General features: G+C 35.9%; 1 protein-coding gene across 1 annotated transcript; it reads left to right on the top strand.

Annotated features, from left to right (window-relative positions):
- Nucleotides 1-11,050: 11,050 nt before the first annotated feature.
- LOC106490277 (sodium channel protein type 5 subunit alpha-like) lies at nucleotides 11,051-56,782 on the top strand. The gene is made up of 25 exons (XM_067292202.1): nucleotides 11,051-11,317; nucleotides 12,707-12,825; nucleotides 15,181-15,270; nucleotides 16,347-16,475; nucleotides 20,171-20,262; nucleotides 22,100-22,321; nucleotides 22,965-23,028; nucleotides 23,681-23,825; nucleotides 25,371-25,565; nucleotides 27,108-27,299; nucleotides 29,752-29,854; nucleotides 31,779-32,017; nucleotides 32,139-32,291; nucleotides 33,580-33,933; nucleotides 34,466-34,915; nucleotides 38,006-38,117; nucleotides 40,726-40,880; nucleotides 42,788-42,995; nucleotides 44,470-44,558; nucleotides 47,459-47,713; nucleotides 48,664-48,717; nucleotides 49,698-49,839; nucleotides 51,896-51,996; nucleotides 52,837-53,101; nucleotides 54,595-56,782. The coding sequence occupies exons 1-25, from the start codon at nucleotides 11,051-11,053 to the stop codon at nucleotides 55,743-55,745; spliced, it is 5,346 nt and encodes a 1,781-aa protein (XP_067148303.1). The 3' UTR covers nucleotides 55,746-56,782.
- The last annotated feature ends 4,166 nt before the right edge of the window (nucleotides 56,783-60,948 follow it).

Here is a 60,948-nt window from a genome sequence, read left to right as displayed (position 1 = left end):
CACATTAGGTCATTAGCCAGAAAGCTCATTTGTGTAACAATGCCTTTAATGCGTACTTACCATAAAAGCCATTTCCTGTTATTCTGTAAAACCAATTAGCTATTTCAAAGATACAAAATTTCATGTCAGTGTAATTTCTTACTCTATTGTGCAGTATGAACAATGGGAAATGGGAATCATACAAATTATTATCTTAATAAATACATTAGCTACTTTATACTATTACATTCTTTTCTAAAAAGGATTTGGACACACCTTTAGTTTAGCTCAGAAATGTTTCTTAGCCTCAGCCCTGCAGTTCCTCCTTAAGTAAAATTTGTTGAGTGACAGACTCAGACCTTTATGTAATTTGTATAATATAATACTGTTTCTGTGTTTGTGTTCTTTTGTGTTTTGTTAAATATATATTATTGTGCATTCCAAGTATAGCAAAGAAGGCATATCTCCCCAATACTTCTCTTTTTGCCATGTCTTTATTCCACATCACTCTTGTTCCGTGGATATGATGTTTTATGGCAGACATTCCTGGCATCTCTTGATTACTTAGGTCTTGAACCTAAGGGGGTTCCTGAATCTCCTGGCCAGTAGTTGAATTTATTCAGCCCATGATGGATGCATTTGTATTTACATTGTAATAAGCTTGTGTGCATTATTTAGAGATAGCACTTAATGTGATATATCAGCTGTTTTATGGTATTCCCCAAATTGTGGGCACACCTCTCCCTATCTGCAGGTTTAAGTTACGGATGAGATGGAGAATCACAAATTCTCTGAAGCTGCAGCTGTAGTGAACAGAAATCCCCACCCGAGCAATTGTGGCTGCAAATAATGTTTCTATTGCAAGTATATCCAATGCAAAGATGTCTGCTTGCGTTACCGAAGAGTCTGAAGTGCTGAGCAATGAACTGCCACCATTACATAAACAAGTACATACACAAATATCATTTATGAACTGTAAGCATCAGAATTAATAACTATTATACCGCTCCAAATAAGTGTAATAAATGAGAAATATTGTACTATGAAAATCTACCATCACTTCTTAAACTGTGTTGGTATGTATACAGGGCCAGGTGGGGAATAGAGAATGAAGGACTAATCTGATAAAAACACTAAAACTTTTGCTTATTTGAGAATAGAAGGCCACAACTATTCACAATTAATTGTCCTTACTGTTAAATATGGGTTCCTTATTTTTGGACCACATTTTACTAGGTTTAACTTCCAGCTTTTCCTTTCTTCATTGGATTGAAGAGCCCTCCATTATTAGAGCTCTGATTCTCCTGTAGTTTTGTATGATGTGATCAAGTCAGGTCTCCACTTCTTAATGGCCGCTACTGTGGAGGCTATTGCTGTATCTGGTGACTGTTTTATTTAGCAATACATTTTGCAAAGGTACTCATCTGAAAGACATAACCAAGATGATTTTGGATTAGCTTGTCTTTCTTTGGAACACACAAGCTTTTTCCCGTAAAGACTTTCTATACATAGATTGGGAAGTGTACTTATTTTTTTGTTGTATTTGACATCAGTGCCTTGGCAAATAGTCATCGAGAGGACCATGTTTGTGTGATCATCTTGGCGTCTTCTGTTGCTGTGATGTGGATGGCTTGGATGATGGCCAGCTGAAGAGCCATTACACCAAAAGAAGAACAGCTGTCCCTGGCTGTATTCAGTGATAATTCTGTTACAAGCAGAGTCAAGGGAGTCATGTGGTTCTCGTTCTGAAAATTGGTACTGAGCACTGTTGTTCCAGGGCAGTGCTCAGCTTTGAGGTCTTAAGAGAAAATCAGATCCCTACCTAGAGAAACTAGTGTTTTCTATCTAGATTTTTTTTGTCTGTCCTCTTAGAGAGGATTACGGGCATCACCATACTGTCTCAGTGTTCACTAATGGACAGAGAGTGGAATCAGAAGGTGCAAGAAGCTCCGTAGCTAGCAGCCATGATTTGTCTCCGAGAAGATCTTAACCTAAATTAAACTAGACAAAAGATATTTTATATCAGATTCAATAGACTTCTTCACCAATGGATGCCACAATCTAGTTACGTATGGTATAACTGTGTTTTGCAGGATCCATTTCTTGAAAAAAAAAAAGGAATGTCTTTCTCAAGGTGGAGTAATTTTCCTTCTGTTACGAAGCTAATAGATGTTTTTAGCATTAAAGTAATGCTGATTTTGACTTGAGTTTTGATAAGATTAATGTTTTTCTCACTATCTGTAAAATAAAGACTTATTAAAACTATCTGTGTAGGGGTATTGTGTGAAAAATAAATAGCGAGGCTGTTGAATAGATCAGTATATACGTTTCAGAATTAGATTTTCAGATATGTCAGAAGATTATAATGAACCTTGTTTGAAATTTAAGTTCCATTTCCTCTCATAGATCGCCCTTCCTTACTGCGAGATCAAATATATTTCTATCTGGGCTATGAAAGTTTATGTCACTCCCATCTAATGATTTATAGTGACTGGACAACTTACTATTTTATAATCAAAAAGGGGAGGCAGGGGAGAGAAGAAAAACCTTGTATAAATCCTTCTCCCTCTAAAACAGAGGCAAGCATTGCCTGTCTTATCCCGCTGAATATAAGATAGTGTGGAGAACCAGATTTCTAAGGTTGCCCCATAGAATACTTTTTGTAGGTCAAAATGGGCAGATGAGGAGGCTGGAGAGAATTTGAGGATCAGTGGGTCTAAGGAGAGGTCTCAGATGCCTTGAGACTTTTAATTAGCAATATTTATCTGAAAAGTAAATTTAAAGTAGAATCTAGTGTTTAGAGCTGTGGCACAGTCACGAGATATATTTAATTGTACAAAAATTTGTTTCTTCAGCTCTTGACATCTGCACACTCCTGGTCGTTAGACTAATGGTAGTGTACTAATGCTAACAAGGAAAAATATTTTTCTTATGCTCTGGCAATAAAAAGGAAAAAGAAGAATGCTACACTTCACAGTTAATGGAAGTGATGGATTTATGTCAAGTACATGACGACTAAATGAACAGGCACTTAGTTATTTCTGTACTGAACATTATCTTTTTATTGTTAAACTTCAACTTATTGTTTTCTTTCCATATATTGAGGAATAATGCAGGATACTGAGAAGAAAACAATGGTTTTTCTCTAAAGCTAGTTTTCTGCCTCTCCCTCCTCCCCCCCATTTAAACTGCCTTCCTAATAGCTGGAACTAAATTCCAAATAGTAACACAAGAGCAGTTGCTATCTAAATGTTATGCTTTTAGCTGCAAATCCTAAGCTTGCTTTTATTAGCTATGGATAAAAAAACCCTAATTTTTCCACGCTCTCCTCTCTTCAGCTTTTAGATGTTTCAGTCTGTGAAAAAGGCAGGAGTGCAGCTCTTTGCCTGAGTTTTGTCTTCATTACACCTTCGTTACTCCTTTTTACAGAATGAGAATGATGAAGAGGAAACAGCAGAAAATCCATGCTCAGGTAAGGATCTCTTTTGTAGTTAGTGATATGAGCAGATGTAGCATTATAAATTTGGCTGATTTTGACGGTAGTAGCTTTAGTGCCATTATAAAGTGCTTATTTACTGATATTTAAAAGTCCACTCTCTTAATTGCTCTTGTCTTGAGAACATACTATTGCTTTCTGGAAAAATAATTTACGCTTGAAGTTAAAGTGGCTTATTGTTGCTTGCAACACAAAACACTTAGCGTCTTTATTTCTTTAAAACCATCTTTAGTTTTTTCCTTTGGTGATGATAGCTATCAAACAAAGTGTTTGATGGCAGTTGTTTTTCTGTTTGCATGCATTAAGGCTGACTAGCTTTTAAGGACAACATACTTCCTTCAGTACGATTCTTCCAGCAAAATCCATGGTACGTAACTCTCATCTGTCAGGAAAGATCCTGAGTCTACCCAATAAAGAATAAAATAATTTTTGGACGATAATGAATGCTGTTGAAATAACTGTAAGAGAAGTAACAGTTTGTAGCTATATGGTTTACCAGTAATTTATACCTGTTACTATCCTATGTGTGTTGCTAGCAGGTTTTATACACAACTTCTATTTTCAAAACCCTATAAAGTTTCAAATATGAGGAAAAATGTGGCTTTTATCTTGCTCCAACAAGGCTTATATTTTGTAATAGAAGTTATGACAACATGTAATATTGAATGTATTTTGGGCTCAGATCTTGTATGTGTTAGTATATTTGACTTTTTTGAGTTTTTTTTTGTGTAAAATACAGTGGGCATACATGGTCTGGGAATAATAAGAAATAGGAATTAAGGAAGGAAAACAGTAATATGTGATTGCAATTTCTAACCAAAAACTTTTAATGAAGGGCAAAGTTTGTGCCAGTATTTAATGTATTTTGGAAGTTTAGCTGGTTAAAACCTCAGAATAAAATGTGAAGCAGGACAGCTTTTGCTTTTGTGTTTCTACATATATATTTCTAACTGAACCAAAACTACCCTTTTTAATGCCACTACCATTTCAGCAGAAGTAAAATCATTGAGTAATATTGAAATGATTATTCTTCAAATGTATTACCCCCTCATTTTTTTCTTTAATTGCAGTGTGACATCTCTGACTTCTATATATTGCAGTCAGGAGAAGAACAACCAAACTCCTCCCTCTTGATCCCTCCCCCAGGCATTCCAATACAAAAGAAAACTTTCCGAGTGGGAGCTAGATAGGTAAAAAGGATGTTCTTCAGAACGGAATGGTGAAGGTAAGAAAATTAAGATTTTCCGTCTCTTAGAAGATATGAGTTAGCAGAAATTAGCTTATGAGATCAGTGTGAAATCAGTTTCTGTTTAGAAGGGAACGTTGTATTTTGTTGTGGCTAAATACTTGTATACTATGAGGAATCTCCATTACTGAATTTGTTTATTTAAATCTGCATATATTCAAAATATTCAGGGATATTTGTGCATGTACATATATGTATAAAATATATGCACATATGCTTATCGGTCTTGTCTGGTTTTATTTTAGGTATAGTTAGAATGTATATAAGATGTGTTTTTAATGTAGAATCGCTATATTCCTGTAAATATGCAGCTATTCATTTTACATGCGGCAGAATAACTTTTTTCTAAAGGTTAGTATTTCTCTCATTAATTTCTGACTGCTGTTTGTTTTGTTTGTTTGGTATATGAAGCTTATTGGCCGATGTACTGCAGTCCTCAAATTGACTTTAGGGATATCTAGTCTGAGCTGTAATTATCTTCAGATAGTAAAATTTGGTTACCTGCACAAATTGGGAATGTTTCTCTCTCAGAAACGTTGGTGAGTGATTTTGTCGGAACATTTAAGTACTGCATACTGTAGTCTGTTGCGTCCATTTCCAAAATTGGATCTAATATGTGAATAGATTTTCTAATAACAAAATGATGTTCTGAGTAACTTTTTATTTTAGGTCTCAAAAAAAGAGAGATGGATTTTTATCCATACACAAAGTTTTCATGGGCACAGGGGGTGGGAGAGAGCGGGGGAAAAGGTGTTAGGTGGAAATGACCGTGTATTTTAGAAATAACAGTACTACAAGAAATGTGATGTACTTCCCAGTTTGCTTCTAGAAAGGACTAAAATCAATCAGTTAATTCTGTTGATAGTTACTGGTAGTCAGACAGAAGAAATCAGCGATCATAGAGCAAAAAATTTTTTCTCTTTATTGAAATTGGGTAGGAGGCTTTTTTTCTGTGACCTATTGTACAAAAACAAGAGAGAATTCTTAGCCTATTTTATAAAGTGTTGCTGTGAGCTGTTTTCTCATTTTTCTCTTTTTTGCTTGAAGCTCATCTCTTTCAAAAGTATTTTGAGCTGCATATAAAATGGCATTTTGATTTTTTTTAATCATCTTTTATGGAATATAATCTTTTTTTTTAAATAACGGGCATTCATTACAGTATATATGCCTAGTGCACCCAAATGTAAAGCTGATGATGCATTTGGAGATGTTTGTAACATTCAGATCAGAGTTTTCAGGCCAGTGTTTCTTCTTGAGTATGGTCAATTGATTAAAGGTAAAGTTTGAAATCTGAAATAGATTAGCTATTTATTTATTTAGCAAATAGTTTATTTTTCTGACATCCCGTTCTGCTCTTGTGTGTTATATGGAAAGGTGAATCTAGACTGTGAGAGATGTCTGCTTAACAGAAAGGGGAGTTTTGTCAGCTGTGGAATGATTCAGTGCAAGATGGACATCTATGTTTAGGTGCCTAAATGCAGCTGTCTGTGCACGATCTGGGTGTTTAATCTCCCATTACAGTCAGTGGAGATTTAGTTAATATTATCAATGGAGTTTTAGGTCATTCTAAAGTAGCTGTCTTGCTTTGGTCCTCTGGAATAGCTCTACAGCTTTGAATGTCTGTATTTGCCACTAGATATCCACTGACTATAGTGGGAGTTAAAATGCCTTGCTCACATGTAGAACCTCAATTTAGATGTCTTTATCTACAGCCTGAATCTATGGATGTAACATCCTTTTGCTTCTGCACATCTGGCCTGTGTCTTAATATGAATTTGTATTTCATTAAGGTACTAAAAACACTACTGATTTCATCCATAGAGCTGGAAGGGCAATTTTGTGATATGAACCAAAATAGTATGTGACGCATACAGCTGAGTTTGGGTAAGTACTCTTTGATGAACTACTTGAAATATTTGGGTTTGGATGTTTTGTTCATATGGTTGTCTGAACTGTGTGGAAGATTTACTAAAATTTGATTTTACACTTTTTCCCTCAAAATGAGATTGGAAAATTATATAGTGTGGTCAAAACAAGTTTTTTGAAAATACTGAGGATGAGTACTGAAAAATGAACAGGGCTCTGGCTAGAACACAAGTTTTAATAATTCCAGTCCTGTGGTGGTGGCTCTCAGGGTAAGTACTGCGATGTGTTTACTTATTTTTTGTTTAATCATTTTAAGGTGCTTCTTGACCTATGTTTAAGCATATTATTATTTGATTTTGTGCTTTCTAACAAAATCCTGCCACAGGGAGGCATTTTATTCTGTGTTCCTTGTGAAATAATTTACTAAATACATATTAAAAACAAACTAAATACATAGTTCCAGTTTACCCTTTATTTCTTCAAATCCAAATGCTCACAGGAGAGATTGAATGAGTGAAGAGAAATGATTTGAGATTCAGAACTAAATTATACATGATAGAACTAAATTGAAATGCAAAATAAGGGCATTTTTCTATTCATATTTCTACCAGTTTTCCTATTGTATCCGTGGGGGATGCCTTCCCATCAAAAAACACCCCTTGCTGACTTTGAATGTGTTTTGTAGTTCTATTAAACTCCTCTCTTATGAACTGTTGAATATTATTGGTCAATTATTGGTAATACATTACCACATATAAAAGGAACTTTTCATACCTTTAGAGAGTTGAAAGGAGTTCTGAATTTCACATAGATGAAACCAAATTAAGGAGCTGCATGTAAAGCTTGAACTTGTATTTTTTTTTTTCATTCTAAATGTCTAAATTGGTTAGTTATTATCTCTAGTGATTAGTCATCATCTAAATGAGCATTTTGTAATTTGTGTTTGTGAAACATTGTATTAATGGATTCTTTTTTTGGCAGTGCTTTGCTATTATGGAGAAAATTGTCCTGCTTTTTTCTTAAGAATTTTTTATAGATAATTGTATTGTAATTGCTAAGGTCTGTGTTTTCTGCCTGTGTATCTGTTTTATTTAATGACTTCTTGTTATCTCTTTCTACTACTGTAGATCATTTGTTAGGGAAGTTGCATCAGTATATCTGGAACTCTTGTTTTTGACATAAAAGGATGCTTGATGTTTTTACAGTACCCAAAGTGCCCTAAGCCAGTTAGATGAACCTAAAACTATGACTGTCTGTATACCTTGATTTCAGTTCTTCCTAAGATGAGAAAAATAAGTAATTTCTACTTAGAAAAAAATGTGAGTTCAGTGACAGTTTTTTGTATCTTTGATCCTGTAGAGAGTGGTTCTTTAGTAACTGGAAGTCCCACAAGTGCATTTATGTCAGTTATTGCTGGACCATTATCTATAGGAACAGGGTATCAAAACCTGTCATAGGATTTCCATTTCTTAATTAAAATGGAAATTACTTATTTATCTTGTATTAGGAATTAACAGATCTGCACGTTAGCCTGTATTTTTAGTCATCTGTATCTTAAGGATTTTTTTCAATCACAGGTCTTCTTAGCTTGCTTTTACCTGACCTAATTCACAATCTATAAATGTTTGGTAGTTGATGAAAGGACAAAGTGTGTTGTTCCATGCCAAAGTAAGCATGGTGTTTCAGGTCTTCTGAAGAAATCCTCTCACATTATCCATGAGCATTTGTCCAATTATGACTTCCAGACACTGCTGAAGGGAATGTGTGTTGTTTACTCGTGATCACTGTTTTTGACAGGTTCAGTCTTCAGTTTTTTTAAATCCAGTCCCTGAATCCTTATTTAATACTCAAACAATGTTGGTATTAACTGTAAACATTTGCTTTGCTTCATTTACTTCACTTAATGCGGTTATCAAAAACCTCTGTCTCTTTGTTCTTCCTAAAACCTCTTTGAGGATAAAATTAATCTGAATTATAAAAATTGAAAAAAGAAAGAGAACACATTGATTTTTCACTTTATCTTTTGAGCTTTCCAATGGAAGTGGTCTATGTGGTTTTGCAAAATAACATTTTTTTGATTATACACTTTCAGTTTGTTAGCATGGTAAATTTTGATCTCTGAATTGTGGTCCCTGGTCAGATTTGGTCCTGCTCGTAAAGTCCCGGGGTGTGGGGGGGAAATCATTGCAAAATCGCTCTGGCTTCAGTCAGTCACATACTCTTTTTTTAAAGAAAAGTATCTAACATTTAGAGAAGAGACCTACAACTACAAGGCAGTATTGATTCTCTATCATGGTCCCTGCTTGAGCTCACTAAACTGAAGCTGCACAGACGGACTTAGGGCAATCAAAAACACAGAGTGTTTTAAAGACCAGCTGGTGAGTAACAGTGTTTTGCAGATGGGAGTATTTGGATTTGACATGAGTCACAAAGGGTGACTCATCCTCTAACGGGTCAGTCTTCTTCACCTTTTTGTGGATGAAAATTGCAGCCATATAAATCGCTATCATCGCCAAGTAATGTGGGTAATTTGGGCCAGAAGTAATTAGTAACTGAATACTTACAATGATTTGCCTTAAGTCACTTGCAGGGTTTCAGTCCTTGTTATTATCTTGCCACCATACCCCTCTCTCAGTGGTTTCAGCTCAGGTAGAATAACTGAAAATAAACTGTTGCGGGTACCCTGCTAACTCCACAAATCAGTGCAGTATTTGTGAATATGTGATAAGGTGAAGCTGTTTCATCATACCTACCTTTTGCTAGGCTGGTAAGGAGGGGGCAGAACTCTGTTTTCAGTCACACCCACACCTGTCAGCATGAATAAACATGTCAAAGACCTGATTAAAATCAGGGTAGTTAATAGCAATGCAATTTATTTCCTCTAATGGGTGGAAAAGAACAGTTATCAAGCAAACTAAAATAACCAGGACTTCCAGAAACACAAGACACTCTACTGCAGACCCACAAAGCATTAAATCACCTGTGAAATTCTAGGAGAGACTCCTGGAAGAGACTCATCTTCCTATTGACATGCATTTGTGAGGAAGGTAATACCAGACTTGGTTGTTGCGTTTGCTATAGTCTTTTTATGGTGTCATTACATTATTTGAACACTGCATATCTGTTAGTGGGTAAGGAACTTTATGAGTGCTGATCAGTGGTCAAATCATCTCCTAGTATGAAGTTTTGAGGAAATGCAGGTTCCTGGCTTTTCTAAGCACACAGAGAAGGGTAGATCTTGGGTAGAATTAAGCATAGCAGCTATCTCGGTTCTATCACTGGTGTTATTTTAATTTTTTGAGAAACTGTGTACTAAATGACTCTTAATCAAGTCTTGGTGTAAAAGTATGCAGGACTTGTCAGAAAAGTGGCAGTGAAATAGTATCAAGGAACACGCTGTGCTTCCTAGTGTGATGCATATTAGCTTTCGTACGCTCATGGTAAGTCATGTCAAGTTAAATGAATTTCAACAAATCTTCAAGAAATCTGGGGGCATATTTGAAGCTCAGATTTTTTCCCCCAATATGCATCTAGTTCCTTCTGACCTTGCAAATTTATAGGTGTTTGTGATGCAGTTTATTTTTAACGTTAATGAATAAAAAAATACAAACACTTTTTAATCAAACCAGATATGGTATAGCCTCAGTTGTGGGCACATTCTCAGTCTGCTACTCGACAAAGTTATAAAAAAGCCTCTTGAGCAGAGTATTTTTCAGCCATGAGTGTAAGTGGCAAAGGGAAAGGGTTAAGAGTGTAGTTTGAAAACAGCAAGAGCAAAGCACACACATGACCAACAAAACAGTAGAACCTGAGGAGAGCGAAGCTCAAGACTGGTGAGGGAAAGACCTGGCATTCATTGTACGGTTTTTACTTTGGACCAGGAATATCTCCTTGGAGATGTTCAAAACTCTACTGGACAAGGCCCTGAGCAACCTGACAACTTCAAAGTCGGCCTTGCTTTGAGCGAGGGGTTGGATCAAATGGCCTTTCAGGGTCCCTTGCAATTAAACTATTCTGTGATCCCATGTAAGAAAGAGGGATGGTAGATACGGAACTAACTTTTGCTTGCAAAAAGAACAGTAACTAAGCTGCAAGACTGCTAATACTGTAAGTTGCTACAGAGAGAAACGATGGGTGATTTTCAGGGTTCTGATACAGATGTATCTTCCTAGTGGAAGAAGGAAGGAAAAAGCCTCTCTTCTGCAGCCTGGCTTGTACAAGAGGAATCCAGAATCAATTGTAGTTAATCTTTGTGAGTGTTGTTTTGGATTACCCTTTCTCCTAAATAAATGCGGTTCTAGATGGTTTTACTTTATTTTTATACAGGGCTCGACAGGAGGCAGAAATAATTTTTCTAATAAGTATTAGTCTTCGTGATGTATTATTTCTGTTACCTTTTAGTTATTGATAACTTTCTCTTGTAAGTTATTTCTAGCTCTGGAATTAAATGTATAGAAGGAAAAATGGATTCCTTGCTTTGGTCATCAGAAATTAACAGCTTTCGACGTTTCACTCCTGAGTCCTTGGCAGCAATTGAGAAAAGAATTGCTGAGAGAAAAAACAGGCAAAATAAAAATAAGGAGGAGAATCAACAAGTTGAAGAAGATAAACTTAATCCCCAGCTGGATCTGAAAATATGCAAAAAACTGCCCTCTCTCTATGGGGCTCTTCCTGAAGAGCTCATTGGGGAACCCCTGGAAGATTTTGATCCATACTACAGTGACCACAAGGTTAAAGCCTTCAAAAGTGTTTTTTATTTATTTATTTTTTTTACGCTAAAGTCTTAAGATAAAAATAGCTGTATGCAGAGGATTGTGGGTTTTGATTCTTCTCTAGACAGATCTTAGAACATTACTAGCATTTGCTAAGTTAGGAGTGCTAAGGTATCCTCCATATTTTATAATGAAAAGGTATTTTAAATCCCACTCTACAAGCATTTTTAATTATGAAAATATGATACACTTTTATGAAAAACATACTCTGAGGTAACTAATGCTTTGTTATTTAGAGCAGCTCTCTCTATGAAGTCTGTGGAGCTGAACTCACTGTAGTATAAACAGTGCCTGTCAAACAGTAGGTCACATGGAATTGCTGGCAAAGTGCCGATACTTTTGCTGAATTACAAATTAGGAGACACATATTTGAAATATTTCCAGTGCTCTGTGTAATAAAAAGATAAATTTTCCTTAGAAGAGTAAATTAATTTTATATTATTTGACAATGTCTCATCAGCTTTGCTTATTGTACAGTATTTATATGGGGTATATCCCATGCTATTACAAAGGGTTTTTTGTGTTATGTTGTCTATGGGAGTGTGTGAAGTAAATGCTTTAGGAATCCTTTGGGGATTAAGCTTCTATTATATGATTGCTTACTACTGAAGCAGACTTGAGCTGAAAAGTGGAAGGTTCCATCCGGTCCATTTTTTATATGCCACCAAAAGTTAATGAAATATAATCCTTTTTTTTCCACATTTATTAGGGTGGTGGTCTTGATGAAGAGAAGAGAAACTAAGGCTAATTCAGTTGAAGGCATTTTCATAAATGTTAGTGAACACTGTTTTTAATTTAAGAGATTTCGTTTTTACTTCATCTGGCAACAGTACTGGGCAGTAATGAACCTTAGGATAGCTTACTTGGAATTTACAGAGTTACTTGATAGTTTAGAGATGTTTCAAAATGAAAATTCCTACTTTGACCGGACCGGATTCTGGCAGTTTTGGAATAGTATTAACTTTTTAAATAATCTTTCATAGCCTATGAAATGATCCAAGAGTAAGATACCTCTAAGTATGATTGACACCAGTATTATAGTCCCAAAACAGTATCCTTAATTACTTTGACCAAGTGAATATGAGCATTTGCCTAGCACTCACTACCTGTTCCTACTTCCTCCTCACAGAAAATGCAAACTTACGTGTAGCTGGTGTGTTTCATTCAATATGTAGTAATCATTAGGTCTCAGCTCCAGGTAAGGATGCAAGGGATGCAAGAAAGCTATACTCGTAGACACAGTTAGATATAGTTCTAGGTGAAGATTTTTAAAAGTTACTGTTTAATTTGGGGGAAAATTTTTGTTTCGTGAAAATATTTCATATACTATGAATCTTTTGTTCATAGACTTTCATGGTGCTAAATGAAAGGAGGACTATTTTCCGGTTTAGTGCTATGCCTGCTCTGTTTATACTTGGTCCTTTTAATCCAGTGAGAAAAGCAGCAATTAAAATTCTGGTCCATTCATATCCTTTTATTGGTTTCCATCATTTAAATTTTAAAATATACTGTACTATTTTCTGTCATTTTGTTCCTCTGTTCCTGCTAAGCTAAAGGTAAGCTCATGTGGCTATGATATTGAGAGACTTTTAAAAAGATATATTGAATCTTGTTTTATAACAGCAAGGATATTTACATGTGGTTGCTACAAGTAAATATGTTAAAATGATCATATTTAAACAGGTTTGGTGATATTGTTACAAAACAACATTTAGCAGCTCCTGTATGATATTTTAGCCCTTTCCAGAACTTTTTCTAAATCTCTACTGTGGTGGGAAGCGTACATTTTTAATAATAATAATTAAAAAAAAGAACAAAGAATCCCTAGGGAATTAAAAACATTAGAAAAGTGAATGACAGCAGTGCTTTGATGAAAGATTCTGGTGTTAGCCTAAGAAAGGTATTTCAAACTCAAATTTGGACAGCTCTGAAGGCTTCCTTTTTTTATATTTTTCCAAATGTATCAGCATAGACCTAAAGGATGTAAAAATGCAAGAGTTACTTTTGTGGGTGCAAAACTGTATGCTCAGTGGTTTCTGCTCTTAAATATCTCTTTTCATTTGGGTTTATTAATTTGTAGAAATAGATCCTCTAATAAGGAAAGGAATTAGAAGGAGATTCTGGTTGATTTTGAATGCATACTCATGCTGTTAGAAACGGCAACATTTGCTATTCAATTCAAAATTATCACTAACATTAAGGCCATTGTTTGTTTAAAAACAATCCGTTTTTATTAGGTAAAGATTGAACTTTCATAAAAGGATGTTTTTTCTTAGGTACATTCTCATGACCTGCCACATACAACAAGAAAGTTTTCTTTTGCAATGCTGGTAAAGGGTGCATTGTCTCTCCCTTCCTGTCTCGGTATTCGGCATTCTTCTCAAGTATCCTTGTGAACTGGACTGCTCAAGTGCTTTGCCCTTTCTCACTGCATGCATCACAAGCTTATTCCACTCCTTGAAGATTCTGATGCTTTCATCAGATGCCTCCTTTTGACAACCATGAGGGTTATGTTTAATTTTCTAAGCCTCATTTCAGATGCTTCTACTGCTGTGGAAGGAGCCACATGTCTATGAAGGGTCACCACAGCTACTTATTTAAGCCTCAAGAAGGGGTGTGAATGGAATATTGAACTCTAGACTAAGTAAGATTCTGTCTTACTCAAACACAGTGAAAACTTTCTCCAGCAATGGAGTCTGTTGCTTCTTTGCTGGATTCCAGCTTTAGCATCCTCAAAGACCTCCCCATTCCTCCCTCTGCTACATCCCCCCTCCTGTGTAGTCACTTTTGGAACTGGCCAGTTACAGACTTTGGTGAGGTGTCTACCTTGTTCCTTTTCTTCTTCAAATCAACCTTAAGAGTTTCCCCAGCCCAGGAGGGTCTTGTGGAATGTCATCCTCCACTTCCTTTTCACCATTCATCTAAATGTTTGGCCTGTTTTCCCTTCGTCTGTGACAGCGTCATTTCTATTAACTGTCACTGTATCCAGAAAGGTGAAGGAAACTCAGGTCCTTATGGCCTGCCCCTTTTATGTTGTTTGTGTGATGGGACTTTGAGACACTTCTGTATGGCAGGAAGAAAATGGCCTAGAGTCATCTACAGCTAGGATCTGCATTTGGATTTACTTAAGAATGAAAGGTTAGACCACTAAGAAGAGCAACTGCTGTTCTTCTAGATGTGTCACCCACATTCATGCCCTACCCACTTTCTCCTCTTCTCTGGGTGTGATTCTGCATTAGAGCCCTCTCCTACAGGTGTTGCAAGGGAAAACTTTCTGAACTCGTGGCAGCACGTGAGCATCTCACTGTTAGAATGTAGATGTGGACTACCAATTTCAAAGAACACTGTTTACTGATAATTAACCTATCTTTTTCATCTGTTTTTCCTAGATTTTCTTAAAAACAATGGGATTATGTTTTTTTTCACTGTGTTTATTCCATGTTTCTGCTTGGAAAAAACAGGTTTCTAAAGTTTCAAATGGCACTAGACAGCTGAGGGCTCTCAAATTTGCTTGATTCTCATCTCTTCTGTCCAATCTATTTTGTCCACCTGAATCTCCCACTAATACCCATCTTCCCAAACCATCTTCACATAGGGATCATTCATTGTTATTTTTTTTTAATCATTAACTTAACTGAGCTGAGCAGAAATCTGATCTGACATCAGTTTCTTAGGAAGGAACATGAGGAATCCTGGGCATATTCAAAACCAGAAAAGCAATTATTTAAATATGTGTATTTTTGTGTGTGTGTGTAAATTAGCAGGTTTTCTGAACTTTATTGTTTTAAAATAGAGTGCATTTTCCTTAACTTATTATTCACATTCTTTGTTGTGTTTATTACATGTACTGTGGTACTCAATTGTGCTTCTTTAATTGCAGCTAACCTTCCAGCAGGGCTCAACTGGGCTGAGTAAGTATCTCAATTGCCATTTATTCACTTTTTCTTCAAGGAGACTAGTATACTGGACTGAAACATTAAATAATGTGACTGTCTAACTCTGGGGCTTGAAAAAACTCAGAGACCTGTGAGGAAGATTTGGATTTATGGTTGTATAATCCAGTCTTTCTGTGGAGCTTCAATGTCTTTTCTTAGAGAAGTGCACTATTTTCCCTTTTCCCTGAGTTGACTAACGTTACCATCTGCTGTAACAGAAGACGACCCCATTTTTCCTTTTAAAGATTAAGCTTTTTGGAGAGGCTGTGAAGCAGGATTCTAATTTTGAATATATCTCATACTAAGGGAATAACCTGAATGTCTGTTATGGCCAGCTCATGCAAAAAGTTTAAAGAGGCAAATATTCATTACGTCCCCTCTTGCTGTTTTCTGGGGACAGCCCAGTTCTGTTCTTTGCACTAGGAAGCCATCTATTTAAAATGTCATGTTACCTTCTGTAATAATGCACCTTGTCCTGTGTAACTTTAGTTAATGTTCTGGAATTAAATCTTGAAAATTTGCTGTGGCACCAGAGGTGTCATAATTTTACTCCTCATATTTTGGGATAAGCACAGGGATAATGATAGCTTTGTTTATGCAGGATTTCTTTTGGTTATACAGTACTCATCAGACTAAATATATAAAATGTGAAATCCTTTCAGGCTATAAATAAAAAAAAACCCTATGCTGTTACTGCTTTGCCAGAATGTTGAAGTTTTTGAAAATTTTCAGTGTGCTTTAGAACATAAATGCAATCTTTTAAAACTTTTCATAAGGAAATGTGAGCTATTCTTCATCCAGATATGTTATACTGATGTGAACATCTTGCTACTAAAATTGTACACGGAAACCCTATTAAAATTCATGAAAGCATCCTCTTACACCCATGATGTTTCTGAAAGCAATATATACATATCCTGTCCAACTGTACTTTGCACTATCTCCCTTCATCTCCGTGCAGTGAGTAAATAATAGAAAAGGTGGAATGTGTCTGAACTCAATCACATTAATATTTTTATTTCTATCACTTTCATATATGCTTTCTGTCTCAGACATCTGTTTACTGCCATTTATACTGGTGAAATACTGATAAAAGTATTAGCAAGAGGATTTGTTTGGGATGAATTTACATTTCTTCGAGATCCATGGAACTGCTTGGATTTTTTTGTCATTATTGTGACGTAAGTAAAACTCAGTTGTTCCTTTTTCCCTCCTCAAGGGAAAACATGTAAATAAAATACTTTCTGATACTGCTGAAGTTTTTTTTTTTAACAGTGGTTGGCATCCCACCTGGTTAAGAGTTGCATTTGAATCACTGTACCTTTGCATATCTGCTGTCTGAAGAGAGAAAAATAACGATGGACCTTAAAACAAGACTTAAATGCAAAGGCCGTCTCTTTGAGTTAGCTTTCATTTGCTGAATTTCTCCATGTATGCATTGTTACAGTTGATAGAGCTGTTTGGTTGTTCTTAATTTACTATATATTTCATTTTTGTTAAGAGGTGCCTGCATAGACAGCCAAAACCAAGCATGCCTCTTTGTGTTCTTGTAGCTGCTGCACTATGGGTCAAATGAAACTCATTTGAGAAGGATCCAAAGAGAGCTGCAAGGTGTTGAGTGATGTGGTGATAAACAACCAATGAAATTCCAAGAATGTGAAGTGATACTTAAGGAAAAACAGACATCGCTTTACATACACAGTTATGGGCTCCGAAATAGCTATTACCTGTTGGAAAAAAGATTTTGCAGTTAAAATGGATAATCTTGTGAAAACACCAGCTAAGTGTGCAATAATGGTCAGAGAAGCAAATATAAAATTAGGACCTTATGGGTAAAAAATAAAGAACAAAGCAGAACACATACTTATTTCACTGTAGAAATCTGGTGTGTCCTTTTCTTCAGGACTGTATGTAGTTTTGCTCCTGTAGATACAGAGAAGAGTAACGAAGATGGTTAGATGTATATCTTGTGTTCCACATGATGAGAAACTATATAAGTAGAACTCTCTCATGAGGAAATAGAACAGAAAATGGTAAAAGTGTGTGGCACAGAGACAAAAAGAGAGTAAATCTTTTTTTTTTTTTTTTCCTCCCCCTTAGGTCTAGAGCTAAAGGCACCGAATGAAGTTGTCTAATAACAGAATCAAAACAAAGAAAAGGGTGTAGTTTTTCACACTGTGAGAATTCCTATAGGAGATTCCCATTGTGGATGCAAACAGCTTATTTTCATTCGGAAGGTTTCTGGACAAAAATCATGGATGAAAATACATTAAAGATTACTTTTAACACAAAGACACTACATCATGTTCAGGAAGTCTCTGAGATGTAAATTTGCTGGAAGGAAATATGAGAAGTATCACTGTATGATTACCTTCACTTTAAACTCTTCTGTAAGCATCTGTTATAGGTCATTCTTGAAGACAGGGTAATAGGCCAGATGGATCATTGCTATGTCTCACTTTGGTCATTTTTAAGTTCATATGAGAGTAAGCTAGCTCCTTCTTTCAAATATCTGAGAGGTAGACAAGAAGTAAGGAAGAAAGTCAGAATTTGCATCCCAAATACAGAATGAGAATCTTGAAAGCAACATAAGCTTGCTTACAGCAGCATACAGGTTCACTCAAAGCCAAGTCTCAGAGGTTTCAAAACAAATCCCTGCCATCTAGCATTTCTGAATATCCTCCATTTGAAGAATTGCCTTGTTCTAATTTGTTAGGTTAAAAGGGACCTCTGGAGATCATGTGGTTCAACTCAAAGCAGGGCCAATTTAGATTAGGTTGCTTAGGACCTTGTCCACTCAGGTTCAGCATTTCTCCATTGATGGAGATTCAACAGCCTTTCTGGGCAATCTATTCCAATATTTATCCACCCTCACTGGGATTTTCCCCAGAAGTATCTAACTGGAATGTCTCTTGTTGCAACTTAACTTATATCTGCTGCCTCTCATCCTTTCATTGTGGGCTTCTAAGAACAGTTTGGCTACACCTTCTCTAAATTTTTACATTAGGCAGCTGAAGACAGCAATATGTTTCCTGCTCCCACATCCCTTAGCCTTCTCTTCTTCAGACTCAGCAAACCCAGCTCTATCAGCCTAACCATTTTACCATCTCATTGTCTTACTGACTTTCTTACATCCCTGGCTGGACTTCCTTCAGTATGTCAATGTCTTTCTTTGACTTGGGAGGCCAAAGCTGGACACAGTACTCCAGATTAAATTTCACAAGTGATGAACAGAAGGAAAGAATCACTTCCCTCAACGTATAGGGTGGACTCATGATAAAACAGCCCAATGTGTGGTAGGCCTTCTTTGTTGGAAGGATGCTCAGTGTAATCATGTTCAACTTGTCCACCCTGACCCCCAGGTCCTTTTCTGCAAAGCTGTCTCCTGTCCTGCCAAGAAGATCCTTGAACACATTGAATTCTGCTGTCCTGAAACCCAGGATTTTAATTCTGCTATTCATCTTGCTTACTTCTCTCAGGGTCCTAAACTCCACTTTCTCATGGTCTCTATAACAAAAGTTGCCATCAGTTGTCATATCCCTGACTGGTTCTTCCTTATTTGTGAGTAACAAGTCCAACAGAGTGCTTCCCCTGTCAGCTTGTCTATCTTCTGTGTCAAAAACTGATTTTACAAAATGCTTTAGAGTTTGGAAGCCTTCAGATGTCTTTTGGTGCTCATACTTTAAGACATCATTGTGCAATTCAGTTTCAGTACTGTAGTATACTCAGATCCTACTACATATATACCTATGTATGTGAACAAAGTATTCTTATGGGTAATCTGTAATCCACTAAGGAATTTACACTGAAGAAATGAACCCGTTGTTAATCATCAGTAACTCTCAAGTAGTCCAACAGCAATATAAGCTACTTCATTTTACCTTCCCACTTCCCTACCCATACTTCTAATTCATTTGTTTTCAAGACAGGTGTAAGTGCTTTGCAATACGGTATCTGCTTCAAGGTTTTGGGGTCCTCTCATGCTACAAATAAATGTATTTGGAAGTTAATTCAACGGCACAGTTTTTACTTTAAGTACTTTATGATTATTTAATCCTACAAGCTAGACAAAGCCATAGTGGTGTGAGCTATTGCTGATGAAAGTTGCACTTTAAATGGGAAGTTGCCTAAATGACCTCCAGAGGTCCCTTCCAACCAATGTTTTTTATGATTCTGTTATTGAAACTTCTTACTTTAAGAAATTCTGTTACCATTTATGATCTTATAGAAAAAGTCACAATTAATTTCCATTCTCACTTGGAGGAAGTCTTATAAAAGTAGGAGTAACCAATTATAGGTAAGGTTTTGTATAGAACATGCAACTCTTAAAATCCTCATTTTCTGAAAGTTTCAATTAGTTGAAACAGATTGAAACTACTTTCAATATTCAAGTTCTTAACTGACTGTTAAATAAAAGTTAAAAAGATCACCATGTGGTCCAGAATTAATGTATTGTAAACCAGTTTTGCTCAACTCTGTACCCCTAAACTATATATTCTATAGTTTTATAAGATACAATATATACTTTATGTAGTGTTCTGAATCTGATCAGCTCGAGGTTGAAAGGACATGGTTATGACATTGAAAGTTTTATATCAAGATATTTTGATGGATAAATGCTTTAAAACATTAAGCATCCACATCCACACTAAGTAAAACTTCCTTTGTTTCTTTTCAGAAGCACTATGCAAAGGCCCCAGTGTTTTATATCAATTCCTAGAAATGGACTTAGATTCCTAACTTCAGATATCTACCTCTGGATGAATGTTTGACCTGTTTCTCTTCTGTAACTAGTCTGCTACCATATGCTCTATATGCATATGCTCTGAAAAGTTCAATCTTTGTCATTCAGTTATATGGTGGTTTAATTTTATAGGTATATTAGTATCTGTACATCATTGGGCAATGTTTCAGCTCTTCGGACTTTCAGAGTATTGAGGACTTTGAAAGCTATTTCAGTAATACCAGGTAAGGAGAAACATGCCTTACTAATTTTCTCTCAGCTTCAGCAGTATGCTCTCTCTAATATTTTTCCTGTTCTTGTGTTCAAGTGTCTTGTCACTTTTTGTGGGTGTAACAGAATCCCAAGTTATGACCCTGTTTTGCGGTCTGTAGTTACTTTCAGCAGCATCCTAACAGAATCTTTTTTACCATTCTTCATCAAAATTATTTTGACTCAAGCACATGTTTGTATTCTTTTTGCTTTTTCTATTCCATTACTCGTGTTCAGTGTTACTTACCCCAGTGCCCTTGTCTTTTTACCTGTCTTTCTTGAGCAGTGTACACTATCCAATACCTTGTCTTCACATCATGAGTGGTATTCCAACATATTTCTGGTTTCACATTGTTGGCTTAAGCTTCTATGGTTTATTTCCTAGAATCCTGGCTTCGCAGTATTTCAGAACTTTGTTTACTGACCGCAGCCACTAGCTGCATTAAGCATAATTCTTTCATCAACCCTATTTCACATATTTAAGTGGTTGGGTATGCTGGCCAGATTTTTGGTATTTTTGTAAGCCATGCCATTAATTTAGATACCAAGGTATGGATTTTAGAATCTAACTTTAGAAACTCATTTGAAAATCTTAAAAAAAAGCCTATATATCCCATAGCCATAATATAGTATTAACTGTCTTCCTGTGTCACTTCCATGTTACTGCAAATATATTTTTGATTTTGCTTTGAAATTATAATAGGAGTGCTTAATTTTTAATATCAAAATCATCTGTCAACACTTTTCATATTCACCATGGAGAACAGAGATTAATTCTATTTTTCTCCTTATGAAAACGGACATTTAGGCAGTAAAATTCCTACAACCAGTAAAAGCAACCTTTTCTGCCTGAACATCAAATGATAAAATAAAAGATAAGGAACAAATATTAAGATTTTGTTTTTATAAACTCTCACTGCACCCTTTCATTATTTTTACTGACAGTGAGACTGTTCTGCATTGATTTAATGTAACATATCCATATAGTGTTGTATTTACGGGTGGGACTGCTGTACTTTCAGAATTGCAAAAAATGCACTGATCTATTAGCTTCTCCTTCCAGTTGCCTGGATGGAGAGAATAAAAAAATTAAAACTGAATCTAAAACATAATGCATGGATGTATAGGCACTGAATCACAAATATCTCATAAAAGCTTTGTATAATAAACAGTATTTTGCCATTGTCTGTAACAAATGATAAAGAGGTTTTTGAACTGTATGGGTAGCCCTTATTCTCAGTGTACACACTGAATCCCTGAAAAGCATCTGTTAGAAGAATTCTGGATATCACTACCTATGTCATATGTCAAATTCAGTTATTCTGCCTGAGTGTTGGTCTTCAGTTTATATATCACCCCTTTTACCATCCCTATGTCAAAAATGTTCTTTTCTTTTTAAATTAGTGAGCTTGTAAATTATTATCTTCTAAGATAGAATGCCCTGAGGTTGGCACAAGGTATTCTTTATTGAAATGTCTATTCAGCAAATTATGAAGTACCTGCTTCACCATGCACGAAAATTTGTCCGTGTTCTTTAAAACTCTTCAGAGTTTGCTTAGATGTCATCTTAAATTAGAATTTTCAACTATGCAAGATCAATTTTAGAAGGAAGTAAAAGTCAAATAAATTATGATTAGGAAATTAAAGTAAAATTACTCATAGATTTTATGTTACCTTGTTTAATGTTGTGAAGTTGCAAAACTATTTACGCTGATTGTTCTTAACATGCTTGCGACTGTGGTACATTGTCGTATGGGAATACTGCTGCATTCCTCTTCTGATTCTGCGTATTATTGGATCTTATTTTTCTAGGTCTGAAGGTCATCGTAAATTCACTTGTTGAATCTGTTAAGAAACTTACGGATGTGTTGATCTTGACTGTTTTTTGCTTGAGTATATTTGCTCTAATAGGCCTTCAGCTTTTTATGGGCAATTTAAAATACAAATGTGTCCTCAATAATTCTGCATATAATGACACACTCTGTAAGGATGCTAAGTTATATGTCCCAAGTAATGAAGGTAAATTTTATTTTTTCCCTTTACATAAATTGTATGACTTTCTATGTATGTCTTGATTTTCACAGAAAGATGTCAAAATACATTTGCATAAATCTGTCATAGTAAGGTATGTCCTTGCATTTGGCGAAGTAATAATGTGCAGTCTCTGAGGCAATTGCATGTGTGACTAATGAATTTGGGATTTTGGGATGGGATAGAAGGGACTGGGTTTTCTGTAAGGCATTTCCTTCCTTACCTAGACAAATCGCATCGGGATCCAAATGTTAGGGGTCATGCACTCAGAATGACTTTTTCCATGACATAAGCTATATCTTGTAAAGATTTTGCCTATTTCTGACAGACATTCCAATTTTTACCAGAGATCAAATAAGATTTTACATTATGAGTTAATTAATTTTAATAATTCATTAATAATGAATTTTCAAAACAAATTGCAAAAGGGACAGATCTTCTGCTGAGAAACAGAGTCCTATATACTCTTTGTTGTAAAAGTAATCTTTCACAGAGATTTGGTGTGTCAGGCTGTTTTTTAAAGTGCTATAATATATGGCTTACTGTCTGTATACTGCAGGAATTTGAGTATGTGAACAGTTGCTTTAACCTGGAAAAGTTAAGACAACAACTTGTGATTTTTATGATGCCTTGATTTTTTGAATAGATATCTGCTACAGAATGAATAAATCTTCTGAAATATTGCTCTGTGGATTCAGTCCAGATCGCCAGTAAGTGAATAATATGTTTTTAGTACTTTATCTTTTTTCCACACAGTTTGTTTTTGTTTTATTTTTGCACTGCTGAAGGAATGCTGATTTTTTGGGAGGGTAGAATGTGCTTGTTTTTTAATAAATAAAAAATAGATATTTTACTTCAGGGAAGGAATGAAGTAAAATACTGGGATGAAGACAATTGCGTGTGTGCTTTGCTGCTAAACACTGGTAGTTTAATGATAATGTAGAAGGATATAAAGGTGAAGGGGAAGAGATCAGTAGAGAGTTGTGGGATTTTAGTAAACCCCCTTCTTCTCTGTCAATTTTTGAAAAGTAAACATTTGATCACTCCTTCCACAAACATGTACTGAAGTTCTATACACATTTCCATTATTTTCCTCTGTGTATTTGTTTGCATATACCCCACATTAGTGGAGAGTTTCTGTGTAGTCAGACTATACCGTGAATCTCAGACTCGTCAAATGACTATATAGGATATCTGATATAAATCTGCCCTTGTGGCAGAATTAGCTTGGGGAATAAAGAAGTGGACTTTCAGATGAACTAAACAAATCTGTATTGAGATTGTGTAGTGGATGCTTTCAGATACAATTTAATAATGCAAATATAAGTCACATGCATTGTTTAACATTTCTTCTATGGTTAGCAAAGAGTGCCCAGAAAACTATAGCTGCTTGAAGATTGGTAACAATCCTGACTTTGGGTACACAAGTTTTGATCATTTTGGCTGGGCCTTCCTTTCCTTATTCCGTCTGATGACACAAGATTCCTGGGAACGTCTCTACAGACAAGTAGGTACTTCTGTTAGCTGCTAGAACGGCCTTAGGCATGCATTCTGCAGCTTTATGTCCACTAGAAAAATCTACATCTGTTTAATATTAATGATATCAAATTTGTTTTAAAAAAATGCAAATATTATGGAAGTTTCAAGTGGCTAAGTTACAACAACTTCTGCAGGTGACGTGTGAAAGCAATATTGACATGAATTACATGGTAGAACAGATGCTGTGGACAGTGAAAAGTCCTCATACTGCTCTCCATCCTTAGTCACATCTGAGTGGTGTTCCAACTGATGAATGTTTCAGTGCAATATAAGATCACAAAGATGTGCAGACGTCAAGACAAATTTTGAGGGTTGTCATCTGTGGTCCCAGAAGATTAAGAATCTTTTTCTCATGTTAATGGGCTGAGTAACCTGCTTACACGCTCAGAAAAGTTTATAGATTAAGGAGGTAAAAGGTTTTATTGAACAACACACTTGGGTCAATAATTAGTACTTAAATATTTTAATCATGTAACTACCAAAGGATATGGTTAAGTAGAGCAGGTCCAATTAGTGAACTCACTGCTGCTGCAGGGGTTATGAATCCTTACAGACTCTGTTTCTCGCTTTTTCAGTCCCAACTCCTCACCAAAGTTTTTGGCTCAGAACATATGCACTTACATTTTGGACCATTTTTTGACAACTGGGACTAAACAAGTGAAGCACTTTTTTATTTTGGTTCGGGAAGTTGAATGCAACTTTCAGATTCTGGCTTTTGACAAAAATTATACAAAAATTGTATATTGAGAACTCTCTGGAGCCCTTATATCAATGCAGTGCTTATGCTAGAAGGGAAATATCCTCTGCCTTGTTCTGGAGCTTTCATATGGTCCACTTTAACTTTTTCCCAGTGACCTTCTGAGATTTTTTTTTTTTTTTTCATAGATATATCATCTTTCTGCTATTTTGAGGTCAGGTAGTTTTTGTTTTTTAATGTCTTAGAGCTTAATTTTAAGTGGTCTGTTCTACTGTCATCTAAAAAATTATTGCTTCTTATTCACTATTTATAGCATCTTTCAGGATTATTTAGATGATTCTAGCTCTCTTCCATATTAAGGAGTTTTAATAGTTTCTTCCACAGTCACATGTATATATCTTTACAGCTGAAGTTGTCTTCTCATAACTTGAACTCTGATTATTTTCCTGATTTACTGAGAGATGCTTCATTTAATATTAAGAATGTTTTTTGTTCATTCTTCTCAATTGCACATGGCATCATTATGGATGGTAGGTGGTCTGATCCATAAGGAGAAAAATACTGTATGAACACAAAGAAATTTTTTAAGATCTGAAATTTATTTACTTGAAAGCCAAAGGAAACCCTTACTAGATGTATTTCCAGACCTTCTGTATAGCTTAGACCAGAGGTAGATCGTGTAGTTTAAAGAAAACAGTGCAATACCTTGACCTTTTGTATCACATAGGGAAAGAAATTGTTTAAAGTTAGTTTCAAATTCTATTGTAAACCTTAGTTTTTTAAGAGTCTCTTACAACCTTTATTCTTTCCTCACAGACTATCCGTACATCTGGAAAGAGCTACGTTTTATTTTTTGTGGGGGTCATCTTTTTATGCTCATTTTATCTCTTCAATCTGATCTTGGCTGTAGTAACTATGGCATATGAAGAGCAAAATAGAGCCACTCTTGCTGAAACAGAGGCAAAGGAAAAATTACTTCAGGATGCCAAACAAATTCTAGAGAAAGAAAAGGTTTGTAAACTGTCATATATAATACATAATATGCAGTTCCTATTGTTCTCTTCTGTCTGTGATTTAGGGGGATAAGGTTCTTGACTGAACATGTGCTTTTTACAGTACCTTCTCATATTTCATTTCCCTCTCTCTCCATGTGTGTACATATATAAATTACATATATATACATTTATATATAAATATTTCTGAAATACAAACAAACCGCATCAGTCCAAGTCCAAATAATACTAACTTTTAGGGTTTGCAGACCTAACACTATATAATGAAACAACAATGGCTTGCAGGCAAGTATTTAGCTTTTCTGGTATTGACAAACTCCCACACTCGGTTGGTTGCCCCATTCTTGTATAGCTTGACTATTGCTATATACAGGAATTCCTTTCCCTGGGTATAATTATCTTTTTGATATTTCTGCATGGTTTGATGAAGAAAATGTGGGTGGAGAGGTTTACATCCATAAGAAAAGTTGTTATTTCTTCAATTCTTCCAGATTAGGACTTCTAATACTGATAGATTTCAGGACCAATTAGAAATTCAAGCTTTCTGAGAGCCACTGTGCTTAACTATTTAAGAAGCCTCTTTCTGAGTAATGAAACTTCGTGCAGAAGGTCTACCCATTGACAGGTGGAGGAATAGTCTTTGTTTAGTGCCATTAGTTCCATATTAATGTAGAAGGGCATCCATAGACTGCATTAATTTCTTTGCTTTTGGCTTAGAAGACTAATCACCTCAGATTTCTGCAGTGTTTCCGCTTTTTCTTGTCACAGTACTGCATAGATTCATTAATTCCTTGTCCTATAAGGAACCAGGGATCACCTTGTTGCTTTTATTTTATTCCTGAGATGTTGAGACCAGAGTTGAGGTAACAATATAGATTTAAATTTATCGGTAAGAAATCTTTTATCTTCTTATTCTTTATAAAAGATACCTCTGGGTTGCTGCTAACAGTCAGAAAAGTCAGTCTTGCAAGAGCACGTGTGAATACTCTGTAGCAACTATCCAATTTCATCATCGAGATGAAAGGCATCATCAATTAACCAGGTTCTTCCTGTGTAACTGTGGGCAGGCCTATGATGTTTCTTCATCTGTATTCCAGCTTGTTAAACTGTACTTAGGCTTTTCTTCCTTCCATTTTTCTTTCTCTATGATTAATAGTTAAGAAAGCTTTAAGATCAGATTATTTTAGGATTTAGTTTGAGCCCTTAGTCTTCTGATGTCTTGGGCTCAAGGTCCTTTCCAAAGTAAGGAAAGGAGGAATAGAAGGATATACCTTACTATTCTGAGATTCAGATGCAAAGTGTAATTTCTAAAGTGGCAAATACAAACTTTAATTATAAGAGCTGATAAGTAATCCTTCTTTATCTTTCAGTATAGTGAGTAGCATTTTGTACTCTATCTTTTGAAGTAGTTTAATATTTGAAAACTGAAAATTGTTAATGCAAAGTAATCAAGTAGCATAATAATTAAATTGTATTTGATCCTAGTCCATTCTCTGGTGTTAGCTTTGTACTAACAGGATTTTTGCTGTTTGTTTTACAGATGATGGCTGTTGAAGGAAGTGATAAGACCTTACATGTCATATCCGAAGTGTCAGTTGCTGACTTGAAAAATTTAAAAGAAAAAAAGAATAAGGAAGAAAAGCCTATTTTAGGACAAAGCCTAATTTTAAGTAATCAAGGGAAAGAGGAACATGTATTTCACTCACAGCCTGATCGTTGCCAAAAAAAGCTTGTAAGTATTTGAAGTATAAGATGTATTCATTTGTCTTAACATGTGGTGTGACAATTTGGTGACCAGAAAAGTCTTTCTTATTTGCAAAATGTTTCCCTCTACCTTCTTCCATGCACTGAATTGACCTGTTTTTTTAAAACGGTTAGATTTTGGGACCAGAGAGAGACAACATTACGTAGACTTGAAGGGAAAGGAAAACTAGAAGTGGATGTCATTAGTGTGTTTCTGGTGTATTATAGACCTCTGGACTTAAAATTGTGTTAAGATTTGCCAGCATCTCTGTTGTGCTGCATAAAAAAACGTGGTACAAGAAACCGTAAGTGGAACCCACTTCCCTGGAGTGTATTCTGCAAAGCTTAAACTACATTTCTGTCCTTGCTAATGAATGCCTTTACATTCTTTGCATGAAGATTTCCAATTCCAGATCCAAGTGATTGTTCTGGTTGTAGTTTTACGCAATGTGAATGTACTTACAGATTATCATTTGAAGACAGAAGGAGCTATTTATCAATTGCAAGGGTTCTTCAAGATGTCCACCTGTGTGTTCACTTCCCCTCACTCCCTTGCATCACAGTTCTCACTTTGTCCTATGAATTTTATATTAAAATGAATTTCATATTAAAAAAAGAAGATATAGAGCATAACTGAAGCAGTATAAGGTGCTCTGATGTAGAATTCTACCATTAGACAAACATTATCTGCAACACCGAGAGATGGTGGCCGTTTGTTTCATGTTAGGGCAACTACTGGCAGTGCAAGCTCTGTGACTCTTCAAGCAATATACCCTGTACTTTAATCACAAAAAGATGCTAAAGGTGCCAAGTCAAAGAAAAAGAAGCATATCAGATCCAAAGCTTTTGGTAAAGCATCATCAGTTCCATGATGACTTGAATGTACTGATTTCTCTAGTCTGTTGAGATTTCTATTTTAACAATTTGTCAGATGACTTCTCATTGACACTTATTTAATTCAGATAAGGAAAGATGAGCAATACTAACCAGTTCAATGTTGACAGATGCTCTTAACCTTTCTAAAAGCACCGCCCATTTTCCAACTCTGAAAGCTTCTGAACAGTTATGAATTTCAACAAGAAGACTTTGAGGACCTTAGGCTGGTAGACAATTTTTTTACAAGTTTCTCTCCTCTAAGAGACCAAATATTATAGAAAGAAATGAGAGGACGAGTTACACTGCTAACTGGGATATGATTAGAAGTCTACTTGGGTCTTTCAGATTCTGAAAAAAATACAGCTAAAAAACCAGACATGTTAGCATTCTATTGTAAATTCTTTTTATATGTCTATTCTATGCCTATGTCTGTTCTGTTCAGTCAGCTAAGTTTTGCTTATCTTTTGAAGTCATTAAAATACTGGAGAGATGAAAAGGAATTATTATCAACCACCTAAGGCCAATGATATCAGTTCCATTCCCTGAATAACAGTCTCAGAAAATGTTCATAAAAATCACATTATGGTAAAAGTCTGAAGTAATGATATGTCCTGTCTTTGGTTATGTACCCTGTGCACAAAAACAAAATGAAACAAATTACACTGTTAGGCTGAATGCTTAAAGTGGATACTAAGGTACTGTGCATTGCAATGTGGCCAATCAGTAACTCCCTGCCAACTGGAGGTTTTAATTACATCCTCTCTGATACTTAAGTCTTTGTTCTCTCTGTTCTTCTCTGCCTCAAAGAGTCTCACCTTTTCCTTGCAGTCTGTGTTTTACAAAAAAAAAAAAAAAGAAAAGAAAAAAGCGTTTTGGGAGGAAGAGTTTAATATGCCATGGACTAAATTTTGGATAATATTTCAGTGTATTCTGTAAGACAAGTTTTGACCTGTCTGTTTCTCAATGCACATCAGGAGCACTGAATGATGTTTAGCAATCAGTAAATTCTTACCAGAAACATAGGTAATCCCATTCCTAGTTTAAAGCTGTTTGATGTTCATATAGGCTTAAAAGTAGATAGGCTTAAAATGGCTCAGCAAACCAATAATTATGATTCAGTAAATAGTTATTGTTAATATTGACTATTATTTATTATATATTAAAAACAGATAGTTAATAGTTAAATAATCAATAACTGAAACTGATCTTCAGTGTTCATTTCATGTGTTCCTTTTATCAGTGACTGGAAAGACAGAATGATTTTTTTTTTCCTTTGCTCTCCTATTAATGATTGATGTACTTCTTATATAATGGAATAATTACTGTTGTTAAATATTTTCAGAAGGAAAAATCATCCTGAAGAATTTTTTTTTTTAATGAGGTGTCCTTTGCCTTCATGTGATATTTTTGTATTGTTTTGTTTTACACTCTTTCTTCAAGATAAGGCTTCATTACAATGTATGTAAGGATGCCCATTTATATTATACTGTATGTAATTTTTATATAGCCAAACATTTAGCCATATTTGCTTGTTATATTATTTTCTATTGTCTTTCTAATCAAAGAGGCAAATATTACTGTCCTATGAATTGTCAATGGACTCTGTTAATGATCCCTTTCGAAGACAGAGGTTAATGAGTGCAGCCACTGTTATTACAGATAATTTGGGTAAGTCATTCTTTAGTGTTTTTCCTACAGTGATTGTGTAACTTGACCTAAGAGATCAAAATGTTACAGTCATCATTATTTTAAAATTCACTAGAGGAAATTATGCTGCAAACAAATGTAAATTTCAATACAACAAATATACTGATATCTCACATAACTGCAGCTGTAACTTGGATTTACTGAGGGTAAATCATGCCTGACCAACGTGATTGCTCTGTACGACAAAATGACTAGTTTTGTGGATGAGAGAAGAGCAGTAGATGTCATTTCCCTTGACTTATTAAGGCTTTCAACACCGTTTCCCACAATATTTTTGTATCCAAGTTAGGATGTTAAGGTCTGGATGGGTGGACCACCAGATGGGCAAAAAACTGTTTTGGTGATTGAGCTCAGAGGGTCCCGTTACTGGATCATATTCTACCTGGAGGTCATTAACAAGTGGAGTACTATATGGGTGTATCCTGGAGGCTGTCATGTCCTAACATCTTTATCAATGACCTGGAGGAGGCGATGGAGTGCTTGTTCATGAAGTTTGCAGATGGCACCAAATTGGGAGGACTAGTGGAGGCACTTGAGAGCAGAGCTGCCATCCAGAGGGACGTAGACATCCTAGAGGGATGGACCAACAGGAACCTTATGAAATTCAACAAGAACAATACAAATTCCTGTATCTGGGAAGGAAGAAGCCCTTGCAACAGTACGGGCTAAGGATTGCCTAGCTGGGGGAGCAGCTCTGTGGAAAAGGCCCTGGGGTCTTTGTGGGCAGCAAGCTGAGCATGAGCCAGAAATGTGCCCTGGCAACAGCAAAGGCTGACAGCGCCCTGGACTATACTAAGAGGAGCATAGCCAGGAGATTGAGGGAAGGGATTATGGCCCTTTACTCAGCACTTGTTAGACCACATCTAGACTACTGCATCCAGTTTTGCCTTCCCCTGCCCCTTCCAGTACAAGAAATCCATTGGTAAACTAGAGCGAGTTCAGCAGAGGGCCACCAAGATGGTTGGGGGCTGGAGCACTTGCCCTGTGAGGAGAGGCAGAGAGCGCTGGGCTGATTCAGCTTGGAGAAGAGAGAGAAGGTTTTGAAGGGGACCTAACAGCAGCCTTACAGTACATAGGAAGAGGTTATCAAGAAGATAGAACCAGGCTCTTCTCAGTGGTGTATGGTAGGAAGATGAGAGAAAATAGGCATAAACTGAAAGAAGAGAGTTTCAAACTATATATAAGGACAAGCTTTTACCATGAGGACAGTCAGACAGTGGAAAAAATTGTGCAGTCTCTGACCTCATGGCTGACCCTACTTTGAACAGAAGGTTGGACTAGAGACCTCTTGAGGTCCCTTCCGACTTGAATTATCCTATGATCCTATGCTCAACTATGGGACATCGAAATATGGGGTAAACAGAAATTATTTGTTTAGAAAAACTGAAGTGCTGTGTTACTTCTTCCATTAGTGTAAGAAATTTATTCTATAACCTATTTTATTTCAGATGTCTGAGTATCAGTATTAATGATTAGCCACAGGCATGAAAGCTTTATTTTAGCTTGGAATTCTTTTAAAGCCATGCCACATCTGTGACTGCACATATGCAACTCACAGAGAACAAGTTGTCTCTTTTCCTGGAAACAACTAAGTTCTTTCTCCATAGTGCAGATATTTTATTATCCTTATAACATATGAAGAGGTGGGTGATATCAGCTGTTTTTGTAATTATGAGATTTGTTGATGATAACCTTTAAATAGCCTGTGACTGGTTTGTGTAGAACAAATGAAACATAGCTTTATCAATGATATTATTCTCCTCACATGTGTACTGAATTCTCGCAGGTGACTGATCTTTTTTTCAATCTTTTCTATTATTGATTGTCTTCTTGCTATGAGATTCCACAAGATAACTTGTATGTCACTTTGCCCTTTGTCGTTTAGAATTGCAGGAGTCAAAACTGAAATGCCCTTCATTTTTGAAACGTTTCGCTCAAAGGTATCTAATTTGGAATTGTTGCCCGTTCTGGCTAGTAATCAAGGAGAAGGTGAAATTGGTAATATTGAATCCATTTGTTGATCTCTCAATCATGATTTGCATTATGGTGAATACTTTATTCATGGCTCTGGAGTACCCTGGGATGCCAGAAGCTTATAAAAAGATGTTTTGTACAAGTGACGAGGTAAGTTAGGTCTACCTTAGAGTCAGTATGGAGTTATAACCCCATATTTACAGTGGGATAGTCCTAATGGCAGACATACTCTTTTAGTGACTTTATGCTGATTTCTTTTTCCTCTTTCCAGGTCTTCACTGTGATTTTTGCAGCAGAAATGGTCTTGAAAATCATCGCTTTAGATCCCTACCACTATTTTCAGCAAAAATGGAATATTTTTGATAGTGTAGTTGTTATGATGGGCCTAATAGGTTGTAAAACTAAGCTGTCATTTTTCAGGCTGGTAATGATTTCTTTTTTCTTTTTAAGGGAATAGTACATGCTTTGTATATATTTGTAAAAAGTTTTCAGTGAAACACTTTCCCTCAAATTATTTCAGTGACAATCTGTTAAATAAGTACTCTGTGTTAGTGTATAATAAGCCAAAATGAATGTTAAATTAGAATGAATTTTAAATGTATGTTAAAGAATACATTTACTATGTTTATCATATTGGGTACACTGGATACCACAAATCCTCTGGCACGGTGGTCCCCCTTAGAGATTTGATGTAGCAGGGAGTTCTCTAGTTCTCTGTTAGTTCTATGTAAGGGTGGATATCAACTCCAACATTTCAGATCTTCAATCTGGAAAAGATATTATCTGGGTGCTTTCATGAGTTTAAGCATACCAAAAGTTCCTTCACTACACAGCCTTTCCTTTTGGGTTGAGATTTGAAAAATAACCTAACTTTCCTCAAGACTTTCTCCTTGTTAGGTAAAAAGAGAAGTAGCTCTGAGACGTCTATGTATAATGTCAGTTTTTTGCTTGTACCTTTACTGTATATTCAAAATTATATATGCTAAATGTGCTGATTGTTGTAACATTCTTCCTAGCTTTTCAGAGTCAACACACTTAAAAATTCAGTTGAATTCTGTTTCTGCTTGTATATCATAAGGGAGACTGTTAACAGTCCTTTATACCCATGCAAACCCCTCTGAAGACAGTGGGGTGAAGGCTAATTTGACTTAAAAAATCCTTTTTACTCATAAAGATGCATCCCATCTTGCTTTTCAGATCCTTATTTGAGGCTGTTGGGTGAGAGGTAGAAAAAATTCCTTTTTCATTTGTGATCTTGCTACATTTGATTTAGTCCAAAACAGTCGTTTGATAAGCCTCTCCTAAGTACCTAGAAGCCACCCGATTTAATTTTTTTGTATTTACAGATAGACTTATGCATGCTCATATCTAACTGGGCATGTGCAGTTGAAAGCTTCCTCTGGCAGGGCTGTGTTCTCAGTAACATTTACCTTCTGAGTTTAAGCACGGCACTTTGGGATTAGAACTAGCTGACATGCAGTGCGGACATAACAAGTGCTGGCATATCAAAAATCATATGATAATCTGATAATCCCAGGTGTGAATTGCAGACCTGTTAACATCCAGTATTTGGGGCCAAGTTATGAAGGTGTATTTTAGTGTGGCCTTTAGTGTGGCAGTCTCATAAATATGGGATCTGTTTTTTTTCTGTGCACTTTGCTACATATACGGTGTTCCACCACTCACATTGTTCTCTTGTGTTTTGTTTGCAGATCAGAATCTTCAAATTGGCAAAGTCCTGGCCGGCTTTAAATACTCTGATGAAAATAATTTTAAGTTCAGTTGGTGCTCTGGGTAACCTCACTCTGGTTTTGATTATCACTGTTTTTATTTTTGCTGTAGTAGGAAGGCAAGTTTTAGGCAAATACTACAAGAAAAACTACCACAGGATAAACATTGACGAGAATTTACGCTGGCATATGAAGGATTTTTTTCATTCATTCCTGATTATATTCCGAATTTTATGTGGAGAATGGATTGAAATGATGTGGGAATGTATGCAAGTGGCTGGAGAAGGGCTGTGTCTTCCCATTTTCTTGCTAGTCCTGGTGATAGGAAACCTAGTGGTAAGTCTCAGCTATTTTTCTGTAATCATGTCTTTTTTTTGCCTTTCTTCCCAAGAATCTTAAACTTCCTGGACAATTCAAAATCTTGGTATACCTTTCTTTTCAAAGAGATACTTTGGTAAAATCTTTCATTACCATGAGCATTCAGTCTCATCCATTACTTAATGGAAGAAGACATTTTTTCCTCTGCTTGGTTTGTTGATCTATAGCAAATACTTGTTTGGTGGTGGCATTATTAAAATTTATCTTTCTCCACTGTTTTTCAACTGATTTTCTACCTCCTCTTACATTATAGACATCAGAGTGTGTGAAAATATCTTTGATATACCCAGAACCACACTTCCTTCATTTTTCTTCTGCCTTTCCTTCCTGAAGAAGCCATACCTTACTATATTAATGTTCCCTTATAACAGAAAATTTTATTACAGTAGTTGAAAAAAGAGTTTGAGATTTTTTAACTGAGGAAGGTTTTTTGAAATGTTATTTCTGTTAGAAGCAGTAGTGTCTCCAACTTACTTTTAATTATTTTAAGGTGCTCAACCTATTCATCGCATTGCTGCTGAGTTCATTCAGTGCTGACTCTTCAATGGGACAAGAGGAAACTGAAAAAAAGACCAAATGTCAGATTGCCATTGCTCAGATTCACAAGGGCCTGCAGTCTCTGAAACACAGAATTTTGGATCATTGCAGCAAAATAATGAAACAAAGTCCCAAAACAAAAACCAAAAACACTGTGGTGAAAATTTCTGCCAAAGACATAGAGGAAAATAACTATGCCATGGCAGATATCAGAAAGGATATAGAAAACTATTGCTTTGACGTTGGTTTTTACAATAATGGAGAGAATTCCTCAGTGACATGCAAATATGAAGAATTGTTAATGAACCATAGTATCTCTGTTCCCCTTGCAGTAGCAGAGAGTTATAGTGATGAAGGTGATAATGAGCAGAGTGTATGCACAGCAGTGGAATACAAAAACAGGGTAAGAAATACTAATGTTTTGAAAACTCTTTTGTAGCTTGCACCTGCAAATATAATTTGCAAGACTCAGCAGTAAACTTCATCCCTTCTATTTTTTCGTTTCTGCTGTTTTGTTTTCTTTGTTCTTCTAGTAGCTTCAAATTGCAAGAGCTATCAAATAGTCTCAATTATTCAGTAAGAGATATTGAATATCCACTTTTTCACCATTCAGCTCACTGATAGCAATGTTCTATCCGTTTTGTTTCCATTTATTCTTGTCAATTGCTAAATGAGCTTTGGTCAGGATAGACATTATTTCTTTTTATGTCCTTTGCCTTACAGATGGAATCTGGAATTTTTGAAAGGCAGGCTTCTTGTTCTGTTGCTTACATACTGCTAATCAGTTGTATGGGACACAAAGGAAATGTGATTAAAAGCTTCAACTTAAAAAGAGAACATTTCTTAGTGTTTTTAAATGCCCTATTCTCTGTGATATTTTGGATTCCCCTTTTTATCTCTTGATTTTGTTGCTTTGGGCAGGATTAATCTCAGGACTCAGGCACTTAAATATGGATACCCAAATACAGATTTCTGCATGTGAGTAAGGCATTTAATTTGATAGTAAATGATAGTCAATAAAGCCATGATAGTCAATAAAGATGCAGTTCATTTGCCTGAACATAGGCATTTAGGGACATTTGAGATGGTTCAGGTATCTGTCACATCCACATGGGACTGCCAGATAGCTATGTATATATGTGAGCAGTGAGCTCAGGAGGAGCACCTTGCTGTGATGACTGTACTGCCTAGACTATCTTGTTTAGGGTTGTATTTTATGAATGTCAGTCACATGTTATGATTGTGGTATCAACGCACTCTAAATCAATCAGAGCAGATGCTTGGGCTAAAAGTGAACAGTAACCGAGCATTACGTGAAATGTCAAAAGCAGATGCTGTTTTTGGTTGAATTGTCATATGACCAGTGTGTAGGTGGACTACTACGATCTATTTCTTATGTTTTTGGTCACAAGAGGACTGAAGTATTTGAAATTGAGGAAGAAATCATTCCTTTACCCGCTTTTTTAGGCAGATTTGTTTCATTTTCTATGAAAAGAAAAATATTCGGAATTTTTTTTGGATGCTTTGGATTCTGTTAAAGAAATTTGACCGTAAAAATGACTCAGAAAAAAAAAATGTGTAAAATAAACTTTTTTGCATTATTTCATGCAGGGAGACCAATTAAGACATAGAGAGCGGTGCAAAACTTCAAGTAGCTTCAGTCAGTTGTCTGAGACTTCAGAAATCATGAGTGTTTTTTCAGAAATGCAACAAAATAAAGAGCAGAAAGAGGTAAGCATAATTTCTATTTTTATGAATAGGCTAGACATGAAAATTGTTCCAGTGGTTCTCTCATTCAGCAACGACGGGACAAATGGGTTTCTAAACAGTATCAGCTATAATCAATGTGGAAGACAGTGCATCTCTTGAAAGTAAATAATACTATAGAATGTGGAAGTTTGTGTCTCACAAACATCCATGGCTACCAGTATAACTTAATATATGATTTTGTACAAAGTGAGTCAAAAGGAATTAGTCAAGAAGCACACTTTCTTGAAATGTATCTAGTACGTGCTATTCATTTTTATAGATAACTGCTTTTGCTGCTAACCTTGGATGCAAATGTTTGTTCTCTCGAAATGCTTCCCAAACAACCATACATTTTCTGATCTAGAAACTTAGTTTATTCTAATACGATACATTTCCACATAAGAAAAGGTGAAGAATCATGGTTCGCCTCTAAGTGACACAGAAAATTAAATGGAAGTTCAATGAGTCTCTGGATTGCTACCTCCAAAAAGCAAACAACTTCAATATAAACTGTTTTTAGATACAGTTGCCTAAACTTTTATTTAATCTAAATTACAGTATTTTGTTATATTAGGTATAAGTTTAAAAATATTAAAATATCCATAAATTTAAACCATTACATTTTTCTATATGCTGAAGGTTTTCTATGACCTTAAGTTAGCGTAAGCCAACATGGTAGTCAAAAGAGGCAGTCCTCCCTTACCCTGGCTTCTCATTCCTGTCCTCATGCCGTCCCTTTCCATGTTATACAGGGCACTGATACTTTTTAGCTGAAAGATTGCTTTCTTCTTCTTTATTTTCCCTGTTCCGTTTAGTTTTATAGGTGTGTAGGTTACCTACCAGTGACTACAGCTCTTCAAAATATAGAGACCGTGTGTTTCTTTCCTGCCAGTCTTTCCTCTCTTAAAGCCTTTTCAGATGTGGTCTGTATCTCTGCAAAAGAGAAGGAAATTGGAATGGTATGAGGCAGGGTGAAGCCTGAGCACTCCCAGTATACACACTGCCAAAGGAAAAGTTAAAATCTCTAATGTGAAGTGTTGGAGTGCATATGCACTCATAGCATAGACGTATCTGTTTGAAGGTACATGACTACACATTTACCTAATTTTGATTCTTAGTAAGCAGCTTCTCTTTTTTAAGATATGTTGCATATGCACGTAAACATGCTTATGGATTTTTGCAACCTTCCCTCCTTTCTTTCTTGTAAGAAAAGTGAGCAAGAGCCTAGCATATCAGTGCAGTCTGCATTTTGCAGCCTGTACACTTGATACCAACCAGGTTAAAGGACTCGGCCCTAAGGACACCTACCTTTCCACCACTGAGATGACTGTGCACAAACAGAACACAAAGGATTATGTCCTTAGGGGACGTGGAAGCAACACATTTCAGCAAAAGATTATAGAAATTCTTTCCAGAAGAAACTGAGTGCAGATAAACCTTAGTATATTTGCCTAATTAAATCTCTTCTAGAACTTTTTTCTCCCTGCCTGGAAGGTCAGTGTGGAAATCTAGAAGAAATCAAAAGAAAGGAACTTATCAAATAAAAGCCATGCAATCAAAGAATAGGGAACAGCGCTATTATTTGTAACTTTATTTTGGCAATTCAGCACCATTGAGATGATTTCTGCTCTACAGAAAATTTTTTTCTTTTTTTTTTCTCTATATAAGTTCCGCTTATTTTAAATCTGGTGGCCTTATTATGGAAAAATGAATAAATTCTCTTCTTTGTTCTTGTCCTGTGCAGAAACTTGATGTTGGTAGTTATTCTGAAGCCAGCACTGTGGATCCAGTTATTCCTATGGAGATGTTTTTCCAGGCTAAAAAGCCACACATACCTAAGGACTGTCTTGGAGAAAGTAAGAATCTGTTATTTATCACAGTGACAGCAAATAAGCCAGTATTCAGAGGTCTCTCTTTGTAACATTTCTAAATTGGCAGAGACTGTTTGCCTGACACACTTTTTTATACACGTAAAAGCTCAGGCAAATACATATGATGCCAGTGTACAATTGGAGCAAGATTCTGATGCTTGAACATAAGCATTTAGTACCCTATGAAATATCTGTGAATCACAGAATGCTTGAGGTTGGAAGGGACCTCTGGGGATCATCTAGTCCAACCCCCCTGCTCAAGCAGGGTCACCTAGAGTACACTGTACAGAATCGCGTCCAGGCGGGTTTTGAATATCTCCAGAGAAGGAGACTCCACAACCTCTCTGGGCAACCTGTTCCAGTGCTCTGTCACCCTCACAGTGAAAAAGTATTTTCTCATGTTCGGATGGAATTGTCTGTGTTTCAGTTTGTGCCCATTGCCTTGCGTCCTGTCATTGGGCACCACTGAAAAGAGTCTGGTCCCATCCTCTCGACTCCCTCCCTTCAGATACTTGTACACGTTGATAAGATCTCCTCTCAGCCTTCTCTTCTCCAAGCTAAACAGGCCCAGCTCTCTCATCCTTTCCTCATAAGAGAGATGCTCCAGTCCCCTAATCATCTTTGTGGCCCTTCGCTGGACTTGCTCCAGTAGTGCCACATCCCTCTTGTACTGGGGAGCCCAGAATTGGACACAGAACTGCAGGTGTGGCCTCACCAGGGCTGAGTAGAGGGGGAGGATCACCTCTCTCGACCTGCTGGCAACACTCTTCCTGATGCACCCCAGGATACCATTGGCCTTCTTGGCCACAAGGGCACATTGCTGCCTCATGCTTAACTTGGTGTCCACCAGCACTCCCAGGTCCTTCTCCGCAGAGCTGCTTTCCAGCAAGTCAACCCCCAACCTGTTCTGGTGCAGGGGGTTATTCCTCCCTAGGTGCAGCACCCTGCACTTGCCTTTGTTGAACTTCAGGAGGTTCCTCTCTGCCCACCTCTCCAGCCTGACCAGGTCTCTTTGAATGGCAGCACAGCCCTCTGGTGTATCGGCCACTCCTCCCAGTTTTGTATCATCGGCAAACTTGCTGAGGGTGCACTCTGTGCCTTCATCCAGGTCATTGATGAAGAAGTTGAACAGGGCTGGACCCAGTATTGACCCCTGGGGGACACCGCTAGCTACAGGCTTCCAACTAGAGTGCTGCGCCGCTGATCACAACCCTCTGAGCTCTGCCATTCAGCCAGATCTCAATCCACCTCACTGTCCACTCATCTAACCCACACTTCCGGAGCTTGTCTATGAGGATGCTATGGGAGACAGTGTTAAAAGCCTTGCTGAAGTCTAGGTAGACAATATCCACTGCTCTCCCCTCATCTGCCCAGCCAGTCATTCCATCAGAGAAGGCTATCAGATTGGTTAGGCATGATTTCCCCTTGGTGAAGCCGTGCTGACTACTCCCGATCACCTTCTTGTCCTCCACATGCTTGGAGATGGCCTCCAGGATGAGCTGCTCCATCACCTTTCCAGGGATGGAGGTGAGGCTGACTGGCCTGTAGTTCCCTGGGTCCTCCTTCTTGCCCTTTTTGAAGGCTGGGATGACATTGGCTTTCTTCCAGTCATCAGGCACCTCTCCTGTTCTCCATGACCTTTCAAAGATGATGGACAGTGGCCTAGCAATAACATCCGCCAGCTCCCTCAGGAAGGCAACTGTGTGGAGCTACCAGAAATGACTCAGGAGCTGTAGGATATCCCAGAGGGCCTAAAAAAACACTAAACACCTGTATTTAAGCCGCTAAATCCCATCCTTGGAGTCTGATTCAGTCTTATATTAAGATATCAGAGTGAAGGTGTCTATATATGAGCTAGAGCACATAGAGCACTTCTGAAGGGGCAGTTGGAGGTCAGCCAGGGTACGTATCTGGATAGCTAGTATCTTGAATGGCACTTGAGTCCTATGTTTAGACAACTGAATATGTCTGAGGTCCCAGGGTAGTGAATGAATATGCAGTCAATACAGCTAATGGAATTCAGAGGACTATACAGTTTATCCCAAAGCAGACACCTACATTTCATCACCTAAATGGCTCCTTAGACTCCATTGGCTTTAGTGGTTCAATCCTCTTGCCTTTACAAGTAAAGTGTGTATCTGGTGGAAGATAGTGAAGAGAAAATTTAGTAGTAATGTCTCCACAGTGCTAAGGAGTGATATAATCAGTAAAAATAATAATTCACTAAAGTACTAGAAAGGGAATATTTCTTTTCAAAACAAAAAGAATAAATGCAGAGAATAAAACCAGTAAGTTTTGTAAATAGAAGTAATGGCTTTTTAGATGAAATCCCTGCATAAGGGCGTGAGTGCACAAAAGCTTCTCTGCTTTTTCCAAGTATGAATTGGTCTGTTAAAAGAAATTACTTCTGCCTGCAAATGTTGTCTTTTCTATCTCCTTAGAATATTTCAGCCACAGCAACACTACCACTTGGGTAAAACAGCACATTCTTCATGTACGCCACAGAAGCTCATTTTAAGATGTCTTACACTTTTTAACATTCTGTGGCTCCACATTTTCCATGGAACCAATATGTTCTTCTTTTTCTTTTCAGGTTGTGTCCAATGTTTTTCGTGTTGTGTAGTGGATATCACTAAGTTTCCAGGAAGCACTTGGTGGAAATTTAGAAAAACCTGCTACAGAATTGTTAAACATAGCTGGTTTGAAAACTTTATCATTTTTATGATAATATTGAGCAGTGCAGCACTGGTAAATTTAATTTAATCTCTCAAACTTTGAACTAAGGGGTATAAGTAATGGAAAAGAATCATATTATTCTATTTCATTTATTTCTTCTCTCCCTCTTTCACATTTCTTTCCCCAAGGATAGATAAAAGTATGATAAATTTATCAAGTTGTAAGGCTTTCCTCAACTGGAGAAGTAGCATGATATTTAAATGTATGGAATTATTGGCTTCTTGATAGTTCTTCATGGAACTACTTTGTGTGCTTCATTAAGAGGCTAAGCCAGCGTTTGAAATTACTTAGGAAAGCTTACAAAAACAGATGTACCTTCAAATTTATAAAAACAGATTAACTACTCAATAAAAGCAGATTTTAAATCATTCAAGATTATCAGAATCTAAAACTGAAGATGTCTGTAAACTAGTAGGGTGACTTAATCTTTAATTGCAGCTCTGATTATATTTATTTTAATGAAGAATAAGAGAATTTTTATTTGATGTGCAAACATATTAACTAAGTTTAATGAAAGTAATTTCTTTAATAAAAATTATATAATATAGAAAGAACATAACCAACTAGTTTGAAACTGATGTCTATGGTAGATATGAGAATTATCCAAATAATATTTGTTCTGTGCACATTAGTTTTAGGTTGAACAATGGACCATAAATTTGAACTTTCTGCTTTAAACTTCCCATGGCAAAAAGCTCCATGGAAAATCTCTGGGATTCCAGTGAGTGTTCCTGTGTACTCATGTGGAACCACAGTGAAGTGAGGAAGGAAACTGAGTTATTTTTTACTGTACTGTAGGACCTAGCCAATTTGAATACAAAAATAGTCAGTATACACATACAAAATAACAAAATAATAATGATTTCTGTTCATCAAAGATTTATTGTGGCATTGAGAACTTCCACATTACCAAGATACTGTTGTCATCCAGCAAAAATATTCTACTTTCTGTTTATTTATGAATTTTTTTGATCATATGAAGTTTTCTGAACCAGCTATAATGAAGTAAATTAAATGAGATGGTGATCATAGAAAGAATGCGTAGAAAAGGACATGGTGAGTACTCAGAGCAAGGGAAGAGTTTAGTAATTAGAAGTTTGAAGGAGCATCCCTATTAATGAATGGGTGAGTTGATTAATGGATGTAGATCAAGATGATAAGATTCTTGGGTTGCCAAGGTTAAGCAGAGAGAGAGACAATGCTAATTGTCAAGTTTTCTCAGAAAGAAAATAGGAAATGGTAAATAGGATTTTGTATGTGAATGCAGTGAGTTCTCAATTTCCTATAGTTGAATTACCAGTTCTGTGGATACAGTGACAGCTTTGTTCTGTAGACATCTATCTTGCTTGTAGCACAATTGAATGGCCACTGCTTCAAAGACCACGTAGCTCCAGAAATGGTGTTACTGCTTTCTTACAGTGCAAAGCAAGAGCGCACAGGTACTGCCAGACTGGTGGTAACTGTGCATAGGAGTGTCTCTGCTCCCTGTTTTGTCAGTAGGAATATAAAACAGAAACACAGCGGTGATTTTATGCGAGTTTTTTAATTCAGGTCTCACTAGATCTAAACACCTGCTTACGCTCCTACTCCCTTTTATCAGTGACCTATTAGATTGGGCTTAGCATGTCATAGGTTCAGGAGAACAAATCGGGTCTGCTATAATGCCTGAATAAACATCTTCTCCCAAAGCACTGTGGACACACCACAGCAACCAAAAGTGTGTGCTTTTCGACCAATCTGAAAATGAGACTAGTTATTTCACAGTTTAGTTTTTAGCTTCTAAATATAAAAAAGTGGAAATTTCCTATAATTTATTGTGAAAACATTATAATAAACCAAACTGTATGTTCTTGTACCATTTGAAAATAATTTACCCAAAAACTACTGAACAGCTTTATAACTGAATCCTGAAATTCCAGGCATTTGAAGATATTTACCTTGAGAAAAGAAAAAAAGTTAAAATGGTCCTGGAATATGCTGATAAAATATTTACTTACGTCTTTTTTATGGAGATGCTTCTGAAATGGGTGGCTTATGGCTTCCAAACTTATTTCACAAATGCCTGGTGTTGGCTTGACTTCATCATTGTATGTGTAAGTATTATATTGAATTTGCCTTATGTCCTGAATTTTGAGGATTACTACATAGAGAACTCCCTGTATAGTCAGATTATGAATAAACACAAGTGTAAAAGACAGTTTCCAAAAGCTGAAAATAATTGCTATCAAAAGAGACTGAAGGAAAAATGTAAATGGCAATTATAGATAATAATTAGAAGTTGCTTAAGAAAATTTTACTAAATATCACTATCAGTGAGGGCCAAGTTGGTTATAAAAACCTTTTCCATTATAGAGAGAGTGCAATTAGCAATCAAAAATGAAACTAAGATACATCAATTAACATAGAAAAATGTGAATCTGCTGGCAGCTTCAGCATTTAGAAATAGGAAAAACTAGAGTTGCTTACTTGAAGAAGAAGAAATTTAAATGGTAAAGGGCATATAAAAGTATTCTTGGAAAAAGCATTTGCCAGAGAGTTAAAGAGGTAAGAATGTATGTTTCACTCTGCAACAGAAGCAATCCTAACATAAAGAGAAATGGTGAAATCAATAGCGAGACAGAAGTCATACAGTGTTCAGTATATGTATGTATGTATTCTGGATTCAGAAAAAGTTAAATAATGTAATCTTGTCAGATCATAATGAAATGGTTTTTTATTTATTAACAATGCACTTGGAGGATGCTGAGTAGAATCTACTGAAGCTAAATATCTTAAAATAAGAATATCCAAATAGCTGGCTTCCAGGAGCGAGCAGATAGCTATTTCATAAGCTCTCTGGATTGTTAGCATTGAGATTTTTGAAGTACTCAATGCTTCAACAGAAAAATCTAATACTAAGTCAATTTAAAAAGAATAAATAGCATGACTCTAGCAATTACAGTTTTGTAAATTTAATAGCAGTTCTGATCAAAACAGGGGAAGAACATGAAAATATCCAATGGCTAGACAATGAGACAACAAATTTAAATAGGAAAGAGAATGGAAATTATAAATGGTGAAAAAAGCTAATTATTTGAGCCATTTAGTAAAGTTTTTTGTTCCTTTTCTGTCATGTGAAGATTTGAAATCATGATTGAATGTTTTTTAAAAATAACTTATATTACCACCTTATCATCTTAAGTTATAATCATGATAAGGAATTACTGGAAACACTGCTGAGACCAGTTATACAGAAAATGAGACTAATTTATGAGAATAATCCTTTCTGGCCTTGTAATCTTTGAAATTAACATAGTTACTAATTTGGTTGTTATACTAACATTTTAAGATTATATAAAATGATTGTGAAAAAAAAAGAAATGCATTAATTGGAGTGAAAGAATGCCATTATTCAAAAAATATCAGAACAAAATAAAGTAAAACTATATTACAATAAATTTGAATTAGTCATCAAAAATAATGTAACATTCAGCATGTGATTGTCTGCTGACACAAACAAAATAAACTTTTATATGCCATTTAATAATCTTAATTTCAATTCAACCAACACAGCTTTCATTTGTTTCCTGGGGGCTTCAAAGTGTTTCCAATGACACGTCACTTTGTTCCAATGGCAGTGCCTTGAAATCTCTCCGAACGCTCAGAGCCTTGAGGCCTCTACGAGCTTTATCTAGATTTGAAGGAATAAAGGTAAGGATATTAGTGTGTGTGTGTGTAATAATAATACTACTACTGATAATAGCTACATTTGAAGTTCTTATTATGAAAAATACAATTTGATTCTCTAGTTTGGGATGTGAAATAGCATTGAAATGATTCGGATTTCCTACTTACATTGCATGGTTGTTAGTTTCAAAACACTCACAGAGATTTACAGATACAAGTAAAACAAGGAAATTATAATGTAATGTCACCACTGGAACATTCTTCTATATTTCCACAGTTTCGATGGAATGTGTAGAAAAAATTAAAACAGAATATTTTTTAGAATTGTACTTTTCTGAAACCTAGTTTTGGTTTTAACTTAGGCATGGAAAATTATTCTGAAAAAGTGAGTATGCTTGAAAAAAATAGGATCCATTTTTAATGACTTAGAATAGAAACTGTATGTATATTTATTACCTAAAACAAACTCACACAAAAGAGTTTTAATAAGAGGAGAAAACCCATATTGTGAAAGTTATACAACATATCAATATTCATGGCATAAGAAGTGTAGTAAGAAGTGTAGTATAGTCTTTTTTCAATTTTTTCTCATTGCCTAAGGCAGAAAGTTGGGACCTGGAAAAATTGATTCAGTAGTTCTTTGCTTCAACTGAGCCTATTCAATTTTTTTATAACTCCTTTTCATGACTCCCCTTCTTTAGAATGCTGTGATTGTATCCATTCATCTCAACAGATTTCTCTAGTCAGACTCCCTGCTCACATGCCAGATTTCAGGTTCTCCAGGGTGGTTTTAAAAGATAACGGACACCAAGTCTTATCAATCCTTTGCATACTTAAATAAGGTGGGATTTTCTTAGTAGGAGTGAGGATTCATCTAACCTACCTTTAAAAACTGCCGGCATCTTGCTCCAGAGAGGTTATCATGAATCTTTAAAGTCAACGTGCAGAAACAGAAAGTGCTATAATGCAATTCACCTGACCTGTTTTAGATCATAGTGTGTGATGAGATGCTAACATCAGGCCCCAGGAAGGATATGGAGGCCATGGTTTCCTGGAAGCCATGAAGGACAAGAAATTGATTAGGAGCAACCAGCATGGATTTTTGAAGGGCAATTCTTCCCTCACAAACCTGATTGTCTTCTATGATAAGATGACTGGCTCTGTGCGTGAGCCACTCATATTCTCATATTGGTTGGATATGGTTTGAATAGGTAGACTACAAGATAGATGGAAAACTGGCTGAACTGCCAGATTCAAAGTATAGAGGTCAACAGTTTGAAGTCCAACTGGCCTCTGGTTACTAGTGGCATCCCACAGGGGTGACTACTGGGGCCAGTGTTGTTTAACTACCTTGTTAACAACCAGAGCAGTGGGATAGAATTCACCCTCAGCAAGTTCATAGATGAAATTGGGGGACAGCAGTCAATACACTGGGGTGTAAGGCTAGTCTGCAGAGAGCGCTCGACAGACTGGAGATATGGTCTGCAGAAATCTCGTGAAGTTCAGCAAAAACAAATAGAAAGGCCTGCACCTGAGCCAGAACTGCCACATATGACTATATGGACTGAGGGCACACAGGATAACGAGCCGCTTTGCAGAAGAGGATCTGGGATGGACAGCAAGTTGAACATGAGTCAGCAGATCACCCTTGCAACAAAGGCAGCCTACCACAAACTGGGCTGTAGAAGCACGAGTCTAACCAACACATCAAGGCAATTGGCTCTTCTCCTCTCTTTGGCGCTTGTGAGACCGAATCCAGAGTGCTGAGTCTAGTTTTGGGTTCCCCAGTATAAGAAAGATAATAGCATACTGCAGGGAGACCAACAGAGGGCCACCAAGATGATTAGGGGCTAGAGAGGAGAGACTGAAAGACTTGCGCTTGTTCTGCCTGGAGAAGAGAAGGTTAATGAAGGATCTAATTGTTGTCTTTAACTGCTTAGCAAGAGCTTGCGGAGGAGACAAAACTGGACTTTTCTCATAGGCCCGCAGTGATAAAGTCAGAGGCAACAGACATGAGCTGGCAATAAGGGATATTCTGATTAGATATTGGAGGAAGAAAACCACAGTGAGTGTGGATAAAATTGGAGCAGGTTGCGCAGAGAGGTTGTTGAATCTCCATCGTTGGAGAAATTCAAAATTCTATTGGATAAGCCCCTAACCAACTTATCAAGGTTGGTCCTCTTTTGAGCAGGGAGTTGAAACGGATGAACTCCAGAGGTGCCTTCCAGCATGCATTATTCTGTGTTTTTGGTGTATGCATATTATCCAAACCCAGGATAGAGAGCTCAGAATCTTTTCAGAATGACAGCAACGAAACATCTCCAGAGAGACATTCACCATGCCCCACCATAATATCAGAGTGGTGAAAAGGACCTAAAAAACCCCTAAATTAAGGAAGTGTGCTGACCAAAATTACTTAGTCTTCCTTGAAAATCAAACTTCTCTACTTCATCTACCGTGTGCAGTCAACTACAAACAGTTATCAGATTAGGTTCCCTTTGTTATCAAGGGCAAGTTGTTGCTCTTAAAAAACTCCTCCAAGATAAAATGTTGGGTTATTTGTGGCATTCTAGTAAATGTAGGTCATATTACCCATTCTTCCCTACCTGCTTTTTAGAGTCCATAGTTACTACAGATTCATTTTTTATGTGTATTTTTTCTATCCAAGGAGGATTCTAGTTGCCAGCTGCTTTATTTCCTTCCACAAAATGGCAAGATAGATTCCATAGAATTACATGTTAAGACAAGCTTGAGGTTAAGCTGAAGGCTGTCTTTAAATTGGCCGTCTACTAGTTTCTATGTATGAGAATCTGCTATAGATACAGAAGAAGAAAAAATAAGTTCTTAAAAGTGGTTTTCTAGGAGGCTGTTCTATTGAATGTTTATAATTCATACAGTCTCTTCATTCATTTCATTTATTTAAGGTTGTTGTGAATGCACTCTTGGGAGCTATTCCCTCAATCTTGAACGTGTTGCTCGTCTGTGTTGTCTTCTGGCTCCTATTTAACATCATAGGAGTACAACTACTTGGAAAAAAATTTTGGAAATGCACACTGAAAGCTGGAAATATCAGTCTAATTAATACCAAAGATGAATGTAACAACTATAATGGAACCTGGGAGAATGGTCTTGTAAACTTTGATCATGTTGGAATGGGATACTTGGCTCTTCTGGAAGTGGTAAGTTAAAAAAAAAAACATGCTTAGTTTTGTTTTCTTCAAGAAAATGTGTTGAGCAGTCCTGCCATAGGACACCACTATTGCGTGTATTTATCTTACTAAAAATGTTTTTTTTTATTTAGCTTACATAAATATTTTTATATATATGAGCTGCTCACTTCCTCCTAAATAACACTTTAGCACATGCAACTTTTTGTTAAAATAAAGCACTTTGTTTCATGCCTTTTCAATAGTCTTTTAATTTTGGTAAGCATGCTAAGCATGAAATAATCTGCATGTTACTGAATTTAAAATTCTCATTTTCTTTAGAGTAAAAATCAGTCCCAGACTGGATGAGAGAGAGAATACATAATTTGGTTTATTTATAACTCTGTGTTTTCTTATTATGTAAGTCAGGAAACATTTGGATGTGAAAGTATTGATCTTCCCAATACCAAAATAAGGGGGGAAGACACTTTCTTCTGATGCCTGCTATTCCAGTATCTTATCTAGATGTAATTCTTTGCTCTACATCCTCCAAAATATTCTAAAATTCTGCAGAGTTGCTAAAAACTGCAGGAGGGAATCATTTTCTGTTTGCCTTAGAATTTTTCTTTCTTTTAGAAAATATATGCTAATTAAACTGAAACTTTTACTGCTTTTTTCAAAAAGTAATTTATAAAGCAGTCAGTTTAAAAAGAGTTAACATTAAAAGACATTTCATAGGATTCATACTTAAATTTTATTATTACATTTTTTGCAGGATATAATGTTAATTTGGGCTGTTAGTTAATCTCCAGTGAGCCATACTTCAAAACAGATCTTCAGAAGTGATGCACATTTTTTAATAGCACATTGCTCACTTTTGCACAACTCTTAACACATTTATATTTGCTCTACCTAATCTTAATTTTAAACTTTTAAATTTTTATTTTAATGAGAGTAAACTTAATAGTACAATTTTTTTTCAGGCAACCTTTAAAGGTTGGATGGACATTATGTATGCAGCAGTGGATTCACGTGAGGTATGTCACTATAATGAAATTATCTTCTTTTCCCTTTTCTTCTTTCCTTTTTTTATCCATACAATTCATTTTTCAGTTTCTTCTGCAATATCAAGTCAGAAATACAAGCAAACAAGTCAGTGCCCTTGGAACAGCAAATACCTGGAAGTTAGACTAAGGAAAACGTAATTAAAATAGAGTACTCCGTACAAAACCCTACTATATCAAGATTATTAAGAGCAAGATTCTGCATTTCTTTTACAAGTCTGTGTTGAGAATAGAGTTCAGAGAAAGGTCCTGGAGGGATTGTGTCTCTGAAGAAAATTTCCTTCTTTTTTAAATGCGTACAGTGACAGTAAAACTGCATGCATGTTTAGCAGTTATTTCTGCAGATTTTCATTCCTATATTTGGTATACTTAATTTTTCTTTCCCGTTTCCATGTGCTGTTTCTCACTCTCTTACTAAGTAAAATTCCATGTGTTTTAATTTTTGTATGCTTGACTGAATCACAGTTTTCTCATTCATTTGCCTTTTCCTTATTCGTTCAAGCATTATATGCTTGAATATAGTAGCTAGTAATTAAAAATGAGATTGTTCCTTGTACAGCTGATCATAGTGAGCTGGCTTTTTAAAATTGCATCATCTGGGTTATTGTTCATGTGTATGATAGTTCACCAAAATTGTTTAGCCTAAATTGATTTTCTAATTTAGTCATCCGCAGCATCACTTCTGATTATAACTGATTTATATACTACTTAAGCTTAAGAATTTGCTAGACCTACATTTAGCTGTATGTCTTCGTTTATAACTGTCTTTACAAATAATAACAAGACAGTACAAGGCAGTTGTTCTACTTGTACATGTAAATAAAGGTTTAAATATTTAAAAATAATCTGGCCCTCCTGATAATAAAAAAGATCTGTTATTATAAATTGGAAATGCCAAAGCTGGTCTTATCCTATTCTTACCAACACTGTTTTCTTGTTTTGTTTTTTAACAGATAGACGAACAGCCAAAGTTTGAATCCTTCATAAGCATGTATATTTATTTTGTGATTTTCATTGTCTTTGGATCTTTCTTCATGCTGAACCTTTTCATTGGAGTGGTTATCAGCAATTTTAACCAACAAAGGAAAAAGATAAGTACTGCATGAACTAATTCAGGGTCTCTTGTAATCCCATTTTTATTAAGTGCGTGCTAGTTTGACGTCTAGATGTCTAACATTTTTAGATAACATTTTCACTGGAGGAATTTAAAATAATATTTAGATTAAAAGTTTATCTAAAAGTTTTAAAGAGATAAAACAGAAATCTCCTAGCCAGCACATTCTTAGCCAATGTTCACTGGTTTTTTTCTGAGCTTTTAGTAATTCATCTGTAAATCCTGTTTTCATGCCAAGCCCTTAATTCTTCCTGAGTAGGAGGAAGGAGAGAAGGGAGAGGGTAGTTTTAGGGAAGAGAAGCCAAAAAACTTCTTATATAGATTTTGCTACAGGAGAATGAAATTCTTTTCTTCTTTTTTGAAGATCCACTTTGGAGAACAGAACCTTTTTAGCTGAGAAAAAACACCTAACAAATGTGTTAAGGACAATCAAAAACCATGACTGCTAATGACAGAGGTAGCCACTGCTTTCCTGGGAAGGAAACCTGAAGAGATCCTGCCAATGGGAACATCTTGTAAAGCTAGCTAAACTTAAAAAATCCAGTCTCCAATAAAGCACTCTCTACAGATTAACTTGCTGGGCTTTGTATAAATTTCTGCTATGAGATCCAAGCCATGCCCCCAAGACGAGGCCTTCTGAAAAATTAAAGGCTCCTTAAAGTACATGAAGCACTGACTGCTTCCACTTTCCTCCTCATAATAGGTTCTCAATTCTTTATATTCAATAAGAAATTGAAGACAAAATCTTGGAATGGAAGACACAGTCAGAGAAAAGCAAAGGTCAACCTTCTCTAGTATACTTCAGCTTCTTCATGCCAGAAGACAATGCAAAGCATCAAAAGATCTTATTTATTATCAAGCTTATTTTTTGATGGAGTTCTCTCCCTGATTCATTTAGGGACTTAAAATGGGGAATTGAGTCAATCAATCCACTTGAAAGTATTAAATAAGCAACTTGCCCATTAAAAAAACACTCACAAAAAATTAACAACAGGGGGTTTCCAATTTCAAGGTGCGCATCTGGAAGACAGAATCTCCATAGGAACAATTTAGTTATTTCCACAGGCTGAATTATACACCAAGTGTTAAAGAGCTACTGTCTGTTGTAGAAATAGATAGCAATAAGGCACACAAGAAATTCTTCTGCTCTCTGCATTTAAACAGAAAAAGGATGTGTAGGGATTGAGGAACAAGAGTCCAACTTCAATTTAATAATTTCTTTTTATAAAAATGTTCCAACAAGCAGGAACAATGTTGTTGAGTAGCTGATTAGTCTGAATACATACCAGAAGCTGATGTGGATGTAACATGGTTTTTTTTTTTTCCTTTTCTCAATATATGCTATAAGTGTACTTTTTTTTTTCATTTCTTTGCTGCTTCTTGGGGATTTTCACTGTTGTTCATTATAATGAGGTTAAATTGAGTTTTCAGAGGTCTTCCTAGAGTCATTCAAAGCGCAGATACCCTACTGAACATGTTTGTGTTACAAAATGCTGATCATTTAATGCTTTTATAATGAGTGAAAGAGGTTGCTCATGAATACTTGGTTCAAAGTGATTGCTGAGTAATACAGATGGAGTAGATGGTAGTAGAATGAGGACTAGAAATTCATTGTAAAGGAACCCTGTAGAACCTGGTCCCAAAGTGCTTATTCATAATCCTCTATTTACTTGCTAACCAACTGTATACTCCACCTTTCCCCAAAATGTAAATTAAAAGTACTTGTTGCTGAGTCCATTTTAAAAATATGAAATGGATTTATAAAAACTTTAGCAAGGCTCTCACGGTTGAGGAGACTGACTAAGGCACATTCACAGGACTAGACATACATAATCAAAACCTGATCAGCTCTTTGGAATACATCTTTTCAAAGAACAAGGGAAAAAGGAAAAATATTGAGTAAACATATTGTCTCTGTGTTATTTTAGGTCCTACTTATGACGGCTGTAAGTTACTTTTTTAAACGAACATGCTGGTGTTTCTTTAGCTGACTGCTTATATTTAAATTGAACAACAGTATTCTTTCCCTGCACTTAGGTGGAAAAGATCTATTTTTGACTGAGGAACAGAAAAAGTACTATAATGCACTAAAAAAGCTTGGATCCAAGAAACCTCAAAAACCCATCCCAAGACCATTGGTGAGACCATCCTAAAGTGAATATGATAGAAGACTTATAGGTGGTGATCATATTTAAACTAAGCAGTCAGTCATCTGGATATACACATAAAAGTAAAATACTCATAAGAGCTCATGATCTTCCTTATTACGTATAGTATTCTTTACAGTTTACTCCCTTTTTCTTAATTCCGTCTAATGAAGTCTTTATGTTGGGTATTAATTAAATACAATTTACAACCTATTTCAGCCTATTCAAATTTACAGCCTGTTCAATATTTATAAAAAGTTTGTATTAAGTATTTGCTATTCATAAGATGATTTTGATTACTTAAGTTGCATGATATTGCTTCTGCAACTAGATTGGATTATTACAGGAGAGAATGAACAATGAGTAGTACATTTCCAGTGGCTGTTATTTACTTTTAAATGTTTTTTTATGCTTTATTTACTTTTTTATGCTTTAATTCTTATAGTTTCTTAAATTTAATTCCAAGCTTGAATTCACATATTAACTGTTCAGTTTTTCTTGTTTATGATTTTTTCATTAGAGTTGCTTATACTAAAATGTTTGCTTCAATAAGTGTTTATATAAAAAGAGCAATCACAATATACTCTGAATGTTTTCCTACTGTATAATTTTTTCTAAAGAAACATGGTTGCATGATACCTGAAAATACTCAGCAAAGTTTTGAGTGTTTCCTTTGAATGTCTAAAAGAATCACCTAAAAATGCTTTTGGTTGCTTATTGTTAATTTTATATTCTCTTAAATTCCCCTCCTAGGCACAAATTACTGATTAATATTTGAATCTAGACTGGATCTTAGAAGTAGCATTAATCAGTTCTTATCTCTCTCAACAGAATGTATTCCAAGGATTTCTTTTTGATATTGTATCACACAAAGCATTTGACATTACTGTTGTGATTCTCATCTGTCTAAATATGGTTGTTATGATGGTAGAAAATGAGAATAAGGACATCAAGAAAGTTCTTAATAATATCAACCGCTTTTTTGTGGCCGTATTTACTGGGGAAAGTATCATAAAATTACTGGCCCTAAGACATTACTTCTTCGCCAGTGGCTGGAACGTATTTGACCTAGCTGTCGTGATCCTTTCACTAATTAGTAAGTATAAACTGTTACTAGAGTAGATAGTGTGTCTTACCAATACTAAGCCAAAAGTCAATATGAAATAAGCATTTATATATATTGGATAGACAAATTCTAGGTCCATTGTGCTTTTCCAAACCATATTATAAGTGGTTTCTTCCTTATATATTGTGTTCCCTTATATTTTTGCAGAGTACCAAAAGATATATGGATAGTTTTTAATTTTTTTCTTAGAAAAGTGTGACTTTTTATTAAGTAAATTATAGAATAGCAATTTAATTTAATGCAGTTATGTCATCTCTTCGAAGTCATTGTACTGTAGTCGTAATGTTTTTATACCTTCAATTTACATGTAATCAGATTAACTATGGTTTTTCACAGTACAAGTAAATTCAGGTTAAAATACATTTGTTTGAAAAATGGGAAACATTTATTCCATTTCCAAGGGCTTTCTTTTAATAAGCCAGATACTCAGGGCTGAGCTGGAAAGTTCAGGAAAATTTAGTTGCCTACCATCTTTCTAAATCTGGGCCACTATTTGTGAATGTTGAAAGTGTTATTAAAACAGGCTCGTTTTTGTTTTTCCAATTAGACTAGGTGTTTATCTGTCAGTTTCTCCAAAAAGGGTCATATATAGTTTTTGTTTCTCGTACAGTTTCTTTGGTTTGTGCTTCCTACTCAAGCTTAGGTTGTATCATAGAATAAAGAAGAAGACTGAGAAGAAAAACTGATCTGAGTTCTCTGCTTCCTTCTTAAGCACTGTACCCCTGTGCTATCCCATGAAACTCAGAAGAATGATGGCTTCTTCTTAAGTCTTCTGTTTGTAGTCATTTACATTACTACTGTATTGCTGAATGTACAATTTATTCTGATAACAGAATCATGGAATGAGCTGTGATGGAGGACTAATAGTGAAAGACAGTTTTCCTTTGTTTTTTCCCTGCTGTTTTTTGTTCTCATTCAAATATCAAGCATTAATGAAAGTCTCACATTTATCATGTGGCTTGGACCTGTAGAAGAAGCAGCAATCAGAAAGCAGCTGGGAGACAATAATAAAATTGACATGCAAGCCACATAGCTTCCAGCACAGGAGTTGAATGGATTATAAAGGAGTTTTTAAAATATTTGAGCAATAAGTAGTTTTATCCCCCAAATTACAGAAATTTGAGAGCATGGCAGAGCATGTTCTTCCTTCTTGACAGGAGATTTTACAAAAGAATACTGCTTTGTAAGAGCTTTGTGTCAGGAGAAACTCCAGAGTAGTTCTGTACATAATCTTGATACTTCTTTAACATTTAAAGGTATTCCATTTTGTTTTTCTTTTCCTAAGCTCTTGTATAAGCATTTACAGTATTGATAATGCTTTTTGCTGACATCAGTATAATGTGATCAGTATTACTTTTAACATCTCAAGCATAATTTATAACAAAATATAACATAAATATGGAATTTTCACTGATATATGAAAAAAATTCACAAAATTTTGTTTTCTTTTTTTTATTTCAAAGGTATTGGACTCTCTGAAGCCTTAGAATCTTCCTTCTCTCCTACACTTCTGAGAATTTTTCGTTTGGTCCGAATTGGCCGAATTCTGAGATTAATTCGAAAAGCTAGAGGAATTAGAACTCTCCTTTTTGCATTACTGATGTCTCTTCCTGCTCTGTTTAACATTGGTCTTCTGCTTTTTCTGGTTATGTTCATTTATGCTATTGTGGGCATGACAAACTTTGCCTGTGTTGGCTGGAAAGATGGGATTGATAATCTTTTCAACTTTCAAACCTTTGAAAGTAGCTTGCTCTGTCTCTTCCAAATTACAACATCGGCTGGCTGGGATAGTCTTTTGAGCCCTCTGTTAAGTGGTCCTGATTCATGTGCTCCCAACTTAAATTTAACAAATAGAAAAGATATTAGCTGTGTAGATCAGACAGTTGGCATTACATTTTTTGTAAGCTATATCATTATATCATTTCTCATTGTTGTAAATATGTACATAGCTGTCATTTTAGAGAATTTCAGTGTTGCCACTGAAGAAAGCACAGATCCTCTCTGTGAGGATGACTTCGATATGTTTTATGAAATCTGGGGAAATTTCGATCCTCAGGCAACACAGTTTATTGAATATTCTGCTCTTTCAGACTTTGCAGATGCTCTGGCAGAACCCTTACGCATTCCAAAACCAAATACGATTCAGCTCATATCAATGGACCTCCCTATAGTTAGTGGGGATAAGATCCACTGCTTGGATATCTTGCTTGCTTTCACTAAAAGAGTGTTAGGAGAATCCGGGAATTTGGATGGTCTCGAATTACACATGGAGGAAAAATTTACGGCTGCCAATCCATCTAAAGTTTCCTACAAGCCAATCACTACTACCCTTAAAAGAAAACAAGAGGAGGTATCAGCTCTTGTTATTCAAAGGGCCTTCAGGAGATATTTGATGCAGCGTTCTTTGAAAAATGCATCTTTCTTACATCGCCTTAAACATTATAATAGTGCTGTCTTTGGAGAAGCAAGACATGAGAAGGAAGGTCTTACTGCGTTAATGCTTAATGAAAATTATGGTTGGAAGCTAGATAAATCACAGACTACATCTTCCCTATCTCTCCCTTTATTTTATGATGGTATTGCTAAAACAGATAGTGATAACGTGGAGACCTAGAATTGCCCCTGCCTGCAGCATTTTTGATTAAACTAATATCAGTTATTTTCAGTTTGAGAAAATCTTTTGATCCCAGAACATAATATTCTAAATTTGCAATAATTATGTTAGCCTTTAAATATTGTGATTGCTCAGTTTTGCAAATGCTTCTCAAAACAAGTAAGATTTGAACAACTATGTCATAAATATCAGAGGAAAATCAAACCATGGAATTTTTTTCCTCAACTACTGGAGCTGGTAAGTTAATTTTTACACTTGCCATTTTTTGTATTACTTGATATTTGTGTGTTTAGAGAAAAAATCTGTGCAAGATCAATTAGAACTGTAATATGATTAATAAGCGCACAAGGCTATAGAACGATATATATCTCTTTAGAGATAAAGCCTGGCTTGTACAAATTAATTGAAAGTTTTAATGTAGCATACTGATTTATAGCAATATATTGCCTTACGTTTGGTTTGAAAAAGTCAGTTATTGTAGCAAAATGAAATAATTACTGTAATGACTGTAAAGGAAATTACTCAAGACGACAGTTAAATGTAATTAGCCTCTAATTTTTAGGCTGTCTTCCTCCTAGAGCCTTTGGCAGGATTTGTTCATACTTAGGAATTTTTGAACTGTCTTTTACTTATGCACCTAAATGGAATTAGCAAATCATCCTTAGGTATCTGTGCTTGAAAGTTGTGTAAAACTTGTTTTCTGTATCCTTCAGTGTATGAAAGCCATGATGATAATGATTACTAAAATCAAAGGAAATTGTGCAAGGAGGTATTGTTTCCAGAAAATCTTGGAAGTCAATGTACGTAAAATTTCATCATTATACTTCATCCAAATGTCATAGAAATTATTACTCAGTAGTCTGAAAAAGACTTTATGATATATCTTAAGAGAAAACATTTATTAAAGTTAGTGGAAGTATTTCTTTTTCTCTAGAGTGGCTCTAAAAAAAACATTTAGATATGAACAGTGTGTATTAATGTTACTTTTACTGTTTTTTTGCTGTACAGTTTGGTCAGGTGAAGTGATATGAATGAAATAGAACTGCTTTAGATTCTGTAATAAAGAATTCAGATACTTACATATTTTTGTCTGTTTTGTGAAAGGCATCTTAGTTTTATCCTTCACTTCCTTTTAAGACGTAATCTATTATTAGAGAGGTAGAATCACATTAACATAATTTTTCAAAAATAGCACAAGAAAACTGAAAATGCCTTCTTCATTAAAGGGAGTCAGGAAAGAATTAGAACCTTCAGGCCAAAAACAACAGGAACAGTGAGGTAATTACTCATTTTTTAGTGTCATTTCACTTATTAAATAATATTAAAATATAACATCTACAGATATAGTGAAGTGTAAGCTATTTGTAGGAGAAATAAAGGCATGTCAAAGCTGACTCAGATCCAGCAGAATTAATGAGTTTAGATACAGGACTGTATGAACTGGCTTTATTACTTCCAGAAACAGCTTGTGTTCAGAAAAAGAATAAGGTCCTCAGATCTTTTAAGATAACTCAGAAAGGTGTACTCAGAATGAGCAGCACTGGTGAGTGCAATGCAGAGAGCCTTGGCTGGTCTGCTTAGGAATGGCTCGTGTCCAGCACTGTTTGCTTTTGCGCAAGTGATGTATAGTTATGCTTTTAAGGTGAAGCTATTTATTCTATTTGGTGTTAACTGGAATGAGCAGTCAGCTTTTGTGTTCAACAATCAGGTACCATTAGATGGCAGTATTTACTGTGTTTTAAAATATGGCCAGTCTTAACTGAAACAGATGTCAAACTTGTACACTTCACATCATATTAAATTAATTGTAAATAACATAGGAAGTAATGGCATAGCCCACTTTTTTCTGTCATGAGCTCTAAATTAGCCATGGTTCTCTGTAGGTGCTTGTTCCCTCAATGTGTTCTGTTTTTCACATATGACAGACTGACAAATCTTAATGCTTCATTTTGAAGTACTGCCTCCTATTAACATCTGTCTTCCTACTCAAGCAGATCTTCCAGGAGGTAGTTTCAAGCAGGAAATGTTTGTTAGGAAAGATATGCAAACTTTGTCCGTGCATACTGGAAAAGATGGAAAGACTGGAAGAGCAATATGAGAGAATTAAACAGTAATAATATTTGATAAAATACCAGTATTTTTCTTAAAGCTAAACTGATCTTTACAATTTAAAATGATGTTGCTTGGGTACAACAGCAGATGCTGCAGCCTAATGCAGAATTAGAAAAACTTAAAAGATGAATGCTTTATTTCCTTTCTAGGGGCTATTAGGCAGAAACTTTGGACAAAATCACACCTGGCATAAACATATTCTTAGTAATTCTTTAACCTTAGAAATATGCAAAAGCACAGGAAATCACCACAGTGCATGTTACAAATTCTGACCCAATCCTTTGCAATTATTTAAGCATTAAAGTAGCTGTAGTGCCCTGTTGCAAGACTGAAAGGAGAATGATGATATCCACTGTTGTAGCTTCTTCATGCTTGAACTGCCCAAAAGCCGATTCAGCTGCGGTGGCGATTTAGAATTTCTTTAAGGAGATTATATAGTAGTTAGCTGATTACAGTGAACAGGTGGGAGTTTCTGAAAAATCTGGTATCTGGAACCGTGAATTCCTCCAGGTATAATTGCCTGGACATATGTGAACTTCTCATGGTGGTCAGTCTTGCCTGGAACACAGTGGAAGAACATTCCTCTCTATTTGTGAGGTTTGAGACTTGAATCAGGGGACAGCACAACTAAGAGAATATTGTATCCCTCCAATTAGGAAACACCAGGCAGGTAAAGCTACAATGAATATGCAAGGCCTAGCAACCATGTAATATGTATCAACAGTGCTTCTTAATAGCGGTGCAGAACTTCATTATTATATTTCCATTTATCAGTTTGCCTATGTAGAAATATTTAGCAACTGATCACTGGTAATTAAGGCTTTTCTCCTACTTTTATGATACCCCTGCATCCATGAAGAAAGGCTCAATGACAGTTTTCTGGAAACTGCACATTTACTTTCTGCAGTTTTTTAGTCACTGCTAACCTTGCAAGGTCTGTACCATTCATTGTTTCTTCACAACTCAGAGAGATACCACATATAGTTAAGTTATTCCAAAACAAATATTCCAGAAACAGCAACTCATCACTGCATCTTTTCCCTGAGCCTGCCAAAAGTTGCTGTTCTTGACGGGTATGCCATCTGCAACTTCAGTTCCCAAAGCCAGCAGCAAGGTAAAAATTCTGTGGCTTAACTTGAGAAATCCCTGCAGTTCATGTTATGCGGATGACACGCCAAAATATGCTTTTCTACCTTGTATGTAGAATGGCTCTTCCCATAAGCATAGAACGCCCAGTGACTAGTGGTTTTACACAAAGTTCATTAAGTTATTACTACATATGATAGAGATCTGTTGTATTCTTTTGAAGTTAAGAGAACAAAGCTTTTGAGATTTAAGAACAAAGTTACAAAGATAGAAGAATTATGGTTAAATGCTATTGTTAATTACTGTCAACTAATAATAAGACTGACTTAGACTTTGTTAAGCAGACTTTAAAGGCTTACCTTTCAAAGTGGTCTCTCTGTTTTGCCTGTCAAGAAAAGGTTCTGCTAATTGCTTCAGAGAGATGAACAATAAAATGGGCCTGGTTCATGCAGAGGTACTCATCTCTTTTACTCCTCGGAACATGGACTACTTTTGGCATGAATACTTTAGCTCCATATTCTCAGAGAATCTGCTGGTCAGTAAGATCCACTCCAGCTATTAGTTCCCTTCTGGAATGATTCCTTGGAGAGCTGACTAGATGTGTTGTCGTTACCGAGATCAAGACCTAATTCACGAAGCATACTGCTATCCTTGCATACACGATCACCAAGTTGTGGGCAGGATTCACTCCAGTGGCCTTCTTTGTGGTTTCCCAGTCTTCTTTTTACTGTTTAGCATAAGCTTAACATACTGTCTACTAAGTCTGTGTGATAGAAGCCCTTGCAAAGACTGCCTGCTGCAAGCCAAAGCTTATGTGAATGTTAGCTATCTATCTTGACTCTTGTGGATAGATATTAATGTGGAAGGCAGAACTATTTGCCTTACTTTTTTCCATCTCTCGCTTCCCCTTTCTTCTCATATCTGAATAAAGGAGATGGTTTCTTCAGGTCATTCATAGGTTTGTTTGGTTTTTTTTTCCAGTTATAATATCTTACCAGTTACTGAATTCACAAATTCATAGTTATTAATATTTCTTAGTGGCATTATAAAAAATCATTGCCCACCTTGCATTTCATTCACACCAAGAATGATACAGCAACCTAACAGGAAATTAACCGAAGCGTGGAGTATCAGTAATCCCATTAACCAAGTCACTTATCGCAGTATCTCATCACAGATGCAAGATAAAGGTAGAAAAATGCCGCAGATTCTGATGACTAATGGAACAACAGCATAATGATCCTTCCCATTTGTTATTCAGAAGAGTCATCAATTTCTAGCCAAAAGAGGACAGATGGAAAATGAGAGATTAGAAGAACAAGAAGTGGAACAACCAAAAGGTCAGATTGATTGTTTGGAAACAGCTGGCACAAAAGAAACCTTGAGCAGGAAATAGTAGTTAAGGAAAAGAGAATGGAAATGGATGGGGAAAAGGGAGGAACTTTGGACAGGAAAGGACTATCTGATGTGTTGAATACACACTTCAGGAATCACTGGCAATCACATGTCGCATTCCATGTCTTAAAAGGTTGACAAGAACATCCATTATGCTTTCCTTGCCCAAAACAAGCACCGCGTAACAAACGGAAGATTTTAGTTCCAGGTATTAAAACTGTACCGTAAGATGAAAACTGTATCACAAGAAAAGCAGTTTAGAGCAAAGACTCCACCAATATCTTAGAGGTCTATATTCCTAGGAAATACTTAAGCAATTTCCAGCAAATTGCTTATGATTCATACTCCACTGGAAGGCAAATAGTCCGATGATATCTGTTTCTTTGAACTGAAGGAAAATTCCTTCCTGATCCTTGATCAGGCAATAAAATATTTTAAGTTTTGCTTTAAACAGGCATTGCTTTTGAAGAGTACACACATGGTCCTCCAGTTTATCTCAGATTTTACTAATTCAACCACAGGATTCCAGTGCTGTACTACCAAGCAGTAGTCATAGATGATTGAGAATCAAATTCCATGTCCATTGCAAATTAACACATCTGGACTACTG

Source organism: Apteryx mantelli, chromosome 2, assembly GCF_036417845.1.
Source record: "Apteryx mantelli isolate bAptMan1 chromosome 2, bAptMan1.hap1, whole genome shotgun sequence".
NCBI lineage: Eukaryota > Metazoa > Chordata > Aves > Apterygiformes > Apterygidae > Apteryx > Apteryx mantelli.
Note: the sequence above shows the minus strand (reverse complement) of the source record. Positions and strands in the feature narration are given on the sequence as shown.

What these genes read in the sequence shown, in the direction of transcription:
- LOC106490277 (XM_067292202.1), top strand. Translation starts at nt 11,051, where the DNA reads ATGGATTCCTTGCTTTGGTCATCAGAAATTAACAGCTTTCGACGTTTC. An exon ending in AGCTATTTCAGTAATACCAG is followed by an intron (nt 20,263 to 22,099) that starts GTAAGGAGAAAC and finishes TTATTTTTCTAG; the next exon opens with GTCTGAAGGTCATCGTAAAT. An exon ending in AGCTGTCATTTTTCAGGCTG is followed by an intron (nt 32,292 to 33,579) that starts GTAATGATTTCT and finishes TTTTGTTTGCAG; the next exon opens with ATCAGAATCTTCAAATTGGC.